Source organism: Magnolia sinica, chromosome 12 (assembly GCF_029962835.1).
Source record: "Magnolia sinica isolate HGM2019 chromosome 12, MsV1, whole genome shotgun sequence".
NCBI classification, from domain to species: domain Eukaryota; kingdom Viridiplantae; phylum Streptophyta; class Magnoliopsida; order Magnoliales; family Magnoliaceae; genus Magnolia; species Magnolia sinica.
This window is the reverse complement of record NC_080584.1, coordinates 81,537,645-81,609,234: the sequence shown is the minus strand read 5'-3', so window position 1 is coordinate 81,609,234 and position 71,590 is coordinate 81,537,645. Positions and strand designations below refer to the sequence as shown.

Here is a 71,590-nt window from a genome sequence, read left to right as displayed (position 1 = left end):
CCATGGCCGTTCAGTTACCACCCTTACAAATAAATAAATAAGAGAAAAATATGGACGGTAGGATTGAGTCTTACGTCTATTTGGTTAGCACCTTAACGGAAATAAATATAAATAAAAAGGATGATGGGTTAGTTCATTTTTTAATTCTTTAAATACCTTTGTTTTTTTTTTTTTTTTTCCTTTTTAAGTAGAGATGAAGGTTTTAAATAGTTGGACGTCATACACCTTATGACAGGTTGGCAGTTACGTGTACAGGCACACACTTAGAAATGGTACTCTCGCTGTGCATGTTACTTGATGCACATGCACTTAGAAATGAGACATGTAGCATGTATTAACTCGAGCAGAGCCAACCCAAATTTGGAACCCAATGTGGCTAAATTACAGTTTAAAAATAAGATTGGTTGAACAATCGTAATCTCTGATTTGTGGATGCTTATTTTTGTGAGAGAAAATTCACCTGCAAGTAAGTCGGGTTTGATGCCTGTTAGTTGGGTAAGTGGGAAATGACTTACAGGAAGGTGATTTATAGGTGGTGTTTGGGAGAGAAAACTCACCTACAAGTAACTTACAGGCAAATCTACCAAAAAACTGTAGGGAAATGGGGGTGAGAAGTCACTTCTTACAACTTAAAAATAACTTAGGGGCATCCAAACAAGCCCTAAATGTGGCCCACCAAAGTTGTAGATCAACCTGATTAGTGGGCCATCGAATCTAAATAGTGACATCCCACTGCTGGATGGATTGGATCTCACGCCTATGTGCGATGAAGACACATGAGCTGCCCTGTACACGTCGTGTACAGGGAGTGGTTGGTTGCCAAGTTCCGTGCAACCTCTCTTCAATGTTTTGCATAGAGAAGTTAGGGAGTGGTAGGTAAAAGAAAGTGGGGCATTATTCGTATAGTAGTGTTTTGAGTGCCGTGGCTGGAAAGAAATAATCGTTGCTTTAGAAATATTGCAGCATCGATGACAATGTTCCTGGGCTTTTAGGTTTTATTGTTCCCGGGCTTTTAGTTTCGTTAGGGATTGATCTCCACAATTGGTCTAGGCTTATCCTTTTTTTCTTCCCCTTTAGGGCTTGTTTGGATGCCCGTAAGTTATTTTAAGTTGTAAGTGACTTACTAGTAAGTCACTTATAGGGAAGTAACTTTTCACCCCCATCCTCCTACAGTTTTTTGATAGATTTGCCTGTAAATCACTTTCCGGTAAGTCATTTCCCACTTACCCAACTAACGGGCATCAAACCCTTAGCTATTGTTTTTGTTTTGTGATTTTTCCCCTTTATGTTATTTATTTTATTTTATTTTTTCTTCTTTTATTTTTGATTGTTGGTTGTTTGTTTAATGATATTCTTTTCTTTCAAAAAAAAAAAATATCAATAGGTACATCTACTGTATGGTTGATAACTATGTTACTGTTCAACAAGACAATGTTTTTCATCCATCTGGACCATCCATCACACAATTTGTCTCTCGGATAAAAGATAGTCCAAATCTCACACCATTCAGGTTCAGCTAAATCTCAAGCCAGTGGACATTTTATATGGACCTTGTTGAGCATCCAAACGCTAGTTAATTGGGTTCAGATTCGGTATTCATTCACCCTTTTGGAGGAACAATAGCATGCTGCCAAAGCTCGTATCGTTCCTGTAACAACTCTAAATTTTGGTACATTATAAAAAAAACTAAATTAAATATTTAAATATTTTATTTTTAAATAAAAAATAAAAACAAGTCAATAGTTGAGTTGGTAGCGAAATTCTTAATTGAGAAAGAGGTTTAGGGATCGATTCTTGAAGTAGTAATAATAATTTTTTATTAAATATCATTAAAAAATTCAAATTCAAGATAAGGGAGGATGTGCGATCTAGATAGAAGCCCTAAAGTAAAAGGAAGAGAAAATTCTAAGAAGGTTCGATCAAGTAAGTTTTAATCGTTAGATCTTTTTAACTTTTTATTATATTGTTAATTTCTTCTTGATCTAAACAATGGATGGCGTGGATCATCCACACCATCATTGTATAGGTGTGTATAGGCAATTTTAATAAAGTGATGTTCTTATGATTTCAGTCTAATTAGTAATATTTTAGGAATAAATTAAATGGATGGAATCTGATTGTGCTAAGATAGATCTGTACGGATCATATGATCCTTAAGGCCAAAATATGCAAGGGCCATAATTTTTAGATCAATCTGACATTCAGATAGGCCACATTAGTCAGATCTAAAAGTGTTTAATAAAGGAATCTTAGATTTTTGCGCAAGTGTTGATATCACTTGGCGTAGAAGGTCGAGATGGGTCATCGGTGTATGTGTGGTTAGATCCACACCATCCATCTAATGTGTAGAGGCAAAACATGATTGTACCTTAAGAATCTGTATGATCCAATCATCCGGTGGGCCGGCTCGATTAATTATTTGACATTAAATTTCATGATCTTAAAAAGAAAATCTAAATTTTGATAATTAAATTTATATAAACATATAATTTTAATTATTTGATTATTTTAGATTTGGCCACTTAGAATGTTAATCAAAGGTGGACCCTACCATGTAAGACAAATAAATGAATAATAATTTGTTGATATAATTGATAGGACCCCGGAATTCAAATCAACCTAATTACATTGCAGAGTCAATATTACCAAACTCAGGTGAGTAACCCAACTTGTCTCATAATTCATTAAAAATAAAATAAATCATTGTGATTGTTTGATTGATTTACTGGTTTGAATATTTTGATATGATAATTGTACGATAAATTTATATATGAATATTTTAATCGAGACAACTATGCCAAATATGAAAAATATGCGTTTACATATCATCATTCATTTATTGCATTGCATAATGCATGGTCGATCCCAGGAGCCCTCCCTGGAAGAAATGTCGATCCTGGTAAAGCGTTACCAGATGCGGGATATGCCCAAGCCTACCGAAAGGTGGAAGCCTACCCAACGGGTGAATGCTGGTTGACGACCTCCAACCCAAGCAGATGAACGATCATCTCATCTGATTTATTCATATATCATTTTACATTCATATTATTATATATGTATTTATGTATTATTTTAATTGCTATGATTATGAACCATGCTGGGTGATATCACTAAGCCTGGCCAGCTTACATTTTTATTGATGGAAAAACCGTACAGAGGAGCCATTATCAGATGATGTGACGCAAGAACCGGAAGGATCTATTGTACCTGAACACGACTTGCCTGAAACACGGCCATACTTATCCAAGGATGAAGTAGCGCCATTAGAAAATTTTTAATTATATATTTTATTTTGTTAGCACAGTTTAATTAACGAATAATGCATACTGACATTTATTTTGAGACTTTAAGCAATTATTTAAATTTATTTCTTGGTAATAATGTTAGCATGGAATAAATATCATTATATTATAATGGTATAATAAATGAATGATTTTAAGGTTCATTTTATTTTAAGAGTCGTCAATATTTATATATGTTTAGTTGATTGGTGCTAAGTATTATGCATGTGTGATTGAGATTATGATGGAACTTATATTGAATATAATTATCATCTCTGGTTAAACTGATTAATGAATTAAATTAGTACACTTTGTGTACGAGTTACGAACTGAAACTCGGAGGAACAATAGCATGCTGCCAAAGCTCGTATCGTTCCCCTATCTACCCAAATCCTGTACATGTGCTCATCAAATGCAGGCCATTCAACAGATTTTGATCTCTTGTATGGCCTACCGTACGTCCAATGTTAGCTTTAAAAAAAGAAAAAAAAGAAAAAAAAAAGACCCCAATGGCCGAATCATTATCATCATCATCATCATCATCATCATTCATAGTACAATTAAGCTTTACCAGTTTTGCACTGGTAATAATCTAAGGCCCTATCTTTGTATAGATGAACTGTGTGGACTGGTTAATAATGATGGAGAAAAACTTTGATACTCGGTCCTTGTGAAAGATGATATGTAGCCACTTAGAGATTGCATGCTTGGCAACAGAGATTATAATATGCGGGCGCTTGCAGATTGCAATCTTGGCATAGAAGTAATTCAAATTATATTCTCATACTATGATGTGATTTAGACGTACCATGAAACAATAGTTATGCTTCTTTGATTACCTGACCGTTGGATTGGTGGACATCTATAGGACGGTTTAAAAATAAAAATATGAAATGATCCGATTTCAACGAATAAGAATTCATGAACCCTTGGGTCCTTGCTCATGTCTCGATGATAGACTCACAAGAGTTCGAATATGAGGTTATAGGTTTAAGTACCCATTGTAGTATAAAATGTTGATCTTTATTGTAGAATTCATGGACCGTCTCTTTATTGTAGAATTCACGGATCGTCTATGCATCAATAATGAAGATTCAATATGATAATCTTAAGGCGTACCTAATTGGGAAGACGTTTCTAATTTCTCCATGTAATCAATGAAAATCCTGATCTTCCGCACCTCACGTCTTTAGGAGAACTTCTCAATGAAACTAAGGTTTTCTCTATTATGTTAGTAAGGAAACCAAAACATCTAGTTATAAGAAAGTGGGCTAGAAGCTTATCTATCACACTTTTCATCACTAAGGTCTCCACACTGTAGGTTTCCATATTCGGCTTAATAACCATGTATATGAACCACGGTTCATGCGCGCTGCCCTAAACCTATTTTCAATTATCACAACTGAAGTGGGGCCCACTGAATTGCTCAATCTGAATAAGCCAATGGTCAGAACTAAATCGATAAACATGTGTGGCTCACCTAATAAGAGTCTTACATTAAAAAGCCACTGTGATGTGAATACGTGGGTATGTTAAAAAAAAAAAACCGTGTCCTCTTCAACCAAATCCAAGGTTAGATTTCTTCAACCAATCTGATTTGGGAACTATGGATATGGATAGGAGGCAATCATTTTTACACTTTACTCTGTTTAATTGAGTGATGTACTCCATTTTTTTAAATTTTTGAGTGCCTGCACGTCAGGTGTTGTATTCTACCAAAGTATCAAATAACTCCACTTAATTATAAAAATTAGGTAACAGATTGGACAGTTAAAAGTATTTCATTCTGGAGATTTTGGGCCATAAATGTAACCAAAGGAATCTCATCTACCAAACTGGTCCATTGAACTCTAAAGAGCATAAGATACATCTATATAATTGAGAACTACAGAAATATATAACATTGATGAGATATCTATAGGAGATCTTAATAGATGTACATAATCCATCCATAGAATAATTTATAACATGTATATCCGTACATATACAATTATACATACGTATCTATACTCTAACATGGTTGTGTCTTACCCATTGGAATTTTTTTTCCCCTTAAAATGATATGTTTAAATGGTGCTGGCTAATAATATTTAATGAATTCACCTATCATCCTTACCTTACCAGTGATGGTCCAAGTCATGAGTGGCCCTAATAAAAATAACAAGTTTAGGCTGGGACCACAAAAAAATGAGGTAGATCCAAGGTTCAAGTCGGCTATACCACAGGAAGAAGCGGTGTTAATGATACCTGTTGAAACCTTCCTAGGGCCAATAGTGAACTTTATTTTTCATCCAACTTGTTCATAAGGTCATAGAGACATGGATGAAGGTAAAACACAAATATTAATTAGCTTGATCCAAAACTTTGGTGACATTTAAGAAGTTTTCAATGATAAGAATGTAATCCCTATTTTGTGGCCCACGTGAGCATTGGATCTGCTCATTTTTGTGCCCCCAACCTAAAATGAAATGGCAAAATGCACAGATGGTGTGGAAAAAATCTATACACCTAGCTTGACCAAAAACATATTTTAATAGAAAACTGACCTGACCTAGCCTAACCCAACTTGAATTCCTCTACGCTCAATACTAACTTGACCTAGCCTGACCCTGTTGATTGGATGTCTTTAATATGTGCATAAACAAGGAATTTAGATTGACTGAGTGTCTGGTTCAATTAATAAAAAAAAAAGTCCCATACTAAAACAGATTGGTCTCTGGACAGTTTTGGACAAGTTCGGTCGATCGAACTTGGAGGCTCGATCGATCAAGATAATTCGAAAAAAACCAAGTTTGATTTCTAAATACTTTGGGTATGTTCAGTCACTCGAACATTTAGTCATCAATCGATCGAGGATAGGTCGGGCGATGTTGATCGACCGATGCTTAAATTGACGGTGTGTGCAGTCTTGTGTAATTGTGCAATTTGTTTCTTATTATGGGTGTATCACTATATACATACATATATTAAGGGATTATGGTTATTAGAGAATTTTTCTATAATAATAAAGCAATTTAAGTACAAATAACATATAAAATTATAACGTCAACTAAAACTCATCATCTAACATTATCAGGGGTTGATAAAATGAAACCTAGAAGAATGGTTTGTACCTTACGAAGAGATTTCTTAATATCCGACTTCTTAGAGTTAGGGTTTTGGAAAAATGTCGATCCCTAAATCAAATTCAAAGAAACTATGTAAGATTTATTGAATGTATCACTAAATAAGTTTAGATCGGAAGGTAGGATATTTTTCTTACTTCCGATCACAAAGGGAAACGGATTCAATGAAGGAAACGATGATACTTAAGGTTTATTGCAGCAATTGCAACACTTGAGAGCAAGGATCAAACAATCCAAGCTTTCAGTTCCTCACCCTCTATCTTTCTTTGTCTTCTTCTTTCTCTCTTTTTCTATTTCTCATAAACTTGGAAAAATCGTATTGAATGGAGGGGGCCCCCAAAATTGAGTTTTTATAGTGCCAGAGGGGTGCTTAATGTCATAATAACAAGGTATATAATTACTCTATGGGAAGCCGTTTCTAACTGTTGGGGCCTATTAGGAGATGTACGGGTCGATTTACACTATAGGATAATTGTCCTTAGCAATGATCTACGAATGGTTATGATTGCCCGCAATTTGGACGTGACAATCGACGAATATGATCAAAAGTCAGTTCGACGTTTACCAATTTTCGATCAAGGTCGTGAGTATACAAATATGAGTAGAATATTAACTTAGGTCAACTACTTTAATTTGATCGTGATCTAATAGTCCGAAAACCATAAGTTTGGCAAAGATTGGACAGGGACATTTAGCTTAAGTTTTCGACATATTCTAAGGGCATTTGCACATCACATGTGCTCGCCTTATGAGCTCAAGTTAAATGATTCAAGACGTGATATGCACAGTTTGTTCCGTGATAGACGTCAAGCCCATCAAGACAAATGTCTTTTTATAGTTTTGGGTTTAGTGGCCCATTAACAAGCAGTCTAAAGCTTATCATATTAATAAAGGTATTTTTGGAATGAATTAAGTAGTGAAATTTCTTGTGTGCAATAGGTAGGGTTTGGATTAGCTAAGTTCGTAGTGTGACCTATTCGGTAGAGGACTGAGTTACAGCTCTCGCCCTTAGAATGGATGCAATCTCCTTGTTGCTCATCATCACAATCGCAAATGGAGGATCGCATAAAAGTCCTTCCAGCCAATCCCAGTCCTCTGGCTTAAAATTGTCTTGGAACGCCGCAGGCTCATCCGGGATGTCTGATAGATCAGATGTTTTTGGCTGGAAAACGGAAACAACCAGAAGAAAAAATGAAAGAGAATGAGAAATGGAGAAGAATAGGGGAATCAAAGCTTGCCGGAGGGAAGGGATTCTGACTTACTAGAAATTGCCAAGTCCGGTGGGCAACAAGAGTAGAGAGAGGCAGTGGAAGCAAATGCCTCTGCACTGCTAGGGCATCCCCCTTTTACAGGGAACCCGACTACGTAGCAATGACTGCTCGCATTTAATGCGGCACCCAAAAAGGCTCCTCAACACCCGTACATGACCATGTGGAGCCCCCTCACTCGATGGGTGACCCGACAACCTAGGAGATGCCACGCGTCTGCGCCCCATAGGTCGGGAGCAGAACAGGTGCCCTGCCGGTACACGTTACCTCGAGTGCACTGTACCATGATTGTGGATCCGCTTCGATCCCCACGCCTACCACCTTATTCTGCATTAGTGGTAAGCAGGCTCAGCACCCCACGGGTAAGATAGTCTGACCTCGCCAAATCAACTTATTTTTTGAGCCCATTGCACAAGCTTAGAAATAGGGGACTACTGTTATGTGTGAAAATGGACTAACCAAGAAGGAAAGGTCAGCTGGACATTTGTGCTTTGTCACATGATCAGTTAGTGCCAAGCATGACCAATGAGCTCATCAACGGCCAGAAAGCAATAACCCACCTATTCCTCGACTCGACCATCAAAAGATGAAGTATCTCCGCTTCCATTAGACACCGAGTTCTCCCACGGTCCCATCCATTTCTAAGCCGTTGCTCGGATCATCTCTTGGCAAGAGCCGCTCGAAGTATAACTTAGTACGGAGCAAGATTCTGAGCTGCTACACTCAGGAAAGCCCTACACCGTACGATAAGATGAAGAGGATGGTCCATCCCCGATTTCACCTATATTCCACCAAGGAAGGGAGCTCGGTTTCAGTATTCCAATACGACATCCAAGGGTAGGTCAACAAGTCAGTGACATGCTCAATGTTAAAGGAAAATTCGATCACGGCTCACTAGAGAATACAGGTCGGTAAACTACTCCTCAGGTAGCTACGTAGGCCACCTCAGATGCTTGACCTCGGCCTCCTACTACGTGTTTCTTTTGATTTCGACCTCTCAAAGATCTTATCGAATAATCTTTTTCAGATCTTTGCAGAAGATCTCGAAAGATCATCGCGACACGCTCAAGATACAATTCCTTCTATAATATGCACATACTAAAAAGGGAGACTGCCATCTACGCCACCGCCCCTTCCAGTTATAAATAAGAGGATCCCCAATGGTGAAGGTACACACAAATTACACCCAAAAAATCCTATATTCTACTAAACCTAGCTTATTTGTATGACTTTTGCATCGGAGGGTCCCCTATTACAGCTAGGGTCTCCATCTTTGTCTCCTTTTACAGGTCTCAAGTGGTCTAAGGAGGACGTCCAAATTTCTGCATCAACAGTAGATTTTTAGAAATTCTGAGTGTAGACACGCGTATCATCCATATCTATTCAAAGTTCTAATAATAACATCCAAGGATTTTGGAGACTCGAGTTGGTGAAAATCTGATGCATTACACTTTCGGCTTCCTTCAAAATAGTGTCCTAAATCAGATAAAGAAGAGCAGTATATGTCTTATGTGCCCTACTCAAGTGTTGTTGGTAGTTTGATGTATATCATAGTCTCTACGAGACTGGATATTTTAATACAGTGGGTGTTGTGAGTAGTACATGTCCAACCTTAGAAAGAAACATTTGGAGGCAGTGAAATGGCTACTTCGTTATATACGAGGTATAATGGACTACATCTTTACATTCAAGAAATCTGAGGAGAAACTAGTAGGCTATGTGGATTCTGATTACGTAAGAAACTTAGACAATAGAAGGTCGACTTTTGGTTACTTGTTTGTACTAGTGAGTGAAGCGATTAGTTAAATGTTGAAGCCTCAGTTTATGGTGACCCTTTTTAGAATCGAAGCGGAATATATGGCGATGATGAGGGCGTTCAAGGAAGTTGTTTGGTAGAGAAATATGATGAATGAGTTGGGGCTTTAATTGGAGATTGTAACAGTGAAACCACGATCAATTTGGCAAAGAACTTGGTGTACTATTCCAGGACTAAGCATATTAATGTGTTTCATCACTTTATTCGGTAGATGCTTGAGGAAGGTGGTGTTACTCTTGAGAAGAACCACACGAGTATGAATCCGATAGATATGCTTACAAAAGTAGTTCGTACATAGAAGTTCAGGTTTTGCTCGACTTTTCTGGGCTAAAAAAAAAATGATGAACGAAGACAAAGTGTGCACGAAATGTGACGACGATGTTGTTACTATGATAGAGATGATTAAAGATGGAGGATGGAACTGTGGAGCATGATGATTGAAGCCATGGTGGAGATTGTTAATTGGATGTCTTCAATCTATCTAGAAACAATGGATTTCGATCGACTGAGCGTCTGTCTTGATCAATTGAGAAGCCCCAGATTTAAACAAATTGGTCTATGGACAGTTTTGGACAAGTTCGGTTGATCGAACTTGGAGGCTCAATCAATCGAGATAAATCAGAAAAAATAAGTTTGCTCTCTGGATACTTTTAAGAATGTTCGGTCGCTCGAACATGTGGTCATTAATCAATCGAGGATAGCTCGGGCGATGTCGATCAACCGATGCTTAAATTGACGGTGTGCCTAGCCTTGGGTAATTATGCAATTTGTTTCCTATTCTGGGTATATCACTATATATATGGGTATAACATGGGATTAAGGTTGTTAGAAACTTATTCTAAAGAGAAGGTAGGGTTTTGAATGAGATTCTGTTTATAGATACAAGGGTTTTTACACGTGAGTTGCTTCCATATCTTATAATTTGTTTTCATAATAGATTTGTTTGTCGCTTTGTGCTGTGATTTTTTTTTTTTTTCGTAAGGGTTTTCTATGAAATTGCATGTTTTCAGTGGTTGCTTGTATTTTATCATTTCCTATTGCTTTGTTTGATCTTATTTGAGGTTGTTTCCACATCGGTCGAGTCAAGGACTTGCTTGGTTCCCCAATGGACCAACCCAAGACAACTCAAGACCTTTCGTTAACTAATTGTCATTATCACTATCATCATAATTCTAATCACATTGTAGCAAAGATTGGAGTGTTTTATTGAGTAGTTCTCTGCTTTGCTCTGACAAAACCAAATTCCAGTATGGGTCAACTTGCAACCATCTGATCTTGGTTGGAGTGTTTTACAGGTGGGGCCCACCACCTGATCTCCATTAGATCAATGATACTTGAAAATTTTCCGAGTCCAAAGATAACATTGGTGATTTAGCTCAGTGCAAGAACACAAAAGTAATTTTTGAAAATGTCATTAATAATTAATAGGCGATTACAACCACTTAATGTAAGAGAAGAGCATAAATTACGTAAAGAGCTTTGTTCCTAGCAAATGGTTCCGAGTCATCTGATAATCAAGCAGTGTCCCACCTGTAATCACCAGGAAATTCACCGGTGAGGTACAAAGGGGTTTGAGCTGAGAAAGGGCCCAAGTACTTCACCCAATCCATCAGGACCATACCAAATATCATTTCCTTCTAAGTTGATCTTACCGTAGGAATCAATGTGTGGGGCCCACTGTGATGTGTTGATGACACCCACTTCCTCAATCATTTGTTCCCCCTCCTATTTTCCTTAAAAGCCAAAAAAAAAAAAAAGGAAAAAAAAAAAAGAAAAAAGGAAAAAAAGAAAGAGGCAGATCCAAAACTCAAGTAGGGCATAGCACAAGAAACATTGGAATGGGGACGCCCACCATTAAACACCTTCCAGTGTGGGGCCCATTGTCTTTTGATATTCCATCCAATCCATTCATAAGATGCATCAGACTGGGATAATAGACATCCAAAACTCAGGTGGGCCACAATTTATAGGTTTGAGGGATGATTTTACATGGTGAGGCCCACCTGAATTCTAATTCTAGATCAACTGTTTTGGGTGCCGAAGAGAACAGTAAGAGTTTCACATGATGGACGGCTTGATATAAGGATTAGAAATAATCTTCGATAATAAACAATTGATATAAACTGCAATCTCTACAATTTTTTCATGGTACCAAATTTCATAAAAATTCATACCAAATTAGATTGATTAATCATGAAATATCATGATTTTTCATGATTAGAGTGTAACCAAACACGTCCTATTAAATGATTACTAGTATCTAGAATGTGATCAACTCATTTTTAAGTGGTAGCCAAACATGCCTGGTGATATTGAAAATTCTGAAATGAATATTAAAGGCACACGCCATCTTCAAAAGGATTGGCATTTGCACTCCCTATTTTGGCCCAAAAATGATTTGCCATCTCCACTTTCAAGAACTTGTGATGAAATTGGATCTTTTGCTTTTGTCTTGGAGGTATGTATGTAAGGTGGTGGAATTGTAGTATGGAAGCATGCAAGGGAATTGTAAGGAATGTATGTAAGGTGGTGGAATTGTAGTATGGAAGCATGCAAGGAATTGTAAGGAATGTATGTATTTAGGAAGGACTGGGAAAATGGTTGGTCGATTAGATGTAAGTTGAGGTAGAGATTGTTAGGCTTCTTCTAGACTAGGGCCTATTTGTTTTGCCAATTATCCTGTTAATGGAAAAAAAAAATAGTGTCAACCAAACATAGGAATCATCGATTAAATGTAAAGGAAATTGTGATCATTGCACGTGTTCATAATATTACCGTGAAAATCTCGAATGCAAATGATAATATCAATGTATTTTAGTAATGTTTGGCATTAATGTAAAAATATCTTCATTGCAATTTTACTGCCAATAAACCATTCACGGGAATAATTGGTCAAATACAAATGTTGCTAGGAGATAGGTAGAGCAATTTATAATCATCGCACATTTCCTTTACATTGCCGTGGTAATTAATGAAACAAACAGGATGAAAGATTAAAGATATCTCCACTCAAATCCTTTTGTTGCGCGACCTACTGTAGACTGCTATTCTCTGTGCTTATACAGAACGCTTGTACAAGATCTGAGCAGTTCATTAGGTGGGCTTTGTTCAATAAACTTGAGTTTTCATTTCTGAGAAGGGGGCCCATGGTTGGGTAATCCAGATCATTGTTCTGTTGTGTCCTCCTGCAAGTGGGCCGTGTGCCAAAAATCTCTTCAACTGGAGAATTCGGGACATTTTTTTAGAAGGTCCACACACAGGATTATGCAACAGAACAAATTCTCCCAACTGAGAATCCCGTGTGGAAAAGTCGACTGCTTGGATTGTGCGATCAAATGCAAAGCATTCATGTAGAATCACCAAACCCCAATTTACAGACCAAACTAAGAAAATATACTCTATTGCCACAAAGCTACCCCTCGTCAGTCTCAAGTATGTATGGGGATTAAAAGACCATTATGTGTGGGGACTAAAAGACCATTGTAGTCCGAATAGTCACATATTAATATCTGAGTTTCTGATGATGATGCCTTCACTAAGATAAATAGCCGTTCGCAAAGAAGATCCAATGGTGTGTCGGCGGATTCAGACAACATCAATGGATTCTTGTGAAGAAAACGCGTTGATGCAAAGTCAGATTTACACTCCAATGCAGAATCCTTCGCAATGTCACAGACAGCTTTGTGAGGAGCTACCAAAACCAAATACTCTAGCCCAATAGCATTCTCTAAGAAAAATTTCACCAACTGCATTTCATCCTTGAGTCCTGTAAAGTCATTCATTTTTATCACCTTCAGATTATCAAACACAATGTCCGGAGTGTCCTCTGCCAGCAGTTCCTCGAATTGGTAGTCACTTTGAGAGGGGTCGTCAATGGGCAGAAACTTCAAATTCACATAGAAAGAAAAGAAAGAATAAACCATCAACTCTGAGAGATTTGTGAAACTAAAAAGCACAGCCTAGCCATGCATGAGGTGTGCCCCATGATGCTTTGATGAAATCAAAGCCATGAAGAGGTGATTGGTGTTGCAGGACTGCCAACCACTAATTGTCAATTGGGTTTTTCCGCCATTGTATTTTTCCCTTGATGACAACTAAGAAAGAATAAACAATGTACATCTGTGGCCCGTGTAATGAATTGTTTGGCCTGATTTTTGCAGCAGGTTAATCTGTAAGTAAAGCCCATCTCATTTATGGCTAGGATGTCAGCTGAAACTTTTCAAAGAAATTAAATGGGAACTGAAATTACAGTGTGAGCATATGAAGACCTACTTCAATGAAAAGCTTCATTAGACAAGGGCATGGACAGTTTTTGAAGAAGCTATAGATGCAGGCCAGAAAGCTACGTCGATGATAACATTCCATCAATAGCTGCAATTCTAGCAAATTGTGGAATGTAATAGGCAAATCTTCAGGTGTATATTCCTCTACTAAACCTACATACTATGCAGATCAAAAGAAAGACTTTAGTAACACAAAAATACCATTATTATTATGCCATGCCTAACCCAAACCTCTAGACACCATACATCAGGCACGTCCCACTGAGTAGATGACCTCACCAAAAAATTCAGGCCCTTCCACTTACTAGCATTGTTCTCCTCTCCCTCTCCCTCTCATATATTTGTTTTCTTTCTTCTTATTATTTTTTATTTTTTTGAACTGCTCCAATTTTTCATACATTTGAAACCCAACTTACGGTCCAACGGACTGATTTTCAGCCAGGCCATCTACGAGGTGGGGCCCACCTGGTGTGGATCAATATCCTATGAACGCTTGTAAAGGTTTCTATGGCACAAATCAAAACTGTTAAGAATTTTATAGAAGAGTAAGAAAGAACATATACCTCAAGCGAGCCAGAAAACAATGTCAGAATCTTAACATGTTCAAGATGGTGCAAAACAGTGATACAATCTTTCCCAAGATCGTGATCGTGGCTACAAATGCCTCGAAGAAGGACATCCACCAAACTCGAAATGTTCTCGAAATACATAGGAATAAAATCACCAGAGAAACGTAATGATCGGAGGTTCAGAGCAAAAATCTCAATCTCATTGGCATCCCAACATAATTCAACTATCAAACTCTTAAGTGGAAGATCCGGAGCGGAGACCTTGATATGAGTCAGATCATGACAATCCATTAAAATCAATTCCTCCATAAGAGGGCAATTTGAAATCATGCTTTCAAACAGGGCATCTGTAACTGTAACATGGCTTAGGTGGAGAGTTTTGAGGTAAGGCAACCTTTGAAATTCAAAAGCGGCCTGAAATCACAGTGACTCAATTTTAAATGAGTTATAGAATCACAACTAAAGAGGGAGTTTGGCAATTTACAAAGCTAACTTTCCTCAAAAGATTGAGAGAAGTTGATGTCAAGCTCCTTTACTCCTTTTTCTACTGCGAATTCAACCCATTTCTCAGCATCTGACGGATTGCATGGAATGTATGGGAGCCGAAAAATCTGGATCTCCTTGCCTTTGTGGAGTTGTAAATATCGATTAACAGTAGCCACGAATTCTTCTGGAGTTTGGCCAGACGCGAATTCAGCACCCAAATCGAGAGCAGTGGCATAAGCCCAGATGTGTTTCCACAATTTTCTCCATCTCCTAGAGAGAATGCTTGTTCTTATGATGAATTTCATCGGCATCATGGAAAGGATGGAATGAAGGATGTCATCGGGTAGTTTGCTGATTCTGTCATCGCTTTTTTCCATAGCTTTCTTCTTCTAAAACTAATGTTAGGATTCTCAAACTAGATGGTATGGATTCAACTAGTTCGGTCTAATTGGATGTGGGGTTTGAAGAATCTAATGCTGCGAAAATCCGCTTAATCAGATTGATCTGTAAAGGAAGAATCTTTCGAAATTGAATGCTTACCCAAAAAACCTGATTCAATAGCGCTGTGGAGATCAACGGCCCTGCTGGAACCCTGAGTTTATGGATTTGGGTCTTAAGGAAAGTGGAGGAGAAGAGAAAATGCCCTGAATCGTTGGTGCTTAGAAAAAAAAAATGCACAAGAGAACTTTTAATACTCTGGCGGAGTCATAGCCGATACGTAGGCAATATTTAGGGCTGTCAATGGGCCGGGTTAGGTCCGGACCGGGTTTGTCCAAGCCTGGCCTGTAATTCTAAATCTATGCCCTATAACGGGCTGAAACATTCTAGCCTAAGTTCAGCCCGGGACATTTACACAGAGCCCGGCTCAAGTCCACCACAATCCCTAAATATCCATGGATAAATGATATTTTGGTGCACTTCATTTGTCAGAGAAAGAATGAAAGAAGAGAAAGAAAATTAGGCTTAGAAAGTATCCATCTCGTCATGCTGAGTTTATGAGCTTTCGTGGAGCTAAGCCCAATCTAGCCTGATTTAAGCTTGAGCCTAACCATTGGGCCTGATAGACCACCTCAAACCCAGCCGAATATGGTTCAAGACGAAAGCCTATTGGGACTACCCGGCCCATTAACAACCCTAGTAATATTAAGTAATAACCAGAAATGATCACATACTGGTTGTACCACATGCGGGCTCACCGCGGTGCTCGTTTATATGACATCGTAATCATCCCATAAAGTCATTCCATAAATAAATGTAACTAGAGCTGTACACGAGCAAAGTTAACTCCGTAACTAGCTTGACTCGGCTCGAAAAAGTTCAACTTAATTCGGATCGAAACTCTGTTCAAACCGAGTCAAGCTATTTTTTGGGAACTTGGAATATTTCAAGTCGAGTCTGAGCTGGACCTAGCTCGACTCGGACTTGACTCAGATTGAGTTTTAAGTGAATATATAAGGATTTTTTTAATTAAAAAAACTTCATTCGCCCAACCCTATCCATTTCGCCCAACCTAGCAACCCTAACCCATTTCTCCCTCCCTTTTGCACAAATCGCCCAAATCGCCCGACCTTAACCCATTTCTCCCTCCCTTTCACCCAAATCGACCGTCCGTTCATACAATACTTTCGCCGTTTTCTATCGACAGGCGAAATTTCTTCTTCTAGCGTCTATCCGGATGATCACCTCTCCCAAAGTGAGTCCTCTCCTCCACTCTTCCATTTTTTCCGGTAAGTATCGTCCTTTTGAGTAGTGGAACACATCCGACTAGCGACCACTGGCCAGCCGAACTCATCCGACCAACAACCATCGGCTTGAAAACTTGAACTCGAACTCGACTCAAAAACTCAACTCGAACTCGGCTCGAACTGGACCGAGTTGCTAGCCGAGCCGAGCACAAGTTGCCGTTCCAAGCTCGAAGGCCGAGCTAAGCTGAGTACGAGCTGAGACTCAAGCTGTCCGAGTCGAGCACGAGCTGGGCAAAGCTCGGCTCAGCTCAACTCGTGTACACCTCTAGATGTAACCAATGTTTATTGGAAAAAGCAACCTCAAATATTTGGGACCAAAAGCAGTTAGCAGTGACCATCGAATAAATCTCTTCAACTTGAGTTCGGTTAAAAGCATGGAATGTATTTGCACCGTCGTCATCTTCAAATAAAGTATTTTCTTCAGTAGCACTATGAATAACACATGGTAGAGCAGCGCTGGTTCAATGCCCAATTATGAAACTCTTGGAAGAAGAGGATGAATCAAAATATAATTGATACACCGGAATTGGGCGCAATAAACCCCTCGAAAAGTTGTGGATCCCACTATCAGGTGGGGCACACCATTTGAAATAATGAACAAGGATCCAAAAAGCTACATGGTCACATGCAACCTAGCTAATGGTTGGATTAACCTGATTTTTGGGTATTCCATTTTCATAGTGGTACAACCTAGCTGGACTGGTGAGATGTAATAAACACGATGATGGCCCTACATGCCTATTAGTTTGATATACAACTAGTTAGGTGTGAACATTAGATCAATGATACTTGAAAATTTTCCAAGTCGAAAGGTAACATTGGTGATTTAGCTCTGTGCAAGAACACAAAAGGAATTTTTGAAAATGTAATTAATCATTAATAAGCGATTACAACCACTTAATGTAGGAGAAGAGCATAAATTGCCTCCAGAGCCTTGTTCCTGGCAAATGGTTTGAGTCATCTGATAATCTAGCAGTGTCCAGCCAGGAAATTCACCGGTGAGGCACAAAGGGGTATGAGCTGAGAAATGGCCCAAGTACTACACCCAATCCATCAGGACCATACCAAAGAGAATTTCGTTTGATCTTATCGTAGGAATCAATGTGTGGGGCCCACTGTAATGTGATGATTACACCCACTCCGTCTATCATTTGTTCCCCCTCCTATTCTCCTTGACACCCAAAAAACAGGCGGATCCAAAACTCAGGTAGGCCATACCACAAGAAACATTGGAAATGGGGCGCCCACCATTAAAAACCTTCCAGTGTGGGACCCATTGTGTTTTGATGTTCCATCCAATCCATTCACAAGATGCATCTGACTAGGATAATAGACATCCAAAAAACCAGGCCATATCAAAAACTCAGGTGGGCCACAATTTATAGGTTTGAGGGATGATTTTACATGGTGAGGCCCACCTGAATTCTAATTCTAGATCAACTGAGTTTTGGGTGCCAAAGAGAATAGGAAGGGGCTCACATGATGGACGGACTGATATAATGAATAGAAATAGCCATGGATAATCAACCACAAGTATAAACTGCAATCTCTATAATTTTTTTATTACACCAAATTTCATAAAAATTCAGACCAAATTAGATTGATTAATCATGATATTTCATGATTAGAGTGTAACCAAACACATCTGATTGAATGATTACTAGTATCCAGAATGTGATAAACTCATTTTTAGGTGGTACCCAAACATGCCTGGTGATATTGAAAATTCTGGAATGAATATTAAAGGCACACCCCATCTTTAAGAGGATTGGCATTTACACTCCCCGTTTTGGCCCAAAAATGATTTACTGATGGTGCTCGACTCAACGGACATTGCCGTTAAGCATCACTGCCATCTCTACTGTCTATTCTCTCGAGAACTTGGGGTGAAATTGGATCTTTTGCTTTCGTTTTGGAGGTATGTATGTAAGGTGGTGGAATTGCAGTATGGAAGCATGCAAGGGAATTGTAAGGAATGGATTTAGGAAGGAGTGGGAAAATGGGTGGTGGGTTAGATGTAAGTTGTTGTAGAGATTGTTAGGCTTCTTCTAGACTTATGGGACAGCTTTAGGGCCTATTTGTTTTGCCAATTATCCCGTTGATTGACAAAAAGAAGTGTCTTTATTACGATTTCTCACAGTCAAACCAAACATAGGAAATGTAAAGGAATTTGTGATCATTGCACTTGTTCATGATATTACCGTGAAAATCTCGTATGCAAATGATAATATCAATGTATTTTAGTAATGTTTGGCATAAATGTAAAAATATCTTCATTGCAATTTTACCGCCAAAAGACCATTCACAGCAATAAGTAGTCAAATATAAATGTTGCTAGGAGATAGGTAGGGCAATTTATAATCATTGCATATTCCTTTTACATTGCCATGATAATTAATGAAACAAACAGGATAAAGGATTTAAGATATCTCCACTCAAATCCTTTTATCTAGCTTTCCTCGCCCGACCTTCTGTAGACTACTATTCTCTGTGGTTATACAGCATGCTTGTACAAGATCTGAGCAGTTCATTAGGTAGGCTTTGTTCGATAAACTTGAGTTTTCATTTCGGAGAAGGGGGCCCAAATACATCTGATTGAATGATTACTTGTTTTTAGGTGGTACCCAAACATGCCTGGTGATATTGAAATTTCTGGAATGAATATTAAAGTCACACCCCATCTTTAAGAGGATTGGCATTTGCACTCCCTGTTTGGCCCAAAAATGATTTACGGATGATGCTCGATGACACTGCCGTTGAGCATCACTGCCATCTCCACTGTCCATTCCCCCAAGAACTTCGGATGGAATTGGATCTTTTGCTTTTGTCTTGGAGGTATGTATCTAAGGTGGTGGAATTGTAGCATGGAAGCATGCAAGGGAATTGAAAGGAATGTATTTAGGAAGGAGTGGAAAAATTGGTGGTGGGTTAGATGTAAGTTGTGGTAAAGATAGCTTTAGGGCTCGTTTGTTTGGCCAATTATTCCAGTAATTGAAAGAAAAAGTGTTATTATTACGATTTTCTCACAGTCAAACCAAACATAAAAATCATCAGTCAAATGTAAAGGAAATTGTGATCATTGCACTTCTTCATGATACTACCATTAAAATCTCGAATGCAAATAGTAACATTAATATATTTTTGGTAATGTTTGATATTATTATAAAAATAACTCATTGCGATTTTACTGCCCATAAACCATACATGGGAATAAGTGGCCAAATGCAACTGTCCGAAGATGGGTGGAGTAATTTATAATTTAAGTAATTTATGATCATTGCACATTTCCTTTACATTGCCATGGTAATTAATGAAACAAAGAGATTAAAAGCTTTAGGATATCTCCACTCATATCCTTTCATCTACATTTTCTCTCCCAACCTACTATAGACGGCTATTCCCTTGTGCTCATACAGCACACTTGTACAAGATCTGAGCAGTTCATTAGGCAGGTCACACTCCATAGATGTAATGGCCGAAAATTCAGGCCAGTCTACTCATTAGGTGGGCCAAAGTGCAGGAAACAAATTGATGGCTAAAGAAAGTTTTATTTATTTATTTTTCATGTACATTTCATATGTTTTTTTATTGTTGTCCACCTGATGAATGAATCAACCTGAATTTTCAGCTTTAGCAAGTTCCCATTTTCTGCCAAAGAAGTTTACAGTAGGTCCTGAACATGTTTGTGACATTGGAATGTAGTCTGGTTGCAGATAGTCATGATTCTAGCAAAAAGGCTGTTTAAAAAGTGCAGCCCTAGCAGTTGAAAATCCAGTGATGAGAGCTTTACATAACTAAAACTCCCTTGCTTAAATAATAAGCTTCTAGGGGCTTAAAAAATCTGCGGGGCCCACCAAGATCTCTATGTGACATTCATTCCATCCATCAGTTACCTCAAGTCATATTCAAGAATTAATATAAAAATTAAGCAGATACAAAACTCATGTGGGCCACACCAACAGAAAAGGTGAGAACAGGAATGCTGACAATTGAAGCCTTCTAGGGACCCACCATGATGTTAATATGCAATCCAGCCCATTCATAAGATGATCTCATCAGGATGAAGGCGAAAAATATACATTTATCCAAAGATCAGAGATTCTTGGACTGATTGGTGGTGTGTAAACAGAGCTTCACAAAACAAAAAAGTATGGCAACCAGAATCTCCAAAATGAGGAATTGCATGATCCAAAATACATGGCTTGGTTCAAACAACTTGGGTTTTCATTTCCGAGAAGGGGGCCATGGTTCGGTAATCCAGATCATTGTTCTGTTGTGTCCTGCTGCGAGTGGGCCATGCACCAAAAATCTATTCAAATGGAGAATTTGGGAGAATATTTTAGACGTTCCACAGAGAGGATTACGGAACAAAACAATGGTTTACATTACAAACCATTCGCCCAAATTCTCCAACTGAGAACCTGTGTGGAAAAGTCGACTGCTTGGATCGTGCAATCAAATGCAAAGCATTCATGTAGAATCACCAACCCCAATTAATAGACCAAATTAAGAAAATATACTCTATCGCCACAAAGCTACCCCTTATCAGTCTCAAGTAAATCTGGGGATTAAAAGGCCATGGAAGTCCGAATATTTATGTCTGGGGAATAAAACATCATTGACCTCCGAATAATCACATATTAATATCCGAGCATCTGATGATGATGCCTTTACTAAGATAAATAACCGTTCACAAAGACGATCCAATGACGTGTCAGCGGATTCAGACAACTTCAATTGATTCCTGTGAAGAATACGCGTTGATGCAAAGTCAGATTTACACTCCAATGCAGAATCCTTCGCAACGTCACAGACAGCTTTCTGAGGAGCTGCCAAAACCAAATGCTCTAGTCCAATAGCATTCTCTAAGAAAAATTTCACCAACAGCATTTCATCCTTGAGTCCTGTAAAGCCATTCATTTTTGTCACCTTCAGATTATCAAACACAATGTCCGGAGTATCCTCTGCCAGCAGTTCCTCGGACTGGTAGTCACTTTGTGAGGGGTCGTCAATGGGTGGAAACTTCAAATTCGAATCGAAAGCAAAGAAAGAATAAATAAGCAGCTCCGAGAGAAGATAGTACTCAAAATGAGATTTGCTAAACTGAAAAGCACAACCTGGCCATGCATGAGGTGTGCCCTATGATGCTTTGATGAAATCGAAGCCATGAAGAGGGGATTGGTGTTGTAGGACTGCCAAACACTAATTGTCAATTATGTATTGGGATTTTCCGCCATTGTTTTGCCTTTGATGACAACTAAGAAAGAATAAACAATGTACATTTGTGGCCCACATAATGAATTGTTTGGCCTGATTTTTGCACCAGGTCAATCTACAAGTAAAGCCCATCTCATTTATGGCCAGGATGTCAGCTGTAACTCTTCAAAGAAATTACATGGGAACTGAATGAAGACCTACATAAATGAAAAGCATCATTAGATTAGGGCATAGACAGTTTTCGAAGAAGCTATAGATGCTGGGCAGATAGCTCCAACCAAACCATTCCAACACTAGCTGCAGTTCCAGCAAATTGTGGAATCTAAGGGGCAAATCCTCGGGTGTGTATTCCTCTACTAAACCTACATACTGTGTAGATCAAAAGAAAGACTTTAGTAACACAAAAGTCACATTATTGTTGTGCCAGGCCTAACACAAACCTCTAGACACCATACATCAGGCACGTCCCACTGTGTAGATGACCTCACCAAAAAATTCAGGCCCATCCACCCATTAGCATTGTTCTCCTCTCCATCTCCCTCCCATATATTTGTTTTCTTTCTTCTTATTATTTTTTATTTTTTTGAACTGCTCCAATTTTTCATACATTTGAAGCCCAACTTACAGTCCAACGGACTGATTTTCAGCCAGGCCATCTACAAGGTGGGGCCCACCTGGTGTGGATCAATATCCTATGAACGCTTGTAAAGGTTTCCATGGCACAAATCAAAACTGTTAAGAATTTTATAGAAGAGTAGGAAAGAACATATACCTCAAGCGAGCCAGAAAACAATGTCAGAATCTTAACATGTTCAAGATGGTGCAAAACAGTGATACAATCTTTCCCAATATAGTGATCCTCCATACATATGCCTTTAAGAAGGACATCCACCAAACTCGAAATGTTCTTGAAATACATAGGAATAAAATCACCAGAGAAACAGAATGATCGGAGGTTCGGAGCAAAAATCTCAATCTCATCGACATCCCAACAGAATTCAACTATCAAACTCTTAAGTGGAAGATCCGGAGGGGAGACCTTGATATGAGTCAGATCATGACAATGCTTTAAAATCAATTCCTCCATAAGAGGACAATTTGAAATCATGCTTTCAAACAGGGCATCTGTAACTGTAACATCGCTTAGGTGGAGGGTTTTGAGGTAAGGGCAACCTTTGAAATTCAAAAGCGGGCTGAAATCACAGCGACTCAATTTTAAATGAGTTATAGAATCACAAGTAAAGAGGGAGTTTGGCAATTTACAAAGCTTACTTCCCTTAAAAGGTTTACAGAAGTCGATGTCAAGCTTCTTTACTCTTTTTGCTACTGCGAATTCAACCCATTTCTCAGCATCTAACGGATTGCATGGAATGTGTGGGAGCCGAAAAATCCGGACCTCCTTGCCTTTGTGGAGTTGTAGATATCGATTAACAGTAGCCACGAATTCTTCTGGAGTTTGGCCAGACGCGAACTCAGCACCCAAATCGAGAGCAGTGGCATAAGCCCAGATGGGTTTCCACAAGTTTCTCCATCTCCTTGAGAGAATGCTTGTTCTTATGATGAATTTCATCGGCATCATGGAAAGGATGGAATGAAGGATGTCATCGGGTAGTTTGCTGATTCTGTCATCGCTTTTCTCCATAGCTTTCTTCTTCTAAAACTGATGTTAGGATTCTCAAACTAGATGGAATGGATTGAACTAGTTCGGTCTAATTGGAGGTGGGGTTTGAAGATCTAATGCTGCGAAAATCCGCTTAATCAGATTGATCTGTAAAGGAAGAAGATTTCGAAATTGAATGCTTAACCTAAAAAAAAAAAAAAAACCTGATTCAATAGCGCTGTGGAGATAAATGGACCTGCTGCAACCTTGAGCTGATGGATTTGGGGTCGTAAGGAAGGAGGAGGAGAAGAGAAAAAGCCCTAAATCGTTGCTACTTAAAAATAAAAATAAAAATAAAAATAAAAATAAAAATACACGAGTACTTTTAATACTCTGGAGGAGCATCATGGACGATACGTAGGCAATATCCAAGGATGTTAATGGGCCGGGTTAGGTCCGAGTTTTGTCCAAGCCCTGCCTGTAATTCTAAATCTAAGCCCTGTGACGGGCTGAAATATTCTAGCCCAAGTTCAGCCCGGGACATTTACACAAAGCTCGATTCGGGCCCGCCACAAGCCCTAAATATCCGTAGATAAATAATATTTCGGTGCACCTCATTTACCTCATTTATAAGAGAAAGGGAGAGAATGAAAGAAAATAAAGAAAATTAGGTTTAGAAAAGAACTATCACATCAAGCTGAGTTTACGAGCTTTTGAGGAGCGAAGCCCGATATAGCCTGATTTACAATCAGACTCGTGATTTAAGCTTGAGCCTTACCATTAGGTCTAATACACCACTTCAAACCCAGCCTAATATGGGCCAAGCCCAAAGCCTGTTGGGACTACCCGGCCCATTGACAGCCCTGGCAATATTAAGTATCTAGAAATGATCACATATTGGTTGCTCGTTTATATGACATCTTAATAATCCAAGAAGATCCTCCCATAAAGAAATGTAACCAATGTTTATTGGAAAAAATAACCTCAAAGATTTGGGACCAAAAGCAGTTAGCAATGACCATCGAATAAGTCTCTTTAGCTTGAGTTGGGTTTAAAGGATGGAGTGTATTTGCACCGTCACCATATTCGAATAAAGTATTTTATACGGTAGCATCATGAATAACGCATAGCAGAGTAGCGCCCAATACTTTGCAACTCCCATCATATGAAATGGGTTCAACGTCTGATTATAAAACCCTTGAAAGAAGAGGATGAATCGAAACATAGCTGCTACACCAAAATTGGGCACAATAAACCCCTCGAAAAGCTGTGGATCCAATTATCAGGTGGGGCACGCCACTTGAAATAATGAAGAATGATCCAAAAAGCTGGATGTTCACATACGACCCAACAAATGGTTGGATTTACCTGATTTTTGGGTATCCCATTTTCATAGTGGTATAACATAGCTGGACTGGTAAGATGTCATACAGGCGGATGATCCTATGTGGCAATTAGTTTGATATACAACTAATTGGGTGTGAACATTAGATCAATGATACTTGAAAATTTTCCAAGTTGAAAGATAACATTGATGATTTAGCTCTGTGCAAGAACACCAAAGGAATTTTCAAAAATGTCATTAATTATTAATAGGCGATTACAACCACATAATGTAGGAGAAGAGCATAAATTAGCACAAGAGCCTTGTTCCTGGCAAATGGTACAGAGTCATCTGATAATCTAGCAGTGTCCCACCTGTAATCACCAGGAAATTCACCGGTGAGGTACAAAGGGGTTTGAGCTGAGAAAGGGCTCAAGTACTTCTCCCAATCCATCAGGACCATACCAAAGATCATTTCCTTCTAAGTTGATCTTATCGTAGGAATCAATGTGGAATGGGGACGCCCACCATTAAAAATCTTCCAGTGTGGGGCTCATTGTGTTTTGATATTCCATCCAATCCATTCATAAGATGCATCTGACTAGGATAAGAGACATCCAAAAAATCAAGCCATACCAAAATTCAGGCGCGCCACAATTTATAGATTTGAGGCATGATTTTACATGGTGAGGCCCACCTGAATTCTAATTCTAGATCAACTGAGTTTTGGGTGCCAAAGAGAATAGGAAGGGGTTCACATGATGGACAGATTGATATATTGATTAGAAATAATCTTGGATAATCAACGGCTGGTATAAACTGCAATTTCTACATTTTTTTTTTTTTATTACACTCTAATCATGATATTTCATGATTAGAGTGTAACCAAACACATCTTGTTGAATGATTATTAGTATCTAGAATGAGATGAACTCTTTTTTAAGTGGTACCCAAACATGCCTGGTGATATTGAAATTTCTGGAATGAATAGGCACTCCCTGTTTTGGCCCAAAAATGATTTGCTCAACTCATCACTGCCATCTCCACTGTCAATTCTCCCGAGAACTTGGGATGAAATTGGATCTTTTGCTTTTGTCTTGAAGGTATGTATGTAAGGTGGTGGAATCAAAGTATGGAAGCATGCAAGGGAATTGAAAGGAATGTATTAAGGAGTGGGAAAATGGGCAGTGTTGTTGGTCTTCTTTCGACCTATGGGATAGCTTTAGAGCCTATTTGTTTCACCAATTATTTCAATAATTAAAAAAAAAAGTATTATTATTACAATTTTCTAACCGTCAAACCAAACATAAGAATTATTAGTTAAATGTAAAGGAATTTGTGATCATTGCACTTCTTCGTAGCATTACTGTGAAAATTTTGAATGCAAATGGCAATATCAATGTATTTTGGTGATGTTTGCATTAATGTAAAAATATCTTCATTGCAATTTTACCGCCAATAAACCATACATGGGAATAAGTGATCAAATGCAAAATGTTGTCATGAGATAGATAGAGTAATTTATAATCAAGGTAATTTATAATCGTTGCACATTTCTTTTACATTACCTTGGTAATTAATTAAACAAACCAGTTAAAGGATTTAGGATATATCCACTCGTATCCTTCCATCTACATTTTCTCTCCTGAGTGCACATTTCCTTTACTATAGACTAATATTCCCGAGTGCTTATACTGCATGCTTGCTCAAGATCTCAGGCAGTTCATTAGGTAGGCCACACTCCATAGATGTAATGTCCCAAAAGTCAGGCCAGTCTACTCGTTAGGTAGGCCATAGTGCAGGAAACAAATTGTTGACTAAAGTTCTTTTATTATTTTTATTTTATTTTTATACCTTCCATATGTTTTGTGTTGTTGTCCACGTGATGAATGAATCAACCTGAATTTTCAGCTCAAGCAAGTCCCTAGTTTCTGCCAAAGAAGTTTACATAGTGGGTCCTGAACATGTGTGACATTGGAATGTAGTCTGGTTGCAGATGGGCATGATTCTGGCAAAAGGCTGTTAAATATGTGCAGCCCCAGCAGTTGACAATCCAATGTTGGGACCTATACATAACTAAAACTCCCTGGCTTTCAATATGTGACATTCATTCCATCCATCAGTTACCTCTAGTCACATTCAAGAATTAGTATAAAAATTAGGCAGATCCAAAACTCATATGGGCCACACCAACAGAAAAGGTGAGTGAGAACAGGAATGCTGACAATTGAAACCTTCTTGGGACCCACCATGATGTTAATATGCCATCCAACCCATTCATAATATGACCTCATCAGGATGAAGGTGAAAAATATACATTTATCCAAAGATAAGATATAGATAAACCAAAAAAGTATAGCAAGCAGAATCTCCAAACAGATGAATTGCATAATCTGCCCATGGATCAGTAATAGGGCTGAAAGTCGGGCAGGTCAGGCCAGGTTGGTGCTCAACCCTAGCTCAACCCAAGGTTCCTATACCCCAACCCCAACCCAACCCAACCTCAGGTTGGGAATTCTCAACCCAAGCAGGCTCGGTCGAGTTGATGGGGTGGATATATGCTAATATTTTTGTTATTACATCCCCCGAACCCCCTACACCTCCCCGCCCAAGTTAAAATGTAGGACAACTCCTTTAAAAGTCGTGCGGTGTGGCACGCAATCTATTTAGGAGAGCCAAATCCAACCAATATCTTGTTAGCTTGAGTCATCGAAAATGAAGTGGACCAATGAAACCTTGATGGCATTGGAATTTCATATCCCTTCAACATAAACAATCTGCACTCAAATATAATTTGTAAGGAACTTATATATCAATCGGGTTCGGGTTGGGTCGGGCAACCTGAGACCTCAACCCGAGCCCAACCCAAGTTTTAATGGGTTGCTGTTTGTACAGCCCAAGCCCGAGACCGAACCCGATACATCCTGCCGAAGCCCAACCCAATGTCGGGTCTGCCATGGGTTGGTCGGGTTGAACCTGCCCGAATTTCAGCCCTAATTGGTAATCCAGATCATTGTTCCGTTGTGTCCTGCTGCGAGTGGGCCATGCGCCAAAAATCTCTTCAACTGGAGAATTCGGGACAATTTTTTAGATGGTCCACACACAGGATTATGCAACAGAACAATGGTTTACATTACAAACCATGGGCCAAAATTCTCCCAACTGAGAACCTGTGTGGAAAAGTCGACTGCTTGGATCATGTGATCAAATGCAAAGCATTCATGTAGAATCCCAATTTATAGACCAAACTAATAAAATATACTATATGGATACAAAGCTACCCCTCTATGTGTGGGGAATAAAACACCATTGTAGTCCGAATATTCACATATTAATACCTGAGCATCTGATGATGATGCCTTTACTAAGATAAATAGTTGTTCACAAAGAAGTTCCATTGGCGCGTCGGCGGATTCAGACAATATCAATATATGCTTGTTAAGAAAACAAGAATATGCATGGTCAGATATACACTCCGATACAGAATCCTTCTTCACGTCACTGGCAGCTTTCTCAGGAGCTACCAAAACCAAATACTCTAGTCCAATAGCATTCTCTAAGAAAAATTTCACCAACTGCATTTCATCCTTGAGTCCTGTAAAGCCATTCATTTTTATCGCCTTCAGATTATCAAACACAATGTCCGGAGTGTCCTCTGCTATAAGTTCCTCGAATTGGTAGTCACTTTGAGAGGGGTCGTCATTGGCCGGAAACTTTGAATTCGCATCGCAAGCAAGCAAAGAAAGAATAAATAAGCAGCTCTGAGAGAAGATAGTATTCAAAATGAGATTTGCTAAACTGAAAAGCATAGCCTGGCCATGCATGAGGTGTGGCCCATGATGCTTTGATGAAATCGAAGCCATGAAGAGGTGATTGGTGTTGTAGGACTGCCAACCACTAATTGTCAATTGGGTTTATGTACATTCGTGGCCCACATAATGAATTGTTTGGCCTGATTTTTGCACCAGGTCAATCTATAAGTAAAACCCATCTCATTTATGGCCAGGATGTCAGCTGTTACTCTTCAAATAAAATAAATGGGAACTGAATGAAGACTTACATAAATGAAAAGCATCATTAGACAAGGGCATAGACAGTTTTCGAAGAAACTATAGACGCAGGGCAGATAGCTACGATCATACCATTCCATCAATAGCTGCAATTCTTGCAAATTGTGGAATGCAAGAGGCAAATCTTCGGGTGTATATTCCTCTACTAAACCTACATACTATGTAGATTAAAAGAAAGACTTTAGTAACACAAAAGTCACATTATTATTGTGCCATGCCTAACACAAACCTCTGGACACCACACATCAGGCATGTCCCACCGTGTAGATGACCTGGCTGGCCAAAAATTTCAGGTCCTTCCACTCATTCGCATTGCGCTCCCTCCTTCCCTCCCTCAAACTGCTCCAATTTCTTATACATTTGAAGCCCAACTTACAATCCAACAGACTGATTTTCAGCCAGGCCATCTATAAGGTGGGGCCCACCCGGTGTGGATCAATATCCTACGAACGCTTGTAAAGGCTTCTACGGCACAAATCAAAACTGTTAAGAATTTTATAGAAGAGTAGGGAAGAACACATACCTCAAGCGAGCCACTAAACAATGTCATAGTCTTAACATGTTCAAGATGGTGCAAAACACCAATACAATCTTTCCCAAGATCGTGATCCTCTCTACATATGCCATCGATAAGGACATCCACCAAACTCGAAATGTTCTCGAAATACATAGGAATAAAATCACCATAAAAACGGAATGATTGGAGGTTCGGAGCAAAAATCTCAATCTCAACGGCATCCAAACATTCAACAACTATCAAGGTCTTAAGTGGAAGATCCGGTGCGGAAACCTTGATATGAGTCAGCTCAAGACAAAACCTTAAACTCAATTGCTCTAGAAGGGGGCAATTTGAAAGCATTCTTTCAAACAGGGCATCTGTAACTGTAACATGGCTTAGGTGGAGAGTTTTGAGGTAGGGGCAACCTTTGAAATCCAAAAGTGGGCTGAAATCACAGCGACTCAATTTTAATTCTGTTAAAAAATCACAACTAAGGAGGGAGTTTGGCAATTTACAAAGCTTACTTTCCTTAAACGGTTTACAGAAGTCGATGTGAAGCTCCTTAACTCCTTTTGCTATTGCGAATTCAACCCATTTCTCAGCATCTGACGGATTGCATGGAATGTATGGGAGCCGAAAAATCTGGATCTCCTTGCCTTTGTGGAGTTGTAGATATCGGTTAACAGTAGCCACGAATTCTTCTGGAGTTTGGCCAGTCGCGAATTCAGCACCCAAATCGAGAGCAGTGGCATAAGCCCAAATGGGTTTCCACAAGTTTCTCCATCTCCTTGAGAGAATGCTTGTTCTTATGATGAATTTCATCGGCATCTTGAAAAGGATGGAATGAAGCATGTCATCAGGTAGTTCGCTGATTCTGTCATTGCTTTTCTCCATAGCTTTCTTCTTTTGAAACTGATGTTAGGATTCTCCAACTAGACGGTGTGGATTGAACTGGTTCGGTCCAATTCGAGGTGGGGTTTGAAGAACCAGTGCTACGAAAATCCGCTTAATCAGACTGAGTTGTAAAGGAAGAAGCTATCGAAATTGAATGCTCACCAAAAAAAAAAAAACCTCATTCAATAGCGCTGTGGATATCAACGGCCCTGCTGCAACCCTGAGTCGATGGATATGGGATCGCAAGGAAGGAGAAGAGGAGAAGAGAAAAAGCCCTAAATCGTAGGGCTGTGGATATCAACGGCCCTGCTGCAACCCTCAGTTGATGGATAGGTGTTCGTAAGGAAGGAGAAGGGGAGGAGAGAAAAAGCCCTAAATCGTTGGTACTGGTAGGAAAAAATGAAACGGATTGGCTGGTGTACCTCACACCAGCCGTATAGCTGCTGTATTGACGTCGGCAAGTTCGGTGAGTCTCATCATTGAGCTCCGTGCTATATCCAAACCGTTCATACATTTGGAGAGCTCGTCTTAAGGGTTTAGACGAAAACTAAGACAGATCTAACTATCAAGTGAGCCATACTGCAAAAAGCTGTGGGGGATTGAACGTCTACCGTTGAAACCTTCATGGGGTCACACAAGTTTTGAATCAGTATGAATTCTTTTTTTCCTCTTCATACAGGTCTTTGTGACCTCATGAACAAATTGGATGGAAAATAAATCTTATGGTGGGCATCATCATCTCCGCAGCTGTTTATGGGGGTGATCCGGGTGATCTTTGGATGTGATTCATTTTTGAATAATTGATTTGTGAAGTAAATGGGAATTAGCTGGGAAATAAGTAATAATTACTTACCAGTGTTTTGGCTGAAGCTGATATTTGTGTTTATCCCTTATCAATTTTAAACTTACGCCCTAAAATCTTCTGATAAAATAGATGGACGGTGTAGATATGTTATACACATCACAGTGGGGTCCACAAATGCAAGTCAACTTTTTCAGACCAATTTTCGAGGCGGAATTGCATTTGAAAATCCAAACAGGAGAAGAGGTAATAATGATCTTTTGCAAGGGTATTTCCCAATTCCCTTAAATTAAACAGGCCCTAAAGGTCTCCTTTCAACCGTTCGTACGATTCAAAGCGCAAGGAGCGTCATTGCTCATTTTAGCACGACTAAGTACCTATGGCAGTTATACAGCGTTTTGTGAGTCCAACGACGAGGTATGTGTTACATCCAAACCGTCCATCTATTCGAAGAGCTTGTCTTAAAGCTTGAGATGAAAAATAAGACAGTTCTAATTATAAAGTAGACCACGCTACAAAAATAATTGAGGGAGTAAATGTCTACCATTGAAACCCTTTATGAAAAATAAGACAGATCTAATCATCAAGTAAATCACGCAGCAAAAATAGTTGAGGGAGTGAACGTCTACCGTTGAAATCCTTTTCGGAGTCCCCGAAGTTTTGGATCAATATGAAATTTGTTTTCTTCTTCATTTGTCTTCGTGACCTTACGAACAGAATGGATGGGAAATAAATGTTACGGTGGGACCTACGAATTTTTTAACTGTGAAATCATTATCTCCAATGCTATTTCTGCTGTGGTCTGAGTGATCATAGGATATGATTTGTTTGTTGGATAATGCTCTACAAATAGTTGGACGTGTAGATATAATAAATGCATCACTGTACGGCACATACAACTTTAATCTCCTTTGAACCGTTTGTACGACTTGGAGCTGGAGGAGCTCATCTTACAAGTACCTATAGCAGCTATATATAGATCTGGTGTGTGGGACACGAGCCAATCCACTTTCCAAAAAAATAACAAGAGAACCTTTACGGGGACGGATTGGCTACTGCCCCTGGTTATTGGTGCTCTGTGGGCTTCACCATGATGTATGTGTTTCATCCATTCTGTTAATTCATTTTTACAGATCATTTTAGCCATTTACCAAAAACATGATAGGGATATAAATCTTAGGTGGACCACATCACAGGAAAAAAATAATGATTGGATATCCACCATTAAAAATCCTCTAAGGTCCACTGTACTGCTTATTTGAAATCCAATCGGTTGATTAGGTCATAAATACCCAGATGAAAGGAAAAAAATAAACATCAGCTTGATCCAAAACTTTTATGTCCCCCAAAACGTTTTTAATGGTCAACGTTCATTCAACACTGTTTCTTGTAATGTGGTTTACTTGAGTTTGAGATATATCTCATTATTTCTTTTGTATCATAAAATGATCTATAAAAATAGATGGACGGCATGGATGAAACACATATATCATAGTGGGGCCCACCGAGCACCGACCAGCAGCCAATGGCTGGTGGCTGGGGAGTAGCCAATCCGTTTCCAACCTTTAAATACTGGTGGCTGGGGTGGAGCATCGTGGCCGATACGCAGGCAATATTGAGTAATGAGAAACGATCGAATACTCGTTGTACGGCATGTGGGCACACCGTGGTGCTCCTTTATATGACATCTTAATCATCCGAGAAGGTCCTACCGTGAAAATCAACCGGTTGAAAAGTTGTGGATCCAACCATCAGGTTGGGCACACCACATAAAATAAAAAACAACTCTTCAAAAAGCCCAACGTTCACATAAGACTCATCTAATGGTTGATTGACCTGAGTTTTGGAGCATCCCATCTTGATAAAGCTACAATCTAGCTAGACTGGTGAGATGTCATACAAGCCCAATGATGGCCCAAAGTGCCAATTAATTTCTCTTAAAATTTAGATCATTTGCTTGTCACCATTGTTGTCATGTATGATTGCATACGGGCATATCCATATGCTGATCGCATAGATCTGCCATATGCAAAAATATGTGATTGCATATGCGGTGTATGCGATTGCATACAACATATGTAACTGTATTTTGGCCAACAATTAATACATTATTTTATTTTAATTAATTAATTAATTAATTTATTTATTTTTATTTTTTTTTGTAAAAAAATAACTTTTTTCCTATAAGAAAGCTTCCAAATCTCTCCCATTTGTGGTCTTAATCTCTTTCTTGTATTTCTTACTTCTAAGTGGTCTTAATCTCTCTCTCTCTCTCTCTCTCTCTCTCTCTCTCTCTCTCTCTCTCTTCCCTACATTCCTTCTTTTGAAAGTTGGAAGATTAAGATTCAAGCACTTGTTATTTAATTTATTGTTTAATTAATTTTATTTCTTTCAAATATATTTTAAATATGTAAAATTAGTTATTTATTAACTTAGTAAAGTTACCCTCAATTTTTTCTTTTTTACAATTTTTAAATTATTTTTTTTTATATTTTTCGATTTAAAATTTTATTATTATTATTATTTTTAAAAAAATACGGTCACATATGCTACGCATATTCGCATATACAATCGCACATGATCACATAGGGGATTCGATAACATTGCTTGTCACAAATAAAAAATTCTTGTTTATTGCAATGTGATTGAACCACATCATCACAGGCTACAGTTAATGTAATAGTATTGCTAATGTCAATGATGATTATGACCAGTCACAGATTTTTATCATTAATCAATTTATTTTTGAATTGATTAGAAATTAGTTTTATTTGATCCATCGTGAATTCAAGGAAACTCTACGAAGAATTCAAAGAACTCAATGGATTTGGAGTAGTTATCTTAAGAAAACAGTGATTGACCTCATCATGCCCTTGGGAAAATTCAAATTTCAAGAAAATAAGCTGTATTAACCCATTCTATAAATTTTTGAAAAAATAAAGTACAAAAATTTGCTTTTTTCAAATTTCTCTTCTTTTTGTTGGATTTCAATCTAATGGACCCATTTGCAGTTGCAGACAATCGTGACTCTACGACTATTGAAGTGATGTCACTAAGTTTTGTGGGCCCACAATAATGTAGTATTGTATCTATATCATCCATTCATTTGGAGAGATCATTTTATGACATGAGCTAAAGAATGAGGCAGATCCAAAGCTAAAGTGAAGCACACTGCAAAAAAAAAAAAAAAACAGTAGAGACAGTGATGCCCACCGTTGAGGCCTTCTTAGGGCCCACCATGATGTTTATTTGACATCCAACCTACTCATAAGTTCACACAAAACAACGACCAATGGGAAAACACAAATATCAGCTTGGTCAAAGACTTCTGTGGCCCCAATAAGTTTTTAATGGTAGGAGTTCAATCCCCAGTTTTTTTCTGAACGGACGGTGTGAATACAACACATACATCATCATGGTGGGGCCCACAAAAGTTGGCGATGTAACTTTAGTAGCCAAATAGCTACTGAGGTGGTAAGTAGCTAAATAACTAATTATAAATTATACGGTCCAAATTGTCATCCACAATTTAGAGTAAAAACATGAGAAAAGCTCACTGGTTGATACACAGGCGCTACTAAACGTGAGAGAACTAGTAACAGAACCTCACTTGGGTAGGTTAACATAGTTACTCTAGTCATGTTTTTTAAATTCCAAATTTATAATAATACAATCATAAACAAATACTAAAATACAAAGCTACTTGAAACGTATCAAGGCATAAATATTTAATAGAAATGAGCTTATGAGAGAAGAACATAAAAGTCTGGTAACTTATTGTAATGAGAATGGGATAGTGGATGGGCCACTTGGATCCTGCACATGTGTGGCCTTGGCACGTAACCCTGCAGGTGTGTAGATGGGCATAACGGCAGCAGAAGACTGTTAAATAAGTGCAGCCAAAGCAGTTTGAAATCCAGTGATGAAACCTTCAGGTGACTAAATCTCCCTAAGATGTCTCAAATAATAAGCATATGTGGGGCTTAGAAAAGCTCCGTGAGGTCCCACCGAGATCTCTTTGTAACATCCACTCTGTACATCAACTATTATATTCAAGCTCAGCATAAAAATTGGGTAGATCCAATCGTCAAGCAGGCCATACTAAAGGGGGATTTCAGGAGGTGCTGCTTCCCATGAAATGTACAAATTTTAGAGTCACATCATGTATGATGAGTTCTCAAACAGAGCTTACAAAAAAACAAGAGAGTACAAGATCCAGAATTTAGAAACAGAGGAATTACAGGATCTAAAATACATGGCTTTGTACAATATACTTGGTTTTCATTTATTAGAAGAGGACTCCATGAAAGGGGAGTCAAGCCTCGTGTAAGAGTCTCCTCTTATGCATTTGAATTTTTCTTTAGTTCTTTTACAGTGGAATAAGAGAGCTACGCTAAAAGATAAAACAGTTTTTCAAAAGAAGACAAGGGAGAAGTTGAATTTTGAAACACTTAAAAAAAAAAGAAGAAGAAAACCTTTTAACATACGACAACACATCAAAGTGTCAAAGTAACTAGAGCTGTACACAAGTCAAATTGAGTCGAGCTTGGCCCAGCTCGGCCAGTAGGCTACCCCGGTAAGAAATCGGCTCGGTCATCAAGCTTGAGTGGGGAGCTCAGCTCGGGCCTGCTCAAGCTGAGCTTGAGCTCGTTCTTTCAAGCCAAGTTCGAGTTTGAGCTCATGAGCTGAGTTCAAGTTTAGGTTTTATAGTTTTTAATATATATAATATATAAATATATACAAAATATTTATACCAAGGGAACCTGATCTGAGTTGAATTGAGTCAAGTTCCGAGCAGAGTTGAGTTGGTCTAGCTCGGACTCGACTCGAAATTTTTTCAAACTCAAAATCAGCTTGACTTGACTCGAAATTTTTTTGAGCTCAAAAAATCAGCTTGACTCGGCTCGAATATAGTTTCAGTTCATGTACAACTTTAAGAGTAACAGTTGAAAACTACATATATTCACTGTATACATACATTTAGACAGTCATAAATGTATACATATATGAATATACATATATGTATTATGTATACAAGTTTCTACTGTCCTTTACCATGGTGAATTTGCTATTCCCATAGAGACAACATCTCTAAAGAGGATTGCATTTGCACCCCTGTTTGGCCCAAAAATGATTTATGGATGGGGCTAGAGATGATGGACGCTGTTGTTAGCCTGCTGCTATCTCCACTGTAAAATGAAGAGATACGACCTATCAATCATGATTTTCTCTCCCATGACTTCCTCTCATAATTAATTCTTTCCTTTGTTTTGTATACGTTATTATTTTCCATATATAGCATAATAGGCAGTGATTACATTTCTATGTATAGCACAATAGACAGCCATGATGTTAGCTGTACATAATCGTTACTCACACTTGTAATTCCTATTTAAGATGAATAGAATGTCTAAGAAAGGCAGGTTAGTTTTCCTACATTGTATCAGAGCCCCAGAGGTATTACCAACAATGGAGTCCTCTACCTCTTCGATCCCACCTGTGTCTACTCCTCATTCTCTTGAATGTTCACCTCCTTCTCCTCATTTACCTGATATCTCTATTAAGCTAGCCTCTAATAATTATCTCTTGTGGAAGGCACAAGTCATTCCCATTCTGCGTGGACATGGCCTTCTCGGTTATGTGCAAAATCTGGTTCCTTGCCCGTTGCAAACCATCATCGGTGAAGATGGTGTGTCTCGAACCAACCCCATGGCAGCTACGTGGGTGCGCACTGATCAATTGATCCTTGGATGGATCAATAGCTCCCTGTCCGACGGTCCCTTGTCCCAAGTCATCAATAGTGAATCCTCTCATGATGCTTGGCATGTTTTGGAGACTCTTTATGGTAGTCATACTCGGGATCGTATTCAACAGATGAAAGCCGAGTTGCAGTCGCTCAACAAAGGCAGTTCCTCTTTAGAGGATTATCTGCATAAGGCCAAATCTCTGGCTTTGTCTCTTCGCGGTGCAGGTAAGCCAATGGATGATGATGAGTTCATCATATGTATTCTTCGTGGCTTAGGATCTGAGTTTGATCCTATAGTAGCAGCTTTAAATGCTCGGGATATTTTTCCACCTCTTGAAGGGGTCATCGGCAAACTACGTGATTTCGAAATCCGTCTTCAAGCAGCACGGGTGACTTCTCCCAATGTTGCTTTTTACACAAATCGTGGCAAAACCAATATAAAGTCTCGTGGAGCTCATGGTTCTCGTGGTCGTAATATTGCATACAACCAGACCACTTCTCAATCACAACAAAAAGATGCTCGTTCTTCACAATCAACTAGAGGTAATTCTGGCAATCGCACTCTCACATTCACAAATCGTGGTGGACGCAGCACTAGTCGCGGACGTGGAGGCATAACCTGTTTTCGATGTGGAGGTCCGAATCATAAAGCTGATGGCTGTTTTGCCTCAGATGAGGAAGCAGAACAATTTAAAGCTTTCACTGCACTCCCGGTTGCCGATACTACAGAGAACACTTGGTACCCCGACACTGGTGCAAATCATCATATGACATCTGATACAAGTGAAGTACAAGGTATTCATTCTTATCTTGGAACTGATTCTGTTATGGTTGGAAATGGAAATGGATTATCTATATCTGGTATTGGACACGTCCCTCTACCTGCCACTGATATCAACCTCAATAATGTTCTTATCGTCCCTGATATTAAAAAGAAATTGCTCTCTGTCTCTCAACTTACAAGGGAACATAACTGTTATTTTATATTTTATCCTTGGGGTTTTCTTCTTAAGGACATGAGGACGAAGCAGGTGCTACTTAAAGGCTCAATGGTCGATGGCTTGTATCCAATCCAGTTACGGCAACATTCTAATTCTCCTGTTGGTCTGCTATCAACTAAAGTACCTAGTAACTTGTGGCATGCTCGGCTTGGACACCCTCAATCTCGAATTCTTCAACTTTTATGTTTACCGTCTCTGAATAAAAATGTTACATTTTGTGAAAGTTGTGTTTTGGGTAAATCAACAAAGTTATCATTTAGCTCTCGAGAGACATATGCTACTACCTTTTAACACTCTTCATACTGATGTGTGGGGACCTGCCTTCGTCCCTTCCTATGATGGGTTTCGATTTTATTTAATAATTGTTGATGAATATTCTCGATACATATAGCACTTTCCTATGGCTCGTAAATCAGATGTCGCAACTATATTTCCTGCATTTCTTCAGCGAATGGTTAACCAGTTCAATACTTGTGTAAAAATAATTCAAAGTGATGGTGGCGGCGAATTTGTTAACCAAAGTTTACAAGATTATTTTGTAGCCCATGGCATTATTCACAGGTTATCATGCCCCGGGACACCAGAGCAAAATGGATTGGCCGAACGTCGGCATCGGCATATTGTGGACACTGGTTTAACATTAATGGCCCATGCCTCCATTCCACCACGATTCTGGACAGCTGCATTTACAACTGCAATCTTTCTAATCAATCGGCTACCAACTTCTATTCTTGGTAACAAGTCTCCTTATGAACTTGTTTTTGGATCGCCACCATCCTATACTCTTCTACGAGTTTTCGGGTGTGCATGTTACCCCTTACTTACTCCTTTTGGAAGGTCCAAACTGGATTATAAATCCATCCGTTGTGTGTTCTTGGGATATTCTACACATCACAAAGGGTACCAATGTTTAGACATGCACACCGGTCGCATATATATATCTCTCGGCATGTAACATTTGATGAATTAACATTTCCCTTCAGGTCTACACAAGAATCCACAAAATCTAATTTCCATGCCTTCAAAGTTCGTGCTCTTCCCAGGCCTCTTAAAATTGCTGCTTTGCAATATAGTCCATCGGACTCTTTACTTGCAACTGCCACTCATGTTGACCATGTGCCTCCTTTGTCTCCTCTGGTTCAAAACTCTGCATCAATGGCTTAGTCCGCACCATGCCAGGAACCTCTTACTAACACTACCCTTCAGGATGCTTCAGCATTATCTTCTCTAGTAATTGAGGCCATCTCCCAATCTACTCCACATCGAACTCACCATATGATCACACGGGCTCAAACAGGTACATTAAAGCCTAAAGTTTTCTTCTCTTCAAGACATCCAGTACCTGCATGCTTTCTAGCTGATCTTGCCACTCAACCACAAGAACCTCAAACGTATAAGCAAGCTCTCATTGATCCAAAATGGCAACAAGCAATGCAAGCTGAAATTACGGCCCTTCATAGCAACAACATGTGGACTTTGGTGCCTCGAAGACCAGAGATGAACCTTGTTAGTAGCAAATGGGTGTTTAAAATTAAAACATGGTCTGATGGCTCAATTGAACGATATAAAGCTCGACTAGTGGCTCGTGGTTTCACACAACTTCCTGGCCTGGACTATGACGAAACATTTAGTCCAGTGGTTAAACAAGGTACCATCCGATTAATCCTCACACTTGGTTTGTCTCAAGACTGGTCCATTAAACAACTTGATGTAAGTAATGCTTTTCTTCATGGTGATTTACAAGAGCGTGTATATTTATCTCAACCACCTGGTTTTGAAGACTCATCTCATCCTCTTCATGTTTGCCAACTGCATAAAGCTCTCTACGGATTAAAACAGGCTCTAAGAGCTTGGTACATGAAGTTCAGTAATTATATTCAGCAAACGGGTTTCCATAGATGTCCCTATGATCAATCCTTGTTTTCTCGACGTCAAGGTTCGGATATAATTGTGCTCTTAATTTATGTCGATGACATACTTATCACAGGGAGCTCTCCTTAAAAAATCAGCAGCTTCATTTCTCATCTCTCTACTGCTTTTCAAATGAAGGATCTTGGAGATGTACATTTCTTTTTAGGACTACAAATTACACGAGATAAGTCGACCATCACTGTCACTCAGACCCGCTATCTACTTTCTCTACTTCAAAATTTTGGTCTGGATGGTGCGAAACCAGTCTCCACTCCTATGGCCTCTGGTATGTTGTTGACTGCTAATGAGGGAGCACTATTATCTAATCCAACCTATTATCGGCGCCTTGTTGGTTCCCTCCAATATCTCACTTTGACGCGCCCTGATATCTCTTATGCAATCAACAATATCTGTCAGTTCATGCAGAATCCTCGAAACACTTATCTTATTGCAGCTAAGCGTATATTTCGGTATCTCAAAGGTACTCTTAATATTGGCCTTAACTTTGTACAAGCTCCTCTTACTGCACTTCGTGGTCTTTGTGATGCGGATTGGGCAAGGTCCAGGGATGATCGACGTTCTACAACTGGGTTTGCTATCTATATGGGTGATAACTTGTTATCATGGGGAGCTAAAAAGCAAGCTACCGTGTCTCGCTCCACAGCGGAAGCCGAATATCATGCGTTGGCGTCAACCACAGCTGAACTTATGTGGTTTATGCACCTTCTGAAAAGCATTGGTTTTTCAATTCCTGCTCCCACATTATATTGCGACAACATCAGTGCTATACACATGGCTAAGAATCCCGTTTTTCATCATCGCACGAAACATATTGAGATAGATGTTCATTTTGTTCGGGAACAAGTTGCTCGTGGTATTCTTTCTTTGCAACATATTTCTGGTCCAGATCAAATAGCCGATATATTTACAAAACCATTGTGTACTGCCAAGTTTTTACCGAATAGAAGCAAGCTCTTCATCAGTCCAATACCGCCTTGAGCTTGAGGGGGGATGAAGAGATACGACCTATCAATCATGATTTTCTCTCCCATGACTTCCTCTCATAATTAATTCTTTCCTTTGTTTTGTATACGTTATTATTTTCCATGTATAGCATAATAGGCAGTGATTACATTTCTATATATAGCACAATAGACAGCCATGATGTTAGCTGTACATAACCGTTACTCACACTTGTAATTCCTATTTAAGATGAATACAATGTCTAAGAAAGGCAGGTTAGTTTTCCTACATAAAACTCCCTCAGAACTTTGGATGAGGTTAGATCTTTTGCTTTTTTCATGGAGGTGTGTATCTAAGGTGGTGGAATTACGTTACAAAAGTAGGCAAGGGAATTGAAAGGAATGCATTTAGGAAAAAGTGGGGAATTGGGAGGAGGGGATTCAGAGATGGAAGTTTTGTTGGAGATTGTTGGGATTCTTTTCGATCTATAGGGCCGCTTTAAAAGATTTGGGGCATCTTGAGTCATATCCTTTTAATTTGCAATCTCTCCGGTGTGTAATGGCATGATGCTGAAAAAGGATGTTAAATAAGTGCATCCTAGCTGTTCAAAATCCAGTGATGGGACCTTTACAAGACTGGAATAATGAACACATGTCAAGCTTAAAAGGCACCGTGGGCCCCACTCAATTTATACAGAAAGAATTACCTTATAGTCATCTTTTATTTTTCCTTTTTTTAATTTTTTTTTTTTTTTATAAATTTAAAATCTGTCACCGAATCTGCATTACCATCAACGTTACAAAATTGCAAGCTATCATTAATGGCACTCTACATCACAAAAACTACAACAATCACAGGCAACCATCTATCCAATGGCCTCCCTTAATGGAACACATCACAAAAATTGGATCGAACTTGGACTAATTGGTGATGTATAAAAATAGTTAAAAAGAAAGAAGAAAATAAAAGGAATGGAAAGATCCATAATTTAAAACAAGAGAAATTACATAATCCAAAATACATTGTCTACATAACAACCATGGGCCCAAATTCTCTAAACTGACAAACTGGGACAAAAAGTCTATTGACTGGATGGCTAGGATTGTGCAATCAAATGCAAAACACCAACTTAAGGACTTTTCATGGCCAAAATATGCTACTTCTAGACAAACATATCCTTATGGTAATATTCAGCATGAGTTGGGGCTAAAGCTCCATCGTAATCAGAATATTCATACATCAATATTTGAGCATCTGATGATGATGCCTTTGCAAAATTCAATAGCAAATCGTGAAGAATAACAAATTGTGCTTTGATGGATTTAGACTCTGATGCAGAATCCTTCATCATGTCACTGACTGCTTTCTGAGGAGCTACCAAAACCAAAGACTCAAGTACAATAGCCTTCTCTAGGAAAAATTTCACTAGCTGAATTTCATCCTTAAGCCCTCGAAAACCATTAATTTTAATCACCTTTAGATGACAAAACACAATGTCGGCAGTGTCATCTGCTGGCTGTCTGTCGCACCAGAAGTTTCTTTGAGAGGGATCCTCGATGGCATACAGAAGCTTCAAATTTGCATCGAAAACAAAGACAGCAGCATAAATAAGCAGGGCTTAGAGAAGATTGTATTCAAAATGAGATTTGCTAAACTGAAAAGCACATTCTGGCCATGCATCAGGTGGGCACATGATGCTTTGATGAAATAAAAGAGAGGTGATAGGTGTTGCAGGACTGCCAATCACTAATTGTAAATTGGGTTTTTCTGTGACACTTGTCATGCTGTTTTTGGGTGGTAACCATGGGTTTGCACATACCCATTTTCTAGCATAAACAATCTGTAATCATCATTGTTATGCCCTTATGACAACTAAGAAAGGTTAAACAATTTACATTTCTGGTCCACCAGTAGTTTCTTTGAGAGGGATCCTCGACGCCACACGGGGGCTTCAAATTTGCATCAAAAACAAAGACATCAGCCTAAATAAGCAGTTCTAAGAGAAGATTGTATTCGAAATGAGATTTGGTAAACTAAAAATAACATCCTGGCCATGCATCATCTGGGCACATGATGCTTTGATGAAATAAAACAGAGAGGTGATCGGTGTTTCAGGACTGCCAATCACTAATTGTCAATTGGGTTTTTCAGTGATCCTTGTCATGTTGTTTTTGAGTAGTATACATGGGTTTCAATGGACCCATTTTACAGCATAAATAATCTGTAACCATCATTGTTATGACTTTATGATAACTAAAAGAGATAAACCAATGTACATTTGTGGACCACCTGATGAATAGATTAGACTGATTTTTGCAACAGGTCAATATATAAGTAAAGCCCATCTCATTTATGGCTAGGATGTTGGCTGAAACTTTTCAAAGAAATTAAATAGGAAGTGACATGACAGTGGGAGAGTATGTAGACATACTTCAATAAAAAGCTTCTCTAGACAAGGACATAAACAGTTTTTGAAGAAGCTATAGGTACGGGCCAGATAGCTACCACCAAACCAATCCATCAACAGCTGCAATTCTTGCAAATTAAGGAATGTAATAGGCAAATCTTCAGGTGTATCTTCCTCTGCTAAACTTAAATTCTGTGCAAAATCAAAAGAAAGACTTTAGTAACATAAAAGTCACATTACTAACTAGTTGTGACATGCCTAATAGATGCCTCTAGGCACCATACATCAGGTGGGCCCCACTGTGTAGATAACTGGCCAAAAATTCCAATTCGGTCCACTCATTATCATTTTTTTCTCTGTTTTCTTTTTTCAACTGTGCAATGTTTCATACATTTGAAGACCAACTGATGTTCCATTAGACTCATTTTCAGCCAGGCAAACTAAAAAGTGGGCCCCACTGGATGCAGATCAATGTCATAGGAATAATAGTAGAGGTTTCTGTGACACAAATCAAATCTATTAAGAATTTCATAGAAGAGTAGGAATGAACATATACCTTAAGTGAGACATTACACAATGTCAGAATTTTTACACGTTCAAGATGGTGCAGAACAGTCATCCAATCACCATTAAGCCAATCCATTCTGCATATACCGTTAATAAGGACATCCAACAAACTTGAAATGTTCTTGAAATTTATAAGAAATAAATCCCCGTAGAAATGGAATGACTGGAGGTTCGGAGCAAAAATCTCAATGTCATTAACATTCCAACAGTCAACCACTGTCAACCTCGTAAGTGGCAGATTTGGAGCAGAAATCTTGAGATGAGTTAGATCAACACATTCCCATAAACTGAATTCCTTGAGAAGTTGGAAATTTAAAAGCATGTTTTCAAACAGGGCATCTGTGATTCTAACAAAGGATAGGTCGAGCGTTTTGAGATAGGTGCAACCTCTGAAATTCAAAGGTGGGATAAATTTGCAGACACACAAATGTAAATAGGTTAAAGAATCACAATTAAAGATCGAGTTATGCAATTTCCAAATCCGGCGGTCGAATGTTTCATCAACTGTAGTTTGACAGAAGATGACATGAAGCTCTTTAACTCTTTTTGCTACTGCAAATTCGACCCATTTCTCAGCATCTAACGGATCACGTGAAAGGAGCAACAGCCCAAGCGTGTGTATTTCCTTGGCTTCGTGGAGTAGTAAATATCGGTTGACAGCAGCCACGAATTCTTCTGGAGTTACGCTAAAGTTTAGATAAGTAGAATAAGCCCAGATGGGTTTCCACAAGTTTCTCCATCTCCTTGAAAGAATGCTTGTTCTTATGATGAATTTCATTGGCATCTTGGAAAGAATGTAATGAAGGACATCATCGGGTAGTTGGCTGATTCTGTCATTGGTTTTCTCCATAGGTTTCTTGCAATTCCTCTTACTTTCATCCGATATATGAAGTGGGGTTTTGAGGTTCCGCTCAATCAGATTGATTTATAATTATTAAAGGAAGAAAATGTAGAAATTGAATGCTCATCAAAACCCGTTGGGAAGTGCTAGGGATGTAAATAAATCGCTGGGAAGTTGTAGGGATGGAAAGAAGACAAGGAGAACCTTAAATATTTGGGCGGCGGAGTAAAGAAAAATGCGGACGCAGATCGCTACTGAAGTGACGTCACCACATTCTTTGGCCTCCCATGATGCACGTTTTTTTTTTTTTTTTTAATCCACACCATCCATCTATTTGTAAGAGATTATTTTAGGGCATGATACAAATAATGAGGGAGATCAAAAGTTCAAGTAGACCCCACCAAAGAAAACAGTGGGGAACATGACGGCCACCGTTGAAACCTTCATGGGGACCACCGTGATGTTTATTTGAGATCCAACCGGTTTATAAGTTAATATAGACCTATAATTAGCGAAACATAAACAATAATATCTTGATCGAAAACTTATATGGCCCAAAGAAGTTTTTAATGGTAAGCATTCAATCCCCACTTTTTTCTTTGATGGGTCCATTTGAAGTTTCCTCGTTCTTTGGATCATGTCATAAAATGATCTCTCCAAATGGATGGACCGTGTGGATACAACGCATGCATCGTAGTAGGCTCACAGGACGTCGTGACGACAGTCATTTCAGTAGCGGGCAAGGCTCTATGGGGCTCACCGTGACATAAGTATTTTATCCACGCCGTTCATTGCTTTTCTCAAATCATTTTAAAGCACCATTATAAGAATGAAGCAGGTTCACAGCTTCAATAGACCACACCAAAGGAAGCTACAGTGATAATGGCAGCCACAGTTGAAATATTTCTAAGGGCCACTGTGATGTTTTTTTTATTATTATTATCATACAACCTATTCATAAGGTCATGTATACGTTTATGAAGTGAAAAAATAAATTTCAGCTTGATCCGAAACTTCTCCAACTCTCGAGAAATTCTTAATGGTGGACGTTCAATCCAAACTTTGTGGTCCGCCTAAGACCTTTATGTATCTCATTTTTTGGATCATATCTTAAAATGATCTTAGAAAAATGATGAACGGCATGGATAAAACACTTACATCATGGTGAGCCCCACAAAGCCCCACCCAGACGGTAGAGGCAATCCTCGTGCGGAGACAAGCACTGACGCTGCTAGAGCCCCGAGTTACACGAACGGTTCAAAGGAGATCAAAGTTACATGGGCACGGTCATGTATTTATTATATCTATACTGTTCATCCAGAGCCGATTGGATAATGCAAATTTTTGTTGTGGAATACCAATGGGCGGTTTCATGTAATGAATGCTCCTTTACTGCATTTCTGTTAGCCTCCGTCTCCGCCGTGAACAGGTAAACTTCTTTTTCAAATTTTTTTTTTTCCGTCACTTTCTCTCGGTTTTCTTACCACCGTCCACGACACTTTTCAATTTTATCCAAATCATAAGTCCTCGACCCAGGATCTGCATACTATACTAAGGCTTTGAGCTTGTAGTCACTACAAGAAAAGGGAGTTTTAGCCTCAGTTCAAAATTGTGGCTAAAAAGGTTAAAAACTGAGGCTAAAGCCTTTAGCCTCATTTTTGCCTCAGTTATCCAAATTGAGGTTGAAACCCCCGTGGCTAAATGCTTTAGCCTCAGTTTTAGCAACCGAGGCTAAAATGACTTTTATAGCCTCGGTTCTTCAAGTGAGGCTAAAAACCTTTTTAGCTTCAATTTTCTCAAAATGAGGCTAAATCAAAATTTTAGCCTCAATTGTTTTCAACTGAGACTAAATCCAGATTTTAGCCTTAATTGCCTCCAACAGAAACTAAATCTATTTTAAACCTCGGTTCTCAACAACTGAGGCTAGAGCCTTTAGCCACGGGAATTTCAGCCTTGGTTATCAACAACCGAGGCTAAATTCAAGCCTTAGTTACAAATTGAGGCTAAAAATATTTTTTTATTTTTTTAAATATTTATTTAAACTACTAATCCATTCATTCAATCCACTCATGAAACAATCAATCATGAAAGTCACAATACCAACAAAACAGTTAACAACAATCTATTTAAAGTTTAACTCAATCAAACTGTTACACAACATTAGGTTCCACAAATAATACAAAGTCATGGTCGCGCCCGTCATCACCAGTGCCGTCGGTGCTTAATGCAGCGGACCTCATCAGGTCCATGTTGCAGACTCACAGCCTGTAGAAATTGATAAAAACCAAGATGAGGCAGGAGAAATAAACTTATGCATTGTAACATAAGACTTTTATCCTATGAAAGACAACGCATCATAAGATATTCATTCTTCAAAAGCAATTGATATGGCTTTCTTTTTCTGATCCAAGCTATGCTTTTCACAATAAGCCTTGTGCTGAAAAAACTTGCCTCCACCAGTCTTCACATCCATGTGCAGGCCAACACGTTTAGCACAAATAGGATGAAATGCAGTTTGACAGTCATCATGATTTATTTTTTTTACTTTTTGTTAATAATGCAACAGAGAAACATACCAGCTCGTTCGATCTGTGGCATTTAGATGCAAGTAAATGAAACCCAAGATCGTCACAGCAAGGATAGGAAAGGAGTATACAGCGAAATTAAGGCCTTACAAATCAGAGAAATATTGATAATTAGGAGGATTAATAAAGGAGAATCTCAAAGTGCTGCTGCAATTCCATTCAAAGAAGGCATGTGAAAGAAGAAGTAACTATAGTGAGAGTTTAAGTACTGTAGTATCCGAAGAAGGTGGATTTGGCATCATCTTCAGCTACACGCCATGATTTTTTTCAAATTCCAGTGCGGGTGATGAACCACACACATACCCAACTGGTGAATATCAAGATCATCAGCGTTTTCATTAGCAGGAATGACCTTGTCAGCTGTGCTGTACAGATACAGCTAAGGGCAGGGAGGCTGGTCGCTTGAGAGGATTGAGATGATCTACCTCAACCTCCTATTTACAGCAACATACTGTTAGAAAAACTATACACAAAAACTTTAATTCGTGACTGAGTAAGTTGCATTAACTAAGGTCATCAAAAGATACAATGGTCTGTAATCATTCAGTGCTGATCGAAGGAGGAGGGCAAACAAGATTAGCTAAAACATTCAGTGTTGGATGAATATCACCTGCCAAATATGAACACATGCTGCAAATCCAGTTGCTCAAACCCACCTTGAAGCTCCTCCCACTATGATGATTATAAACTCAATATATCAGTCGCACCAGAAATCAAGGAAAAATTACAAAAACCAAACCCTAAGTGAAAATTTTTGGAGAAATGAGAGGGGGAAGCTCACCTGATTGAAAGTTAAAACCCTTCCTCTGTCCTCAAATAATGCCAACTGTAAATTTGAGTAACTTCTTCAAATGAATAATCAAACTGAGAAAAAAAATAAAAAAGGAAGGCAATATGCATCATCAGCTCAAAACAAAAATAAAAAAGCAAAGCTCCAAACAATGAGATCTGAAAGGAAAACAGATCTATCAGCAAGAATCGGATCAAAATCCAACGATATCTCTCAGAATCGAGAGACATAAGCTCATTGTCTTTTGAGGATCTGATGATCGGAGAGAGAGAGAGAGAGAGAGAGAGAGAGAGAGAGAGAGAGAGAGAGAGACGGTAGATCTAACGAAGACGAGAGAAATATTGGAGAAGACGGAGAGAAGAGCTAGGGTTTGGTTCGGTGAGGAGCTGCAATTGGTGTATATGCCCCTTGTTTATCTAGCCTGCATGGAAATCGGTAATGAAGGAGCAGATTTCGCAGCAGAGAACAAGGTTTTGCTCTCAGATCAAACACCAAACCCTAATCGCTGATATTGCAATGCATAAACTGCTCAAATCCAGCAAATGAGCTAGAAACGACAGGATTTTCCACTTCCTGAGCAAGATTTCAGTGAAATCAACAAAAAAAAAAACTCCTCAGATCGAACTAAAAAACATGAAAATTGGATTTTGAACATCCAAATGGGGAAAACGCATGAAAATGAGAGATTTCTGCCCCGATTTCTGATTTTCGAGAGGATTTCAGTTGAGAAATTAGTAGATAAAAAGAGAGAATGAGTACCTGAAATCAGCGAAGAGATCGCTGGTGTGGGGGACAGAATTTCCTTTCGGAGCTGAGGGATTTTGAGAAGAGAGCTCTGTTGAGAGAGAGGGATTTTGAGAATTTCCTTTTATAGCGCCACACACTAATTACTTATTAGGCTTCTGAAAACTGGATTAGGCCGGCTCTCCGGTTGAGCCGGGCCTATTCAAGATCCAAGCTTTCCATCTGGACGGCCTGGAAGGACCGACCAACTTTATTTCTAGTCGTCCATTTCGATACTAAAATCTATCAGCCATTCTAGAGAAATGCTACAGCTACTTGCCATATATCCGCATCTTATTCCTCCACTTCCTGCACGTGCCAATCTCACATCTGTGTGAAACATCAAGGCTGTATATCACGTGGGCCCCTCCATGTATGTTCCTTGGCCCCAGAGTTAGGCAGGTCTAGTAATCGCGTATGAGATAAATGTATGCTAAATCTGGACCGTTGGTAGTATTTTCTATATAATCCATTTTAACTGCTGGTTGTGGCTCACCTGATGATTGAGCTGGTCTGATTCAACTGCAGATTTTTGGTTGATATATCTGAGCTGGTGCATGCACAATAAGAAGAACTCAATAGTTTTTTTTTTCTACATTGTGATTTTTGGAACATGGCCCATTCATTATTTGATCATGAAATGGGTGGTTTCAATTTGATTAGACGGAGCAATGTCCAGACGGAACAGGGCCCATCCATCGAAAATTAAACCTTTCGCCTCGGTTCCTATGCAACTGAGATTAAAATGTAGACTTTTGTCCTCGGTTCCTATGCAACTAGGACTAAAAATTAGACCTTTCGCTTCAGTTTGTATGGAACTGAGGCTAAAAAGTAGACCTTTCACCTCGGTTCCTATGCAACTGAGGCTAGAATGTAGACCTTTCGGCTCGGTTCCTATGTAAATGAGGCTAAAAAGTAAACCTTTCGCCTCAATTCTTATGCAACTGAGGCTAAAAAGTAGACCTTTCGCCCCGGTTCCTATGCAACTGAGGCTAAAAAGTAGACCTTTTGCCTCGGTTCCTATGCAATTGAGGCTAGAATGTAGACCTTTCGCCTCCGTTCCTATGCAACCGAGGCTAAAAAGTAGACCTTTCGCCTCGGTTCGTATGGAACTGAGGTTAAAAAGTAGACCTTTCGCCTCGGTTCTTATGCAACTGAGGCTAAAAAGTAGACCTTTCGCCTCGGTTCCTATGCAACTAAGGCTAGAATGTAGACCTTTTGCCTCGATTGTTATGTAACTGAGGCTAAAAAGTAGACCTTTCGCCTTGGTTCCTATGCAACTGAGGCTAAAAAGTAGACTTTTCGCCTCGGTTCCTATACAATTGAGGCTAGAATGTAGACCTTTCGCCTCAGTTCCTATGCAACTGAAGCTAAAAAGTAGACCTTTCACCTCAGTTCCTATGCAACTAAGGCTAAAAAGTAGACCTTTCACCTCGGTTCCTAGGCAACTGAGGCTAACATGTAGACTTTTCGCCTCAGTTCCTATGTAACTGAGACTAAAAGGTAGACTTTTCGCCTCGCTTCCTATGCAACTGAGGCTAAAAGGTAGACTTTTCGCCTCAGTTCCTATGCAACTGAGGCAAAAGATGAACTTTTAGCCTCAGTTCCTTAACAACCGAGGCTAAAAGACACATTTAGCCTCCATTTTTTCAACTGAGGCTAAAAAACTGTGGCTAAAGGCCTATTTTCTTGTAGTGAGTATTAGACCCATAGTTCAGTAATCCGGACCGTTGATATTTTGGCTCACATAGAAAGTGTAAATGATCTGAAATATTTCCAGGTTTAGAAGATCAAAACCACTAATCTTGACCGTTTTTCATTTGCATGTGGAATATCATTGGTTTCTTGTATTCACCGTTTATTTGTAGGCCACAAATCCACATGTTATGAAAATTTGATGGAGGATTATTTCAGGAATTGGTCCATCCATGGTAGAAACCAACGAGTTAATGGTCTCGATTTCCCATTTGTGGGCCCCACTTGTACTTGTACCAAGTATAGTGCTCATGTGGTTTTATCATGGCATGTATGTGTTATATCCGCATTATTTTTTTGCGTTTTCTCTCCAACGCTTTTAGAATAAGCTTACTCTACCAGGGAGCAGATTGAATTCACACCAATGGTCTCTTGGAAGTGAAATTGTCTCATGCAAGCTATTCTCATCAAGTAAATGAGACTAGGATGACTCTGGTTTTAGTGGCCGGAGTAATCAAGAATGTCTATATTTTTTTCAGGACTGTGATACCCAACTTATAACAAGGCATATACAAGGCCTATATAAGACAAAACTTAATTGTGCGCTTAACTTTTATTGCTACCAATGACTATTAACATATTGTCGGGTTGAATTTATTGCTAAAAAACTGATTAGCTAGACATTGGCCATATTTTAACATTGATGTGCTCAAATTCAGTTGTTTGGTTCATGTGTTAGAGTTGGGTATTCCTTGAGCTAAATATTATATAAAGCGCGTATTGTGAAATTGCCTATCTTTTAACTGGGTGTGCAGTGTTTGTCAACTTGAATGGGTGGTCCACTTAGTTAAGCTGACAAACCTTTTTGGACAAAGGAACAGTCACTGTTCATCCAACTTATTCAATGCCCCACATCTTGTACATATGCATCCATAATTTGTGTAGCAAATAAGTGACCTAATGAAAAATGAGAAATTGAAGTTTCACTGCAATTTAAGAGCTCTAGAGAAGTGCTTCAGTGTTCCAAGATCACATCTTCTATGGAGTCTTCTACTAGTGTATTTTTCATGATGGCCCATGCAAAAGTGATTTTAATACTATCTGGATGGCTGATTCGATTGTCCACATTTTTCAAAGCACCAGAGTGGACAATCTCTCCATTCGCCTAATGACTAGAGAGAAATCCACGTGCAAGTAATTGCCACATGGGCTTATGGATACTTGTTTGTTCATGTCATTTTAGCATGTAGACCCACCAAATAATATAATTGAAGAAATTACCCAAAATGAACCATCAATCCAATTTTTAGGTAGGCGTAAAAAAAAAAAGAAAAGAAAAGAAAAAAAAGCCACACCTATCAAATATATCCAACAAAAAAAAGCTGCACAAAAAGAGTCATTCATCCGACGGTTTCGATGGGCACCAATAAAAAAAATTGGGGTGGTGCTCATGAATGAATGTCATTGTCCTACATAACAAAATTCACACTTAAATGAATAACATATTTTGCAATATATAAATTGATAAGGTTTATTAAATATCATGGGAGTTAGAAATTTTCAATTTTACCTGGCTAACCACAATGTTTCCTTGAGATAAATCTTGACATAAATGTAAAAATTGCGGGTTGCTTGAGTGAATTTGTTGGTATAAGTTGATGTTTGGTTGGTAGCCAGAAGTAACCAAAGGAACATTCATGAATCCACTAGGGCCACTCTCAGGTATTCTGAGTCTGGTAACATTCGAACTCTAGTAAATTAAAAACATAATAATGGAAGGTCCAATAAGCATAAGTGATACGAATGCTAAATGTAACATAACAAGTCAACTACATTAAAACCCATGTTTACCTGATTTCCAATTGTCAAAGGGTTATGTTGAAACATGCTAACATGAGGTGGTTGGTACCCACATTGAGTGTAGCCCACCATCGTATTATGACCATGTCCTGCATGGGATCCACTTGGTAATTCAAAAGGACTCGCCACCAAATATTATAGTTTGCTTATGATGATTTACCCCAATAAATAGGGCAAATGGCCACCCATAACTATTTACTCTATATGTGATATCAAAGCAAACCACATCTCCAAAAATGCCATAGTCCATTATTGACTTTGCATCTGCCCAGAACATATTTGTAATTTAATCATCTTCATCTACTTGTATTGCGTAAAAGAAAGATGGATCCTCTACTTGCATTTTCTGAAAATATTCTAAAACAGCTCCTGCACCACCCTTTTCCATTGTTTTCATTCGCTTCTTCCGTAAGTAATTTTTATAATCAATGGGTAGGAAACCCAGATTTTCCTGACCACCATATTGCTTACTTAGATAATCTACAGTTGCTTTAGGTGTTATTCCTGAATCATCCGCCATATCTGCTTCAGCCTTTTGAACATCAGTCATGCCTCTTTGTGATCTTAACATATGTACCTTTGATGGTGAAACAACCTCATGATTATGCTTCGCCACAAAGCCAGTTACACAATATTTTCCATTTGCTTGAAGCTTCAAACTCATGCTTGCTTGACATTCAGTTCTTGTAATTAGACGATTAAACTTCGGTTGATTGATTTGTTTCTTTTCATATTTTTAACCTTCTTTAGAACAATAAAATCTTCTTTGAAGTATGACCCCATCTGATTTTCTTACCCAATCCTTTCGAACACTGAATCCTATCTTCCCAACATAACTATTGTAATACTAATATGCACTCTCGTCAGAAGTGAACTCCATTCCGACTTTTGGTTGTTCATCAAACTTTTCATATGCCTTGACTAGTGTATCTTGTTCTACTTCTTGATCCTTTATTTACTGGCTTGCTTCTTGATCCTCTATTTGCTTGCTTGCTTCTTGATTATATATTTCAACATCAAATTCTAACCTCCGACATGGTTGAAAAAATGATTAACTTTTAAAAGCGTTATCATCCATTTCACTACCTATAAAAGTAAAAATCACAAAATAGAGTAAAGTCAGAATCATTCAAATGCTAACCCAAAGAAATGAAAATAATATTTTTTTAGATTTATTAAACCTTCAGTTGATTAAATTTCAAGAGATGAATGTCCATAGTTACAAGGCTAATGCAAATGGAAGATATCATTGTTGTGTAGGTTTTTGGATAAATAAATAAAGGAAAAATAAAATGTCTTGACCATGGAGTGAAGTGACAGGCATGCTGATCGGTGTATTAAGGCTGGCAATGGGCCATATATTTAGGATTTAGCCCCTAAACTTGGCCCAAGGACTAATGCGGGTTTATTTATTATTTTTTTTTTTTACACAGAAGATGCTAGTACTGATATTTTATATAAGAAAATGGACAGGACAATAAACAACAACCTCAGTGATGAGGATTGAGAGACATGGTCAACAAAATGCAAGGTTGTGCTTACATCATGAAAGCCATGACCCACTTATTCTAAGCTTGACATAAACTCCTAAGATTTCGAATTCTTAGGCAACAACTTTTTTCTTAAGTGGAAAGAGTGCCATCAAGTCCGGTTTATGGTGATTTGAAACTTCAGATGCCGCCCTCATATTCCACGGTCATCTGAGAGTAAGAGAAAGGATCATGGCACATTCCCATGGAAGGAGAATGTGGCAGTGAGGAATTGAGGACTTGGCTTTGTATAAACAGGGGGAAAACGGACTTGGTTTTTGGGGTGCATGTTCGTGATTACAGTTTATCTAAGAGGCGATGGTGGATTAGCACTTTTAATCTGAGTAATTGCATATTTGAAGCATACATATAGATAAGCAGAATTTTTGAGTTTGTGGTGGGGCAGATGTTTGTGATCTCGACATGACTAAATCTAGTCAATTAAGCAGGTCATGTTACAGGTGCATGAAAGTATGTTTGTTATTTGTTAAGAAATTAGGCTTTCTTCACATTTTATGTTTATTTGGCATTCTAGAGTACAACGAGAGTTTGATGAAAATTACTGAAATTCATTTCATATAGAAATTAGGCTTTCTTCACATTTTATGTTTGCTTTGTAGGGAAAGCTTTAAGAAGATCTACAAGAATGAGGATCAGATTGAGATTGATCAAAGGGGATTTCAAAAGTGGAAAAATATGCTGGAAGTGGTAGAAGTTTAACTAGAAATTGATGATAAAATATTCCCTAAATTGTTTTCTTCAGCTGCTTTTGGACATGAAACTGAATTGAATTGCAAACTTCAAGTTCAATAAAGAGGAAATGACTAAATGGTATGGATATTTGCTAGCATCAAGTCCTACTTGAAATTAAATCTAATTGCAATATGGAATCTAGGCCCTCAATATCAAGATGAGGAGGGTAACTCCAATCTGATCATTTCCACTTTATTGAAGTAGTTATTGCAATTCAATCATCCAAATGCAACCTTAATGAACTAGTTCTTTTGGACTTTAGTTTGTTGCTTTATTTTTCAGGAGAGGCACCCTTCTGTTGTTGAAGCAAAAAAGGTGAATTCAGCTTACTATACAATTATGCTCAAAGAGATAAATGATACTTCAGAGGTAATAGGAACCATCTCATACAAGATAATGAACTCATATGTGATTCTCATTTACATTTTTTTAGGCAAGCAGGGCTCGAACCTGAGTTGCAGGTTCAATTCCTGGTAGTATTACCTTTCCAAAAAAAAAAAAAGCTGGGCTTAAACCTTGCAGCACCCTGTCTACTGGAAAAAAAAAAATGGGCTCAAACCTTGCAGCACCCTGTCTACTGCTGAGCTATGGGCTCAAATCCTTTGAAATGAAGACTTAAATAGGTCCCCTCTCACTTATTATGCGAACCTGATTTAGATAGAGGCGGAGGCGGGTGTCGTTGAGGGCCTGATCGAAAAAAAAGAGGAAATGAGATATTCCGCGAGTGGATGACGATTAGGATGCAAGGCGGGTGGTAAGAAAACTGAGAGAGTGAAGAAAAAAAATTAAAAAAGGAGTTTACCTGTTCACGGCAGAAATGGAGGCTAACGGAACTGCACTAAACAAGCATTCATTACAGGAAACTGCCCATTGGTATTCCACCAATGAAAATTTACCACGTCACTTCAGTAGCCAAAAGGCTACTGAAGTGTTCAGTATCCAATCCGCTCCCCTGTTCATCTGTTTTTAGAGATCATTTAAGAGCAAGCGTCTTTCTTTTGTAAAGGAATTGTAAGAGTAGCTCCATTACTTTGGTACGCGATTCATTTCTCCTTACAAAATGGTTCCAGAATTAAATTTGGTTGGACGTCCGGTGTTAGTACACTTCCTTCGTTGAATTCTTTTCAGGCTTGTTTTTTATAAGTTTGAATCCTAATATTTTGGTTAGTCAATCCTAATAATTTCCACCACATCATAATAGCCACCGTAATAAAAAGCATGCAAAGCAGTAGGTTGAGATCATCTCAGCCTTACATTCGATAGAGGGGATTTAAAGGTAAAGGAAACGCTTCCTCTGCAGCTTGGAAGATTCTTAATCAAGTAAACGGAGGCACGAGTGCCACAATGCCTTCGGTTGCTTCGAAAAACGAACTATGAACCAATTCAGTGCATTTTTTCTTCAATCATTTATTCGATATTATTATTCTATACATTAATATGTAAGAAGGAAGGGAACATCAAATTCTTTTCATTTTCCCACGCGACTGATCCTTTTAATCTCCTGCTACTACCGATGTCAGGGCTGTTGAGTTAGTTTTCCATTAATCGAACTCTTCAACGGGTTGTTTTCTCCTCTTGGGGTCAATGAATTGAACCAATCCCGCATTGGTCCTTCTAAGCCAGGTGGATGGAAATGATTAAAACATGGAATCTAATTCAATCACTACATGCCATCCCTTGCCTCCAGTGTTTAGTGATTAATCTCAAAAAGAACTGGAAAGAGATGAAGTAGCCGATCCAAGCACGTAAACGCCCTATCAAAGAATCAAAGACCGATATGATATGTTATGATATGATATGATATGATATACCATTAGTCTAACTATCGAAAATTGCATACATTCAGTACATACATACATATATACCTATTTTCATGTGTATCTCGCATGAAAATAATCCTTCCATTTGCCGAGCTCGTCCTAGGGCTTAAGCCAAAAAATAAGACAGATCCAAAGATCAAGTGGACCACAATGCGAAAAGCAGTGGGTGATAGAAAGTCTACCATTAAAACTATCACAACCCAGATTTCGGGTACCTAGCATATACTTCAAACCCGAGATCCATGTCATGACTTGTACACTAAGTGTACTTAAACTATTAAATTACTTACAAAAATCTTATCTACTCAGTAGCTTTACCGTAGATCTACGTTCCATTCATACTAAGAATCATCTCATTGTTGAGGGTCAAATATTGCATATCAGACCCATTCATTGCATGGATTTACAAGCATGACACCGTTTAATAGCCTAATTTAATTGAATTTGTGATGCAGGGCGTCTTCATGAGCTTGGACTGGGAAAGGACACTAAAAAGCATGGATTTACCGATCTGATGACACTAAAGCAGGGGACAGACTCCAGAAGACCAAGAGCGACGAAATTATACACCAGGGGTCCGCAGAAATCGAGGAATCGAAGCTCAAGTGGCCTGAAAAGTGTCCAAAATGCAAGATCATAGGGTTTCCACCATCTGATCAGTTCGAAACTTCACACGTGGCTTAAGGACCATAAATAAACCGTACACGTAAAATTTCAGCCCCTGGATCACTATGAAAGTGGCCCAACGGACAGATCAGCCCCTTAAATCCTTAAGTGGGGCCCACCTGATATCTGGATATTCTCCATTCTTGGTCTCAACAGTTTAAATGAGCTGACAAAACTGATGGACGGAACGGATCTCTCATTAACATCTCTGTGGGGCCCCGCCGGGGATGAATGTGCATAGCAGTCACGTGCACCGGCCGTGCACCCGAGCATTCAAAGTCGGTCAGCAGGCGCTGACCGACTCAAACTCAGATTTTTTTTCAAAATTACGCAGCAACGTGACGCTGCCGACCGTGGGTTTTACTTGTGGGCCACATACATCATGTATAGCACCAATCGGGACCGTCCATTGTGCGCGTAGGTGGGGTATTTACCTCACCAAGGCGGCCTTTTGAGACCATGTAACATGTTACAGAATCCTAACCGTTAAAGACAGGATGAACGGCGGAGTGGAAGGTATTGTGGGCCACATGGAATTTAGTCCAAAAGTAGTGCTTCCCACCCGATTTTTCGAGTAGAATGCAGTGGACGGATCAGATTTTCCAAAAAGACCGTGACGTGGGGCCCACCATCGTCACAGCGTCAATGACGCTGCCCTGTTTTCGCGTCCGGGAAATCCGGAATTTGCGGCCGATTGTGGGCCACTGCCTGTGATCGGATTGGTGATCCAAACCGTTCAGATGATGACCAAGCCAGGAATAACCCTAGCCATGAAGTCGGTTTTGAGATTACCAGACGGAGAGCCACCCAACCTGAGGCCAAACGCAACTCCTCTTGCGTTGCTACGCACGTTGCTGCGTCGCTGGCTGCGAAGCTTTCCGCAGCCGAATCCCTTCAGGACTCCACATCAGCACACGTGAAGGGTTTTCTTGGGCTCCGACGAGAATGCTATAAAAAGGAAGAGAGGGAGAAAGAGTAAAGGAGGAAAAAACGGGAAGCTTTTGAGACGGGGAGAGAGCTAGGCCGAGGAAAACGCTGGAGCAGCTGCTGCTGTGCACGGTCAGGGAGACGACGGGAGAGAGTGTGGCTGCTGTGCGTGGTGGGCGACTGCTGCACGAGGTCAGTTGCTGCTGCGGAGGAAGCTTTTGGGTTTTTCGGGAGGTAAGGCTGGCGTGGTTTGAAGGCTTGGATGATTGAAGAAAAGAAACAGGGAACTCCGTTTGTTTCCTTTTTCTTTTCCTTTTATTGATGTATTTCCTTTGATTTTTTTTTTTTTTTTTTTGGTTCTAGCATGATCACGCTAGGCTAAACCTCTTAGCTAGGGCTAAGAGGTGAAGCTTGTAGCCTGATGGGAGAAATGTTGCTGGTGCCCTTTGATTAGATTGAAGAGATTTTTTCTGATTTAATTTTATGGGAATATTCTTTAGTTTTTAATGGCATGTTGTGACTGAAATTACAATGGGCTTGCAATGGCTTTGAGTATTCCTCTTCTCTTATTTTGATTATAATGTCAGGAAGCCCTGATGTTCACCATCGTCTCCTGGGCATGGTTGGATGTCGTACCCTTCCTGATTTTCATACATTGTTGATTGGTTGGTAATCAGTTTAATCATGTTGTTTACTTTGTCTCCTGGGCATGGTTAGATGATGGAATCCATTCTAATTCATACACCTTTCATCTCTTGAAACCTATATCAATGGCAGTTCAGTAAATTTCCATAATTTGTGATCCTGGCATACGATCTCCCTGATCTCTACAAGTGGATCCTCTGAATCCCTAGTTCCCGTCCTCTGAATTCCTTAAAGTCTTAGATAATTCTTCCACAATTATTCCTTAATTTCTATTTGGTTTAGATCACATCTTAGTCTAGTTCTAGTTCTTCTTGGTTTCGGATAACGTACGGGTATCAGTCCCTGAGGATTCGACCTCGGTCTTACTGAGTTTATTACTACATCACAACCCTGCACTTGGGGAGTGAACAAGTTTTTGGCGCCGTTGCCGGGGACTGACGGTTACGCTTTTCTGAAATTAATTAGTTTTAGAATTAGGTTAGGATTAGGATTTTACTTACTTTAGGATAGAAGTTTTTATTTTATTTTATTCTATTTTTAGAACTTAACCTGTTTTCCTGTTTTGTAGAAGCCTGACATAAGTTCTAAATTGGTAATTCCTTCCTAATCTCTCTCTCCTTCTACCTTTTTAGAATTAAGGTGTAAATTTTAGAATTTTTCTAATTCTAGGAAATAGTTTATTTTTAGAATTTAAGTTATTTCTTTCCCTTTTTAGAAATTAACTTTCTATTTTTGTTTCATCTTAGTAACTTTCTAATTCTAACACTTTTAGAATCTAATTTTGTTTCCTAATTTATTTTTAGAATATTTGTTTAGAAACTAACCTTCTTATTTTATAGGCCTTTAAGATAGAAATTTCTAATTTGGTAAGCTCTTTCCCTACTCCCTATCTTTCAGTTCTCTTTTAATAATCTACTTTCTAGTTTAGATCTTGCCTAATTTATTTTAGAAATCTCCACTTTCTTTTAAAAAGTCCTTCTTTTAGAAATTGATTTACTGTTATTTTTCTTTTTAGAATCTAACTTATTTTTGTGTTATTTTGCAGGTCCTTAACTTAGGGGCATCAATTTGGTAATTTCTTTCCAACTCCCTCTCTCTTTTTCCTTTTTAGATTTCCTTTTCCTTTCTTAGGATTAGACTTTGAATTTGATTGAGGGCTGCGAGTGTTTCATGCCCAAGTGGGCCCGTGACAACACTCGACGTCTCTTGACCGAAGGAGGATTAGTTGAGGGGTTGACTATCCATCGCAGGATTAGACACCGCTCGAAATCCCCTGAGTTAAGTGAAGTTATGGCTGAAGACCAACCTCCTCTACTCCCACCCAGGGTGGAGGATACCCAGGATGAAAATGAGGTGCAACAGGCACCCCCGCCTCGTACTTTACGAGATTTTTTACAACCGGCGGGAGTGAGTACGCCCTCATGCATGATTTTTCCTGAAAATACAGGACAAATGGACATCAAGCCAGGAGTTATCCAACTCCTTCCCAAATTCCATGGACTTGAATCAGAGAGTCCATATTTGCATTTGAAAGAGTTCGATGAAATTATAGCTACATTATGTTTTCCTAATGTATCTGAGGATACAATTAGGCTGAAACTCTTTCCTTTTTCCTTAAAAGAGAAAGCTAAGACGTGGTTACATTCACTGCGTCCTAGATCCATTGGCACATGGAACGACATGCAGAGGGAATTCATAAAAAAATTCTTCCCACATCATAAAACGATTACCCTCAGAAAAGCAATCATGAACTTTGCCCAAAAGGAAGATGAAACATTCTTTCAATGTTGGGAAAGGTTCAAAGATTTGGTCAGTTCATGCCCACAACACGGATTTGAAACGTGGCGCATTACAAATTTTTTCTATGATGGACTGACATCTTCCATGCGCCAAATGGTCGAGACAATGTGTAATGGAGAGTTCATTAATAAAGATATCGACGAGGTATGGGACTACCTCGATAGTTTGGCTGAAAAAACACAATCTTGGGACTATTACCCAAAGTCGAACACCACGTCTAGGCCAACTCAATTAAAGGAAAAAGGTGGATTATATCTCTTGAAAGAAGAGGATGATCTCAAGTGTAAAGTGACTACGCTCATAAGGAAAGTTGAGGCCATGGAAGGAAAGAAGGATAAGGTCAATGAAATTGTTTGCGGCATCTGTGATTGCAACATTCATACAACTGAAAATTGTCCTACAATACCCGCCTTTCGAGGAGTGTTGAATGAACAAGCCAATGCCGTAAATAATTATCAAAGACCTTTTACTGGACCTAACTCTAACACATACAATCCTGGCTGGAAAAATCATCCAAACTTCAGTTGGAGAAATGGACAAACGGCGACTCCTCCAGGTTTCTTCAATCAAAATCCAAATCAAGTGAAACCTCAAGAGGAACCGGTTCAAAATCCCATACAAGAGCTGGCTCAGGCAATGCGGGGAATTACAGATTTTATGCAAAAGATAGATTCTCGTATGACGGTTATAGAAAAGGGGATGCTTCCTGCACAACCTCTCCCCAATCCTAAACCGCAGTACGAGAATAATGATCCCAGCTCTTCAAATCAGATGGGGCATGCTAAATCCATCACCACTCTTAGGAGTGGGAAGATCATTGATAAAACTCTTCCGGTTAGGCCCGAAAAGCCTCAAGAACCAGAAGAGGACAACAATGATGGATCCACTGATGCCCCACAAAAAGTGGAACCGGAACTTCTAGAGAAGCCAGTTGCTCCATTCCCCCAACGGTTGGTTCCACCAAAACCTCTCTCTAACTCTCAGGATATCCTAGAGGTGTTGAAACAGGTGAAAGTCAACATTCCTCTACTTGATGTCGTTAAACAGATACCTTCATATGCCAAATTCCTAAAAGACTTATGCACGACCAAGCGACGGAAAATTATTCAAAAGAAAATCTTCTTGACTGAGAAAGTGAGTGCCATCCTGAAGCAAGACGTGCCGCAGAAATTCAAGGATCCCGGTAGCCCAACCATATCATGTGTAATCGGGAACCATCGAATTGATCACGCACTTCTTGACTTAGGAGCGAGCGTCAATCTGATTCCCTACTCGGTATACAAACAGTTAGGTTTGGGTGAATTAAAACCCACCCTAACCACACTACAACTTCCGATCGCTCTGTTCGTGTACCAAGAGGGATAATTGAGGATGTGTTGGTCCAAGTTGATAGATTTTACTACCCTGTAGACTTTATCATCCTGGACACCGAACCCATCAATAACACGAGCACTCAGATTCCCGTCATTCTTGGTCGCCCATTCCTTGCCACGTCAAATGCAATTATCAATTGTAGGAATGGTATCATGACTATGTCTTTTGGAAATTTGACATTGGAGTCAAACATTTTTTTCAATAACGGCAGCAACTCAGAGGATGATGACGATTTCCACGACATTAACATGATTGACTCTTTCGTGGAAGATACGACACCTCTGACCTTATCCTCCGACCATCTAGAGACGTGCCTGCCCACTCCCATGATTTTGATGATGACATGATTAGGGAGACGTGCGCCTTGCTTGATACTGCACCGGTACTTGAAGTTAACCGATGGAGGCCACAATTTGAAGAATTACCACAAACTGATGTAGTGCCTCTACCGTCTAACCTCAAGCCGCCGAAGCTTGACCTAAAACCTCTGCCCTCTGATTTGAAATATGCATATTTGGGTCAAGATGAGACATACCCGGTGGTGATCTCTGCCCACCTGAAGAAAGAACAGGAGAGTATGCTTATATCTACTCTCATTGAGCATAAAGGAGCCCTGGGATGGACGATAGCGGACCTCAAAGGAATCGATCCCTCGATTTGTACTCACCACATATATCTTGAGGATAATGCAAAATCCGCTCGGCAACCACAACGTAGACTAAATCCAAATATGAAGGAAGTGGTTAAGGCCGAGGTTCTTAAGCTATTGGATGTGGGTATTATATACCCTATATCTGATAGTCAATGAGTGAGTCCAACTCAAGTGGTTCCTAAGAAGTCCGGAATCACCATCGTAGCCAATGCTAATAATGAACTCGTGCCAACTAGAGTCACTACTGGTTGGAGAATGTGCATTGACTACAGGAAGTTGAATACCGTCACGAGGAAAGACCACTTCCCTTTACCATTCATTGATTAGATCCTGGAAAGGTTAGCTGGTCATTCCTATTACAGTTTCCTTGACGGGTATTCGGGCTACAACCAGATAGAGATAGCCCCTGAAGACCAGGAAAAGACCACATTTACATGTCCCTACGGCACCTTTGCCTATCGAAGGATGCCATTCGGACTATGTAATGCCCCTGCCACCTTTCAGCGATGTATGCTTAGTATCTTTTCTGATATGGTAGGGCAATATCTAGAGGTCTTCATGGACGACTTCTCGGTTTATGGTCCATCTTTCAGCAAGTGCTTGGAAAGTCTTAAATGTGTGCTGAAAAGATGTGAAGAAAAGAACCTGGTACTTAATTGGGAGAAGTGTCATTTCATGGTTCAGAAGGGAATTGTCCTTGGGCATATCATCTCGTCCAAAGGAATCGAGGTAGATAAGGCAAAAATCGATCTTATCTCTAACCTACCTCCACCCAAGAACATCAGAGACGTGCGATCCTTCTTAGGACACGCAGGATTTTACAGGAGATTCATAAAGGACTTTAGTCTTCTCTCTCGCCCTTTATGTAATCTTCTTCAAAAGGATGCTCCGTACGAGTGGACTGAGCAATGCCAGGAAGCTTTCACCAAGCTTAAGGGCACGTTAACCACTGCACCTATCATGCAGCCACCCGACTGGAGCCTTCCTTTTGAGCTTATGTGCGACGCTTCTGATTATGCTCTTGGGGCGGTCCTAGGCCAGAGAAAAGATAAGAAGCCCTACGTCATTCATTACGCGAGTAGGACTCTAAATCCTGCCCAGGTGAACTACTCGACTACGGAAAAGGAACTCTTAGCTGTAGTATTCGCCTTGGACAAATTTAGGTCCTACTTGATCGGATCCAAGATCATTATCTACACAGATCATGCGGCACTTAAGTATCTTCTTTCTAAGAATGATTCTAAGCCCCGCCTGATACGATGGATCCTCCTACTTCAAGAATTCGATTTGGAAATTAAAGATAAAAAGGGAGTAGAGAACGTAGTGGCTGATCACCTTTCTCGCCTTAATACCTCTGATTCCCTTGAGGCGACCCATATCAATGATATGTTCCCTGATGAACAACTGTTCAGAGTCTCCCATTCACCTTGGTTCGCTGATATTGCTAATTATCTTGCTACAGGTGCCATACCGACACAGTGGACTGCGCAAGATAAGAAGAAATTTTTCACCGAGGTGCGCAACTTTTTCTGGGATGATCCTTACTTATTTAAATATTGCCCAGACCAAATTCTAAGGAGATGTGTACCAGACGATGAGCATCAGAGCATCATCTCCTTCTGTCACTCAGAGGCCTGTGGTGGTCACTTTTCTGCTAAAAAGACCACGGCCAAGATTCTGCAGTGTGGCTTTTACTGGCCCACTATGTTCAGGGACACTCATGAGTTTTGCAAAGCTTGTGAGCGTTGTCAGAAATTGGGAGCATTGTCCCGTCGAAATATGATGCCCTTAAATCCCATCCTTATCATTGAAGCATTTGATTGCTGGGGCATCGATTTCATGGGACCATTCCCCCAATCGTTTGGAAATCTGTATATTTTGCTCGCCGTGGATTATGTCACTAAATGGGTTGAAGCGATTCCGTGTCGAAAGAATGACCATCGCACGGTCATTAAATTCCTGAAAGAGAACATCCTTTCTCGATTCGGAACGCCTCGAGCCATCATTAGTGATGGGGGCTCACACTTTTGTAATAGACCATTCGAGAGCTTAATGAAGAAATACGGTATCTCTCATAAGGTAAGCACCCCATACCATCCGCAGACAAGTGGACAAGCTGAGATTTCCAATAGGGAGATTAAACACATTTTGGAGAAAACGGTTAACCCAGATCGTAAGGATTGGTCAATCCGATTAACCGATGCCTTATGGGCATACCGTACTGCCTTTAAAACCCCTATTGGAATGTCTCCCTTTAGACTTGTTTATGGCAAAGCTTGTCACTTGCCTGTGGAGTTGGAACATAAAGCGTACTGGGCGATCAAAAATCTTAATTTCAATCTGGACAACGCTGGCTCGCTACGCAAACTTCAATTGAATGAACTTGAAGAAATCCGGAATGATGCGTAGATAATTCGAGAATTTACAAGGACAAGATGAAAGCATTTCATGACCAACACATTTTGCGAAAATCATTCACGCCTGGTCAGAAGGTCCTTTTGTACAATTCTCGATTACATCTCTTCCCGGGTAAGCTTCGATCTCGTTGGACCGGCCCTTACATTGTTGTTACTGTTTTTCCTCATGGGGCCGTTGAGATAAGAGATCCCGACAATGGCAAGGAATTTAAAGTCAATGGCCATCGATTGAAACCATTTGTCGAGAAATTTGATTCAGAGGACATGTCCATGCCTCTGACCGATCCTGTTTACCAGGACTGATCTCCTAGTCTGATGGAGGTATAGGTAGGTTTATCGCTTTCATAGGATTAGGGTAGTTGCTTTTGTCTGGCTGAAGACGGTAAACTTCGCGCTCTTGGGAGGCAACCCAACTTTTCAACTTATTTCATTTTCCTAGCAAGTTCAATGTTTGTGGGTAACATTACTGCAAACCCTCACGAGACTACAACTCGTCCACTAGGGGTAACCTAGGGGTTTAAAGGCTTGTTGCATGCGCTAAATGCAATCGAGAGCACCTGCGAAACTGGTATAGGTAGGATTTTATTTTTGTTAGTTTTGTGTTACTTTCTCTCTCGTGCTGTCCGGATCCCATGCTGCGAAGTGCTTGGAAAGTCTCTCACGATTCATCATCCAGGTACTATCTTCCCTTCATTTTTTTCTTTACTTTTGTTGTTCTATGCGCATTCCATACTCATATCCTTTACATTGAGGACAATGTAGCTTTCAAGTTGGGGGTGGGAGATTAGGTTACCTAAGCAGTATTTTCTTGAGCAAAAATTGTGAAAATTTTTAAATTTTTTTATTTTTTCTGGACTTTCTGGTGAATTCAAAGTGATTGGACGACCATCTTTGATTTAGAATTACAGGATATGGAATGTTGGTGATTTACTGCTCTTAGATTCAGTTGCTCGTTAGATTTCACAGTTAAGTTTAATCTATGATTAGAAGTTGTAAACATTGATTGAGTCATGATTTCACATGTCACATCTCGCTTACACATTAAGATTTCAGTTGAAACTGAAGGGTTAATTTGGTGATCAGTAAGCATAGAAGGAACCAACTTGAACAATTGCCCGTCAAGATCAATTAAAAGGAAGAGATACCGTTGAGAAAGGTTAGGCAAAGAATCTTCACTATAGGTTTGCTCCCTATAAGTGTGGACTTCATTCCCCTTCTTGGTTTTTCGTTTAAAAAAAAAAAAAAACTGAAGGAATGAAAAGATGATCTTTGAGGCAAGCTTTGGTTATTATGAATTCTCTTGTTGATTACCGATGATACCCTGAAATAAAGAATTGAATATTAATGTTTAAAGTTGGGATTACACTTTACATCTGTGGAACTCAATGTTTAGAATTATTTCTAATTAAGGGACTAATACTTTGAATGAAGTTTATCGTGTGTTTGAGTCTAAGAGAGAGTAAGGCCCAACATTCGAGAATTGTTGAATTCTGAATATCTAGATTATTTTTTTTTTTTTTTTTTTTCCAAAATCACTCGAGTTCATAGAAATTCTCCTGTAATTCTCAACTTATTTTTCGCATACTTTGCTCGGGACTAGCAAAATGCTGGTTGGGGGTTGTGTTGAGGGTCAAATATTGCATATCAGACCCATTCATTGCATGGATTTACAAGCATGACACCGTTTAATAGCCTAATTTAATTGAATTTGTGATGCAGGGCGTCTTCATGAGCTTGGACTGGGAAAGGACACTAAAAAGCATGGATTTACCGATCTGATGACACTAAAGCAGGGGACAGACTCCAGAAGACCAAGAGCGACGAAATTATACACCAGGGGTCCGCAGAAATCGAGGAATCGAAGCTCAAGTGGCCTGAAAAGTGTCCAAAATGCAAGATCATAGGGTTTCCACCATCTGATCAGTTCGAAACTTCACACGTGGCTTGAGGACCATAAATAAACCGTACACGTAAAATTTCAGCCCCTGGATCACTATGAAAGTGGCCCAACGGACAGATCAGCCCCTTAAATCCTTAAGTGGGGCCCACCTGATATCTGGATATTCTCCATTCTTGGTCTCAACAGTTTAAATGAGCTGACAAAACTGATGGACGGAACGGATCTCTCATTAACATCTCTGTGGGGCCCCGCCGGGGATGAATGTGCATAGCAGTCACGTGCACCGGCCGTGCACCCGAGCATTCAAAGTCGGTCAGCAGGCGCTGACCGACTCAAACTCAGATTTTTTTTCAAAATTACGCAGCAACGTGACGCTGCCGACCGTGGGTTTTACTTGTGGGCCACATACATCATGTATAGCACCAATCGGGACCGTCCATTGTGCGCGTAGGTGGGGTATTTACCTCACCAAGGCGGCCTTTTGAGACCATGTAACATGTTACAGAATCCTAACCGTTAAAGACAGGATGAACGGCGGAGTGGAAGGTATTGTGGGCCACATGGAATTTAGTCCAAAAGTAGTGCTTCCCACCCGATTTTTCGAGTAGAATGCAGTGGACGGATCAGATTTTCCAAAAAGACCGTGACGTGGGGCCCACCATCGTCACAGCGTCAATGACGCTGCCCTGTTTTCGCGTCCGGGAAATCCGGAATTTGCGGCCGATTGTGGGCCACTGCCTGTGATCGGATTGGTGATCCAAACCGTTCAGATGATGACCAAGCCAGGAATAACCCTAGCCATGAAGTCGGTTTTGAGATTACCAGACGGAGAGCCACCCAACCTGAGGCCAAACGCAACTCCTCTTGCGTTGCTACGCACGTTGCTGCGTCGCTGGCTGCGAAGCTTTCCGCAGCCGAATCCCTTCAGGACTCCACATCAGCACACGTGAAGGGTTTTCTTGGGCTCCGACGAGAATGCTATAAAAAGGAAGAGAGGGAGAAAGAGTAAAGGAGGAAAAAACGGGAAGCTTTTGAGACGGGGAGAGAGCTAGGCCGAGGAAAACGCTGGAGCAGCTGCTGCTGTGCACGGTCAGGGAGACGACGGGAGAGAGTGTGGCTGCTGTGCGTGGTGGGCGACTGCTGCACGAGGTCAGTTGCTGCTGCGGAGGAAGCTTTTGGGTTTTTCGGGAGGTAAGGCTGGCGTGGTTTGAAGGCTTGGATGATTGAAGAAAAGAAACAGGGAACTCCGTTTGTTTCCTTTTTCTTTTCCTTTTATTGATGTATTTCCTTTGATTTTTTTTTTTTTTTTGGTTCTAGCATGATCACGCTAGGCTAAACCTCTTAGCTAGGGCTAAGAGGTGAAGCTTGTAGCCTGATGGGAGAAATGTTGCTGGTGCCCTTTGATTAGATTGAAGAGATTTTTTCTGATTTAATTTTATGGGAATATTCTTTAGTTTTTAATGGCATGTTGTGACTGAAATTACAATGGGCTTGCAATGGCTTTGAGTATTCCTCTTCTCTTATTTTGATTATAATGTCAGGAAGCCCTGATGTTCACCATCGTCTCCTGGGCATGGTTGGATGTCGTACCCTTCCTGATTTTCATACATTGTTGATTGGTTGGTAATCAGTTTAATCATGTTGTTTACTTTGTCTCCTGGGCATGGTTAGATGATGGAATCCATTCTAATTCATACACCTTTCATCTCTTGAAACCTATATCAATGGCAGTTCAGTAAATTTCCATAATTTGTGATCCTGGCATACGATCTCCCTGATCTCTACAAGTGGATCCTCTGAATCCCTAGTTCCCGTCCTCTGAATTCCTTAAAGTCTTAGATAATTCTTCCACAATTATTCCTTAATTTCTATTTGGTTTAGATCACATCTTAGTCTAGTTCTAGTTCTTCTTGGTTTCGGATAACGTACGGGTATCAGTCCCTGAGGATTCGACCTCGGTCTTACCGAGTTTATTACTACATCACAACCCTGCACTTGGGGAGTGAACACTCATAAACAAGAAATAACCATTTATTTCAAATAACTAATCATAAACATAGTTAAAGACCCTCCCATTCAGGGTCTTATGAAATGAAATAAACATGTCCAACAACTTGAAAATTTAATTAACAATCTAACAAAATCATATATAATAAAATAAAATCATGGTTACTAAGTAGTAATTTCTTCTTCTATCAAGTAGGGCCACGTGTCCCTTAAATCTTCCTCTGACTCGGCCACGTATTCCTGTTCTTGAGCCACCGGCTCACCCTCATTCACATCTGTACGGTTTTTCCATCAATAAAAAGGATAAGCTAACCAGGCCTAGTGAGAATTCCCTACATGTTCTTTACATCAAATTATAATAGAATGTCCAATAAACATATACATTATAATTTTTTTTTTAAATGCAAATGCAATGCAATAATGCATCAAGTGGGAATCCGTCCACTTGCTTGAGTTGGAAACCTGTTAACCCGCATCTGCCCCTTGGCAGGCTTCTACCATCTGGTAGGCATAGGCAAGGCCCACATCTACTCCTTGAGTAGGCTTCCACTAGTATAGTGGGCTTCTGGTAACAATTCCACCAGGATATACCATCTAGGGAGGTCCCCCAGGAATCCAGCACGTGTTGTGCATGCAATTGATAGATGCACAATATAATCATGAATCATGTATTGCATAGGTTATTTCGATTATCATATTTAAATCAACATAGTCTAACACCTTAATCAAATCATATCATTATTATTACAGAAATCACAATCTCTTAAATCAACTAAGAGTACATGGAAATTAAATCATGGCAATTAAATCATATCAATTAAATCATGAAAATTAATTCATGGCAATTAAATCATATCAATTAAATCATATCAGTTAAATCATGGCAATTAAATCATATCAATTAAATCATGGTAATTAAATCATATCAATTAAATCATATCAATTAAATTATGGTAATTAAATCAGAATAATAATACAACATATCAAACAATCCATCTATTTTAACTCGATGAATGGGAAACACATCGGGATCACTCACCTTGATGTGATGGAGATGATTCCGTGAACTAACGGTTTGAATTGAATTAGGATTTCCTAAAATCATATAAATAAGAATTTTTTTAAAATCTTACGATTACCAATGAATACAACGTATGATCTATTATTTATTCAGATCAATATTGCCCATCCAATAGTCTGATCTATCTAGAATTTAAGATTTTAATTTATTTTAATATTAAGGAACTAATAAATGGTGATAATTTAATCACACATTTCAAATTATGTCATATAATTCTCTGTGCCAAATTGTATTTTGCGCAGAGAATTTTCTTCAATCTTTTTTTTTTCTTTAAGGAAGAAGATTGATAGATATATGACCAGTACGGTCCATTAAGGTGTCGAATCGAACTGATTTTTAAAAAATATTATATAATTAATTATCATAACACCCCATGAACGGTACGGATCATACTGGTTTCTTTCCATTATAAAATATATCACATTCTACATATTACCCTTAAAACCCTACACATACCTTAAAATCTCACGTTCTATACTTTAGCAAGTCATGCGCATACCTTTTTAAATTAATTAAACCTACACAATGGATGTTTGATTGATCCAATCCATCCAATGTGTAGATCATGCTAATTACATATTACATAAATAAAATAAAAAAAATAATATAAAATTACTTACCTCAATAAGTGAATTTTAAAGAAATTCGTCCTTCCCACTTTCTCTTCCGTATTCTTTTTCTACGAGTTATTCCTTGCTTATTTCAGTTTTAATAGAACTCTTACTTTCCTACATTTTTTTTTTAAAGAAGGAAGGTTAGTTGGGGAACTACGAGATACGAGGAATTTTGTATGACGAGAGATAAGAGGAAGGATAACGAGATCGGTGGATCTCTTTTTGTAACGTCCCGACTTTTCAAGACCCGAGTATATGACCCGTGTCCCAAAAACCCGAGTGTTAACTTTAAAAGATGGTCAAATTCGAGTGTACATTTTTTTTTTCCTTCAACAGAGTAAGCAAATGAGCGTAGTGTGGACAAATCGACATAAAGAAAAATTTCATTATCATTCAAATTTACAAGAAGCTGCCCATAATGACTTATACAAACCAATGTCTCCAAAATTAACAAATGGAAGAATTACATGATCTAATACATGAGAAATAATAGAAAGCATATAAATATAAGCCGCAAGATCACACAGCTCCTCCAAGCATACAGTCAAGCATTCCTGGTGATCGTACCCTGCTTCTTATCAAGTCTGAACATGCATATCACTTAAGCCACCTGTACTACCTGTACGGTTTTATATTTGATGGATGAGTGGCCAACTCAGTGTGAATTCCCCTCAAGATTACACACCGTCGCATTAGGTAAGGGATAGTATAAAACATCCAGACAACCAAAACAGAGTAAATGCAGTCTTATTAGGTGCATGGATGCATGAATGCAATCATCGACCCGGGTAAATCATCCGGACGGTCGGAGCCCCAGGAAAAACATCCAGACAGGCAATGGGGTCGTCACCCAAAGATGTGAGTGGTCATCAGCGCAACACGCAGCGTAATCGTATGGGCATGAGTGATCCAAGTCATCATCATAAATCGATCGGCTGGTCATTAGCGCAACTCGCAGCGTAATCGCATGGGCATAATGATCCAAGCCGTCGCAGTATGTCATGCATGATTAGCCAAGTCATTATTAGTCCATTTACAACCAGCCAATTTAGATAAGCTCAAAGGTCACTACGGGGAGCACATGGCCCAGCGTAGGCCGACAGCTCGGGCATAGTGTCCCATTACCACCATCCCCGGCTCATGAGGCTACCATCTTAGGATGTTTAATGGAAACCCGTCGACTAGTGGCCAATCATATTACAGTATATGGGGCTTACCATCGCATGGTTACACAGTATAAAACCTCGAACCCATATAAGGAAAATATCAGAACAAAG

At 39.3% G+C, this 71,590-nt stretch overlaps 5 protein-coding genes and 1 non-coding gene across 10 annotated transcripts; all 6 read right to left on the bottom strand.

Annotated features, from left to right (window-relative positions):
• Window positions 1-12,918: 12,918 nt before the first annotated feature.
• Window positions 12,919-15,497, bottom strand: LOC131220325 (uncharacterized). Its single transcript, XM_058215272.1, has 3 exons — window positions 14,337-15,497; window positions 13,763-13,933; window positions 12,919-13,374 (listed from the first exon to the last, which is right to left on the bottom strand). The coding sequence occupies exons 1-3, from the start codon at window positions 14,670-14,672 to the stop codon at window positions 12,919-12,921; spliced, it is 963 nt and encodes a 320-aa protein (XP_058071255.1). The 5' UTR covers window positions 14,673-15,497.
• On the bottom strand, window positions 14,831-15,205 carry LOC131220324 (putative FBD-associated F-box protein At5g56440). Its single transcript, XM_058215271.1, has one exon. The coding sequence runs from the start codon at window positions 15,203-15,205 to the stop codon at window positions 14,831-14,833; it is 375 nt and encodes a 124-aa protein (XP_058071254.1).
• A 5,573-nt stretch (window positions 15,498-21,070) lies between the features above and the next one.
• LOC131221893 (F-box protein At4g09920-like) lies at window positions 21,071-30,586 on the bottom strand. Of its 4 annotated transcripts, none has more exons than XM_058217191.1 (4): window positions 30,355-30,586; window positions 22,563-23,530; window positions 21,992-22,159; window positions 21,071-21,595 (listed from the first exon to the last, which is right to left on the bottom strand). In XM_058217191.1, the coding sequence occupies exons 2-4, from the start codon at window positions 23,430-23,432 to the stop codon at window positions 21,125-21,127; spliced, it is 1,509 nt and encodes a 502-aa protein (XP_058073174.1). In that variant the 5' UTR covers window positions 23,433-23,530; window positions 30,355-30,586; the 3' UTR covers window positions 21,071-21,124. The 4 variants fall into 4 exon arrangements, with proteins under 4 accessions (XP_058073174.1, XP_058073173.1, XP_058073172.1 ...); XM_058217190.1 differs by lacking the exon at window positions 30,355-30,586 and adding an exon at window positions 23,615-23,750; XM_058217189.1 differs by lacking the exon at window positions 30,355-30,586 and having other exon boundaries at window positions 22,563-23,608.
• LOC131221894 (F-box/FBD/LRR-repeat protein At1g13570-like) lies at window positions 27,937-30,356 on the bottom strand. Of its 2 annotated transcripts, none has more exons than XM_058217193.1 (3): window positions 29,308-30,356; window positions 28,775-28,942; window positions 27,937-28,427 (listed from the first exon to the last, which is right to left on the bottom strand). In XM_058217193.1, exons 1-3 carry the CDS (start codon window positions 30,175-30,177, stop codon window positions 27,963-27,965), a joined length of 1,503 nt encoding a protein of 500 aa, XP_058073176.1. In that variant the 5' UTR covers window positions 30,178-30,356; the 3' UTR covers window positions 27,937-27,962. The 2 variants fall into 2 exon arrangements, with proteins under 2 accessions (XP_058073176.1, XP_058073177.1); XM_058217194.1 differs by having other exon boundaries at window positions 28,222-28,427; window positions 28,857-28,942.
• An 11,176-nt stretch (window positions 30,587-41,762) lies between the features above and the next one.
• LOC131220322 (F-box protein At5g03100-like) lies at window positions 41,763-44,424 on the bottom strand. Its single transcript, XM_058215270.1, has 3 exons — window positions 43,564-44,424; window positions 43,032-43,199; window positions 41,763-42,170 (listed from the first exon to the last, which is right to left on the bottom strand). Exons 1-3 carry the CDS (start codon window positions 44,422-44,424, stop codon window positions 41,763-41,765), a joined length of 1,437 nt encoding a protein of 478 aa, XP_058071253.1.
• Window positions 44,425-60,196: 15,772 nt separating this feature from the next.
• Window positions 60,197-60,303, bottom strand: LOC131222217 (small nucleolar RNA R71). The gene has a single exon (XR_009159925.1). It is a non-coding gene; the product is annotated as a small nucleolar RNA R71 (small nucleolar RNA).
• Between the last annotated feature and the right edge of the window lie 11,287 nt (window positions 60,304-71,590).

What these genes read in the sequence shown, in the direction of transcription:
- LOC131220325 (XM_058215272.1), bottom strand. Translation starts at nt 14,672, where the DNA reads ATGATTTCAAATTGCCCTCTTATGGAGGAATTGATTTTAATGGATTGT. An exon ending in TGTTTTCTGGCTCGCTTGAG is followed by an intron (nt 13,934 to 14,336) that starts GTATATGTTCTT and finishes TGATCTGCATAG; the next exon opens with TATGTAGGTTTAGTAGAGGA. An exon ending in TAATGAAGCTTTTCATTGAA is followed by an intron (nt 13,375 to 13,762) that starts GTAGGTCTTCAT and finishes GTGAATTTGAAG; the next exon opens with TTTCTGCCCATTGACGACCC.
- LOC131220324 (XM_058215271.1), bottom strand. Translation starts at nt 15,205, where the DNA reads ATGGAAAAAAGCGATGACAGAATCAGCAAACTACCCGATGACATCCTT.
- LOC131221893 (XM_058217191.1), bottom strand. Translation starts at nt 23,432, where the DNA reads ATGGAGAAAAGCGATGACAGAATCAGCAAACTACCCGATGACATCCTT. An exon ending in TGTTTTCTGGCTCGCTTGAG is followed by an intron (nt 22,160 to 22,562) that starts GTATATGTTCTT and finishes TGATCTACACAG; the next exon opens with TATGTAGGTTTAGTAGAGGA. An exon ending in TAATGATGCTTTTCATTTAT is followed by an intron (nt 21,596 to 21,991) that starts GTAGGTCTTCAT and finishes TCGAATTTGAAG; the next exon opens with TTTCCACCCATTGACGACCC.
- LOC131221894 (XM_058217193.1), bottom strand. Translation starts at nt 30,177, where the DNA reads ATGGAGAAAAGCAATGACAGAATCAGCGAACTACCTGATGACATGCTT. An exon ending in TGTTTAGTGGCTCGCTTGAG is followed by an intron (nt 28,943 to 29,307) that starts GTATGTGTTCTT and finishes TAATCTACATAG; the next exon opens with TATGTAGGTTTAGTAGAGGA. An exon ending in TAATGATGCTTTTCATTTAT is followed by an intron (nt 28,428 to 28,774) that starts GTAAGTCTTCAT and finishes GCGAATTCAAAG; the next exon opens with TTTCCGGCCAATGACGACCC.
- LOC131220322 (XM_058215270.1), bottom strand. Translation starts at nt 44,424, where the DNA reads ATGGAGAAAACCAATGACAGAATCAGCCAACTACCCGATGATGTCCTT. An exon ending in TGTGTAATGTCTCACTTAAG is followed by an intron (nt 43,200 to 43,563) that starts GTATATGTTCAT and finishes GATTTTGCACAG; the next exon opens with AATTTAAGTTTAGCAGAGGA. An exon ending in TAGAGAAGCTTTTTATTGAA is followed by an intron (nt 42,171 to 43,031) that starts GTATGTCTACAT and finishes GCAAATTTGAAG; the next exon opens with CTTCTGTATGCCATCGAGGA.